Genomic DNA, 72,089 nt, shown 5'->3' on the forward strand with positions numbered 1-72,089 from the left:
GCTTACACATGCATGTATGGACTTTTTTTTGTATAAGTATGTATGAATCTTACTAAAATGTGTTCTTGGTTTAACCATCACTTTGGACTATCAGCTTACTTTCTTTCCAGTTTGTAATGCATCTTTGCTCATGTGTTCCCTTCTTAGCCATGTGCTTTCACAGGTTTCCAAGGGGCACACTCACATCACCATCCGTGTGTTAGAACCATTCATGCACCTTCCTTGACTTGTTGTGTATGTCACACCCTTGCTACAAACAAGGATATCTTACTTTCCTCTGCGCGCAATCGCATTCAAGGCGATACCGTGCGACCCGCTACTAGGACTCCTACACCAAACGATCTGAGGTCTAGTTGGGACTTCTTACCAGGGAGATCCCCTGACATGTTGGTGGGTCCAGCACCATCAACATTTTTGTCGCTAGAAGGAAGTCCAAATGACAAGTTGTGTCCTCTCATCTTGTTTTGAACCTTTGCACATCTATCATGGATTCTATCAGACTCATACCTCCACGATGTCTTTCACATGCCAAACCTCTCAACATCACACGGGAGTTTTTTTTATGCAGGAGCATTCAGCTCAATAATTTCATTATATTCTAGTTAACTTAGGGGGTCTTGTGTTTTCAAAGAAGTTGGATTCCTATGCATCAAATTAATGTAATTATTAATGTTTTGAGTGATTGGAATAGGAATTAATTAGATATTGTGAGGATATTTGTAAATGCTCTCGAATGTAGGAGAACATGAGTGATGATGAGTGATTAGTGGGGATTAAGAGATTTGGAAATCAATTGTAAGTCTTAGATTAGGAATTGGTTTCGTGATTTAGGGATTAAAGAGGATTCTTTGGGATTACTAGAGTCAAAAGTGGACTTAGAGGATATTCAGGATTTAGTTCAGCAGATTAAGGATCTAAACCAGAATTGGTTAACGAAACCTTTTGCATAAATGTAAGCCTAATAGGCATAGAGTAAGCATTTAGTCAATCAGTCAGTCAGTCAGTTATGCCTACAGGCAGGAAAGGAAAGGCCACTAATATAGAAGATCAGGCCGAGAAGGAATTCACTGTGTAAATGTTTGTTTAGTAATACAGATAACTCGATTTCTGAGTTTGTGTGGTGTGTATTGAATTGAATTATAGGTTGTGTGTGAACTAGAATAATTATGCGTAACATAGATTGCAGGTGCGCAGAATCAGAGAACAAGTGCAAAGAAGAGTGTCACGGTTTTACACACAGATAGTATTAAAGAAACCCTTCAATGTTACAGCAAAGGTATAACTGTAAGGTTTCCTAAAACCTAAGGATTTATGAAGGAAGCATAAAGGCGCGAAGAAATGAAGTAACACAACGAAGATCAAGATCCGAACGAGTGAAGACCGTAAGGCATAAACAAATACGCAGGCAGAAAGCCGAATGGGCTATTACACAATAAGAAACAAAAGAACGTAACAGTGCACAGGAACCGTTGGATTAGTCAGATCAACGGACAAGATTGTGTGTAATAGGTGACTAAGATTAAGTCACGCAAAATAAATTCAAGAAGATGAATGGTGGAGATTAAAGTCACGTGTCGACAAAAGGGTGGAAAACGTGCAGAAGGACAGAGCAGTCTTCGTAAGTGGTAAGCAGTTTCTCATGCACCCTAAAGGTGGAAAGAAGTATTCTAAAATTTCACGCAATTACCCTTAGCGGCCGACACGTAGCACGAGAAAACTGCTTTTCTCGCGCACTCTCGATCTCATATCGGTCGTGCAAGTATCTGCACTAGATTTCACAACAGCCGTTGGATCGAGAGGGGATTGAGCAATGGTGAAGATCGACCAAGCTAGTTGGAGAGTGGGTGACACGATAGCCGTTGGATCTAACGAGACAGATCAAAGGTGGAGATCGGCCAAGCTAGTTGGCAATCGGGTGACGCGATAGCCATTGGATTGAACGAGGCAGATCAACGGTGGAGATTGAATGTGTTAAAGAGAGCATCGATATATGTGGAAAGGTTTGTGGAATGGCGGAAAGATAAGGTTTAAGTGTGGGTTATGAAATATTTCTATTATACGGAAATTATAATAGAAATAAGCGGGATTAATGTTTCAAGGTAAAGTTTGATAGCTTCCCCTTAGAAATTCAATTAAAAGACTTAAACTTTGGTTTAAGAGGGTTTCACCATTGATATTCGTGTTCATCTTGGGACATGACATTGACATAGTGTGACATGCAATTTTATTTGCATACTGCGGGTATATGCGGCTTAGGCTGGCATCATTTGCTATCAGAGCATAACAAGGAAATTCTGTGTGTAAGAATTCTCTGAGAAAGCTTAGAACAGAGTTATGTTTTGAAGGTGTGTATGTAGGCAAGAGGAGATCAGATTTTAAATCTGACAAACAGTAGGCACACAGAGATAAAGTGTAGCAGAATTTGCAGATGCAAAGGAAATAGAGAACAATCCATTCAAAGTGCAGGTGAATGGTAGAACAAGATCATGAAGAGGTCTTGAAGGTAGCGGCATAAGAAGGTGAGAAGATTGCAGCAACCTAGAGAAAGGAGTGCTCAATTGGTTCCTAAGAAGAGAGAACCAGAGAGATTCCAAAAGACTGAGCTCAGAGGAGAGAAGATTAGTGAGGTATCATGCAGCAAGGGGGACTTGTTACTACAGAGGTTTTTGTTGTAGCTCACGGAAAGATCATAAAGGTAATTCCACAGAGGATGTGGGAGAATTGCTAAGGGATGAAGAAAGCTGGTAAGAATTTCGAGTGAAAGAAGGGGTGATCAGAACCTAATATTTCATTGTGATTGAAATACAAAAGGACAGTTGTGTTCTTAAAAGGTGCAGATGATTTGAAGCCTAGAAAGAGTAGAGAGAAGTGTTCAAAGAGGTTCAAGAGAATAGTGAACCAAGTGCTTTCCAAAAGACCAAGTACAGAGGAAAGCTTGGTGAGGTAAGTGGCAGCAGGGAGGACTTGCTGTTGTAGAGGCTTTAATGCAGCTCATAGTAAGTGAGTGAGGAACTCATGAAGATAGAGAAGAAGATGACTATTGATAGTCATAACATAGATAACAGAGGTTCTGAGGAAGACCACAACAAAAGAAAAGTGAAGAAGGAGGATGCCAAGGCAAATGGCAAGAGAATGAGTCAAGAGGAGCATGACAAGGAGATTGCAGAGTTAAAAGAACAACTCAATGTACTAAGGATGCTACTAGAGGAAAACCAAAGACGAGGTTGGGTCTTGAGGAAAAAGGTAGTGAAGTGGTCTAAGTTGCAGAGAAGGCTACAACAGAGGCAAGTGAAACAGTAGGTGGAAGAACTCAGAGAAGTTGAGTTGAGAATGGAAGTTTCCATTTGTGAAGTAGAACAGGGTGAAATTCTGGTTAAACATGAAGATTGGATATCTGTGGAAGATCTTATGAATTATTATGAGAATTCAGAACAATAAGGAGATATGATGACTGAAGCATCAAGTGAGACCACAAGGTCTTATGTTTTTAAAACTGATAATTTGTGTATGATTGCAGGTATTGTAGGAGAAAAGCAACTTTGTGAAGATGTCTTCAGAATGGATGAAGATCTTGAAGTAAAAGGTGACAAAGAAAATTTCTCAGAAGAGGAAGAATTTGATTGGTTACAGCAGAAAGAGTCTATGGATGAGTTACTTAATGAGAGAAGATAGTCATTTAAAGCTGTCATAGAGATGGAAGATCAGGATCTTATTCTGATGAAGAATGAAGGAATATTGTCTCAGAGAGGTAATCTAATGAATTTGATTAATGTTATTGATGAAGAAAAAATGCAAGAGAATATTAATGTAGATGATGAGGCAAGGATAGCTCTTGAAGAAGGGTTACAGAGAGACAGCAAGGCAAAGTGTATTGAAGAAGAAGGGGAGGCAGATTTGTCTCAAGACAAAGAAAAGACAATCACAGAATTGAAGAAAGAAGAAGACTATGCAAAAGATTTAGCAAAGGGAGAAAGGACATCTGATGATTGGTCAATAACAAAGGAAGGTATGGAAAATTGTGTGAAATTTCCAAATTCTACTCCAATTGAAATTATTGAGTTATATAGGAAATTAGACTTTCAAAGAAGGAAGTTGGAAAAGCAGAGGATGTATACTCAGGATAAATTGTTGAAAAAGGAAGACAAAGAAATTGTCGTGAAAGACAATCATAAGGAAAAGAGAATGGTAATAAAATTTTAGCAAATTGACATTATAGAAGGAGGAGTTCATTATTGTGAACCAGAGTAGAGAGATATCATTGAAACAGATGATATGAAGGAGAGTTTAAATCAACATACTGATGTGTTGACAAAGGAATTGAAGGAAAACTCAGAGCAGTATATCGAGTTGTTACCAGAAAGGGAAAAGGTAATGAGGCCTTATATTTTTAATTCTGATAATTGTTTTATGATTACAGGATTTGATGAAAATGAGACATACATGTTTCAAGTTGAAGAGTCGGTTTTAGAACTGAAGAAGACTGGAAGTTGCCAGGTTAGACATGTTGATGAGGAAAAAGAAAAGCATGAAGATATCGTGCTTGGAGAAGTTAAATTAATTGTCAGAATCAGTTAAGGAAGTGAAGGAAAATTAATCAGGGTTGTCAAGGAAGAGGAAGGAAGATATGTAGGAATTGATGAACAACATAGTGATGTATTTGGGAGGAATCAAGTGAATCAAGTACAAAGGGAATTGGAGGATAATTTATTTCTTGAAATTAAATATACAGATATTGAACAAAGGTTGTTTTGGAAGTCACAAGAGGGTAAGGATGAAAGGGCAAAAGTAAGAATCCAACAACTTCAAAGAGAAGACAATAAACAACAATTTGAAGATGAGTGGACAGAGTACAACAACAAATGGCAAACTAATTATCAGTCAGAAGATAAATTGGACATAAAGATTGAAAGAATAATAAGATTGATGATGAAGGTGCCTCAAAAGAAAGCAGAAGTAAGAAGACCAAGCAACAGCAAGAGAAAGACAACAACAGACTGTGAAACCATAACTAGTGGGGCAAAGCAACATAAAGTGTGGAAACCTGGAGAACAGAAACAAACAACAGCAACAACCAAAGACAAATTATAGAACAATGTATGGGATATAGGAGGACAAAGGTCGAAAGCACATGATCAGGAGATCATGATTATTTTAACCTTGGGAGTCTGATGCAGGAGCATTCAGCTCAGCAATTTCATTATATTCTAGTTAACTTAGGGGGTCTTGTGTTTTCAAGGAAGTTGGATTCCTATGTATCAAATTAATGTAATTATTAATGTTTTGAGTGATTGGAATAGGAATTAATTAGATATTGTGAGGATATTTGTAAATGCTCTCGAATGTAGGAGAACATGAGTGATGATGAGTGATTAGTGGGGATTGAGAGATTTGGAAATCAATTGTAAGTCTTAGATTAGGAATTGGTTTTGTGATTTAGGGATTAAAGATGATTCTTAGGGATTACTGGAGTCAAAAGTGGACTTAGAGGATATTCAGGATTTAGTTCAATAGATTAAGTATCTAAACTAGAATTAGTTAACGAACCCTTTTGTATAAATGTAAGCCTGAAAGGCATAGAGTGAGCAGGCAGTCAGTCAATCAGTCATTCAGTCAGTTAGGCCTACGGACAGGAAAGGAAAGGCCACTAATATTGAATATCAGGTCGAGAAGGAATTCACTGTGTAAATGTTTGTATAGTAATACAGATAACTCGATTTATGAGTTTGTGTGGTGTGTATTGGGTAATTGAATTATCGGTTGTGTGTGAACTAGAATAATTATGCGTAACATAGGTTGCAGGTGTGCAGAATCAGAGAAGAAGTGCAGAGAAGAGTGTCATGGTTTTACACACAAACAATATTGAAGAAAACCTTCAATGTTACAATAAAGGTATAACTGTAAGGTTTCCTAAAACCTAAGGATTTATGAAGGAAGCATAAAGGCACGAAGAAATGAAGTAACAGAGCGGAGATTGAGATCCGAACAAGTGAAGACCATAAGGCATGAACAAATACGTAGGGAGAAATCCAAATACAGTAAGAAACAAAAGAAAATAACAATGCACAGGGACCGTTGGATCAATCATATCAACAGACGAGATTGTGTGTGATAGGCGGCTAAGATTAAGTCATGCAAAATAAAGTCAAGAAGATGAATGGCGGAGATTAAAGTCACGTGTCGACAGAAGGGTGGAAAATGTGCAGAAGGATGGAGTGGTCTTCGTAAGTGGTAAGTAGTTTCTCACGCACCCTAAAGGTGGAAAGCAGTATTCTAAAATTTCACGTGATTACCCTTAGCGGCCGACATGTAGCACGAAAAAACTACTTTTCTCGTGCACTCTCGATCTGATATCGATCGTGCAAGTATCTGCGTGAGATTGTGTGATAACCATTGGATCGAGTGGGATTGATCAACGATGAAGATCGGCCAAGCTATTTGGCAAGTAGGTGACGTGATAGCCGTTGGATTTGACGAGACAAATCAAAGGTGAAGATCGGCCAAGATAGTTGGCGATCGGGTCACGCGATAGCTATTGGATCGAATGAGGCAGATCAATGGTGGAGATTGAATGTGTTAAAGAGAGAATCGATATATGTGAAAAGGTTTGTGGAATGGCGGAAAGGTAAGGTTTAAGTGTGGCTTATGAAATATTTCTATTATATGGAAATTATAATAGAAATAAGCGAGATTAATGTTTCATGGTGAAGTTTGATAGCTTCCGCTTAGACATTCAATTAAAAGGATTAAACTTTGGTTTAAGAGGGTTTCACCATTGATACTAGTTTCCATCTTGGGACATGACATTGACATAGAGTGACATGCAATTTTATTTGCACACTGTGGGTATATGCGGCTTAGGCGGCATCATTTTTGATCTCTTGTCCGAATTCACGTATGATGGTGAAGGCGAAGTAGTCTGGCCTTAGTACTTAGAAGACTTCTATGTATTCCTTGAGAATGCAGATGAGTTCTATGCTGAAGAGGTCAGCCTGTTGCTTTCATACACACTTCGCAAATCTCCACAACGGTGGTGTTGGAGTCTGCCTCCTGGCAGCGTGCACTCACTTGACCAGTTTTGTGATCTCATTGAATCTACTTTCCATCATTTTGATCCAAAACCTCTTAACAAAAAATTGATACAACAATGGAAGGCCCCACATGAATTGCCTATGGAATTTTGGGACTACTTCCATGTGTTGCAATTTCAAGCTCCAAAATGTCAGATGAAATTCCAGTGTCTCATGGACAAATTTGATTACTATCTTACCAAATTTGTTAATCCTTAAATAAATTTCAAGCCCAAGCCCCGCTCAACATACTTCAGTGATGGAGCCACGCAATCACAGACGAACATGGTCATTATCACAAGTGATTGTCCGTCGTCTCCTCATCTAACAGCTTCACCACTGCAAAATGATGTGGGAGAGTAGACACACACATATGTTCAACTGTCACATCCTTCCAACATCACTTCTCTCAATTTTCGCGCAGATTTGGTTGTGAAGCCCATTGGTTCTCACATGCATGTTTTACCTCAACCTCCATCTTGGTGTTCTGTTGATCCTCCGAGTTGCATTGTCTTGTGTTTGTCCATTCTGGACTCTAAAATTATTCTGAACGAGGATCAAGTTATCGACGGAGTTGGTGTTGCACAACCAACCTGTGCTATCATTCATGAAGAGTTTGACTGGGAGATTGAGCATCAATCCTTGGTGAAGGATGACTCCCTTCTGTCCGAGCCTCCTCCATTTTTTCCTAACATCTTTGGTGATCCTGCCATCCATGATTTTGCATGTGTATCTTCGTCTATGGATGCACCCATTGTTGATCATTCATAGAACACACTAGATGTCAGTCCATCATCCGACAACGGAGAGGATAAATTATTCATTGAAAATCCACTTGATTTTTCATCTTCCTTTTCTGGAAACACAGAGGGTGAATTTTTTCGCTTCTCATCTACCCCTCTATTTGATTCATTAGATCATGAGGATGCCAATGAAATCATTGTTGATCGTAGATGTCATGATCTATTTACCCCCATATTCGATCACGATGATCATTCTGTCGTAATTTATTTTTCCAAGCCACCTGTTTATGATGATCTATCTATCGATGAAGTCGAAACCCCACAGACTGCGGAGGCACTTTAGCATGAGTTGATGGTTATGTTAGGCCCTTGCTATTCTGAGGTTGGTTTCACTTCTGATCAGGAAATTATTGAGACACCCAAGGCTCCTCATCACTCATCTGTATGCATTAAAGATCAATCACACACACAGATTTCACTTCCTCTACTCGAACTACACAATCCCATCGCTCAGGCATTAGAGGAATCTTACATAACAAGCACACGTGCATGATGCAATTTGTCTTTGTTTCTTTCATTTTCTTTCATGTCACAGTCAAGAGTATGCGTATGCTTAATAGCTGCACACAGTGTCACACAGCACCATGATAAGTCCACAGATTGCATGTCATGCACTTGCACTCACGTATGTTCTGTGGACACATTTAAACTCAGAGTGTGTTTGTCTTCATTGTTATATCTTTCATGTTTGTTGGTTCGCACAACTGTGTTGTTCACGAACCATGCCTTCACCAACATGGGTTGACCAATGCACTGGTGGCTACATTGGAAGTATCACTTCACGTGAGCAGACCCATGCACCGTTAGCTTAGGAGTAAGAGTAGTGTTTGCTTTTGGTTTTTTTACGTTTGCTTCTTACCTTGCATGTTTGTTTGCTTGCATGCTTGTTTTCTTATTCTCTTTGCTTACGCATGATCTTCTGCTTTTCACTTTGTTTGTTTTTGTTTGCTTGCTTGGTCTCGTAGGTTAATTTCGCATGAAACTATGTGTGACTCTTGAAACAAGCTGGGTAAAGTATAAGAGGACTTGTGCAGTTATCAATACTTGGTTGTCTGTCATGTTGCCTCTATATGAAGAAATTGTTATCTTTAGTCCATGATACGTCAATGGAAAATACGTATTGTTTGAAGCGAACGTTGGTGAAAACACAACACTTGCTGATGCAAGAACATTCAGCTCATAAGAATCATTGTATTTTAGTAGAAATAGGGGGGTCTTGTGTTTTAAGGAAGTGGGTTTCTAAGTGTTAAAATTAATGTAATTTTAAGGTTTTGAGTGATTTTAATGAGAGAATCTAGAATATGGATTTAATTAAGTATAGTGAGGCATATTTGTAAATGTTCTCGAATGTAGGAGAAGATGAGAGAATCAGGATAGTTGAGAGATTGAGAGACTTGAGAATTAATTGTAAAACTTAGATTAGGAGTTAGTTCATGATTTTGTGGATTAGAGAGGATCCTTAGAGATAAGGAAGAGATTTTAGGATTTTGTTGAGAAGTTTATGGATCTAAACCAGGAATTGGTTATAGAATCCTTTTGTATAAATGTAAGCCAAAAAGGTGGAGAAAGAGTTAATTAAGTTAGATAGTTATTTTGTTGGCAAGTGTTGGTATTATTTTATTGCCATTCTTTTCTTCTAAAAATCCATCATTTATCTATCATTTTCTCCCATAAACCCCTCATTGTCCATTGAAATTGATTAATGAAGCATTATAATTGTTATTTTACATTAAATTTAATTTGTGGATTTTTATGTTAAAAATTGGAAATTTTCAACAAAATTACAGGATGTCATGACTTCCTGTAATTGGTTTATGTTGTGACACGTTGCATGGCAGGAAAATCGAAAAAGAGGATAGGGACGTGTTGTGGGGGAAAGTATCCAACTCGGAATGACCCTAACCCACTCTAAGGGTGACAGTTCCTTAGCAACGGCTGAAAGCAAAGCTATCTAAAGTTTCTTCTTTATGACATGCAAGAGATAAAAAGGATGGATCCACTTACCGATGTCTTGCGCAAATGGTCGATCCAATCTCCTTTGTTTGCCGCTTGCTCCCAACTCCAAGTCTTTTCACGGGCCCAGCTACACGAGATCCTGCAAATAAGACAAGAGAATGAAACTACAAGAAGCATGCATTCATAATCGATTCAAGGATTAGCATAAATCAAAGACGCAAGTAAGACAATACACTATTGAAACACATGCGAATAGAAGAACCTCAAATGCTTTATTAATATATGGAAGTAAGGTTCAGGTGGTGATACAACCATGAGAGGTCCAATCTAGCATCACCTTCCCGACGGAGAGAAATCTCTTCTTCACCTCCCTCAAAGAATCACCCAATACTCTCAACTGTAAACCAACAGCGATTCTTTGCACCAAATTCCGGCCTCAGTTGTATGTTGAAACCGTGATTGTTCTTATTGTATTTCTTGCTTTCATTCACAGTTTCCCGTAGCGAAAGTGAACTAGTCTTGCTGTGACCTCTTGGATCTAGGACTGAAAGAAAGTGTCGTTGTGATTCTAAGAGCTAGTTTATTGCTGTTCATAGCTGCTTGAGCATTTTCTTTCGTTATATGGTTCGAATTTCAGTATTTCTTGTGTAGAAACGAGTAAATCTTAAGGTGTTCTTTTGATTATTGGACAAATACTTGTTTGCTTTCGCTTGAAATTGAATTCGAAATCGTACAACAGCTTTCTTTTTGTCATACACCAACATTAAGAGAGAAGAAAAGAAATACTTGCATTGTGCATGTGCATTTTGATAGTTTGCATGTCGATTTAGGAAAAGTGCATCAGTGTGTGCTCTATGATCTGTTTGAAAAGATGATGTCTTTCTTTTCCTTCAGTAGTTAAGGTTTTCATAAGTTGAAAGAATTGAAAAAGCTTGCTTATCATTCTTAGACTGCATTTAGGAGTTGTATCATACATCACGTGGTGATCCATAAAGGCAAACTGCTAAGCAAGATCAACCTAAAAAGAACTGAATTTATCTAACAACGCTTTGAAACATAACGAAACACAGTATAGGTCTAGGTAGAGACGTGAACCGGCGTCGTTAAACATAGTGACTGTCGATCTCTATGAAGGTGGGTCATTCCTCCTGAGGGACGATAGCACTAATACGGACTTGTGCCCCCGCGTACCGTCGCGTATATTGGGGGACCCCTATAGGAACAAAGCCTTTATCCATAGGAAGCCATGTCGGTCGCCCTACTGATCGCGATGCAGTGAACACAGCATTCACGAAGATCGACCACTCGTACCGTAAACCGTATTCTGTGGTTTCGCGAAAGGTTTGGCACACCCTCTGCCTAGCACTCCAGAGTAGTTTCTTTTGGCCTTTTTCAAACTCTATAACTAAAAAAGTCCATCCGAGCATTTGTCACTTCGGGCTCGTTAATACATCGAAGGAGACTAGAGTCATCTTTAGCTTTTTCTCGACTCTTAAAAAGTGAAAAAGCAAGTTGTGTCTAAAGCGTCGTCATATAAAATTCATCTTAAACGGAACATAATTACCCTTGATTCCTATGATTGATCTTAAGGTTGAGAACATGGAACACACCAACCAAGGGATTCCACATGATGGGACCCCTAGCCCTTTCTCCTCTTAGGGAGAAGTTGGTGCGCCCCACATGGCCACATTGTCGCTTCCAGGACTGACAATTGGCCTACCAGTTTGGCTATTCTCAACCGCTATAGTTCAGAACACCACGGTTCCTGAACAGTCGAGTCAACAGTTAGACCAGTCTAGAGCTACCCTCCAGCCTTCCACTTCTTATGGATCTTCCTCTGATCCTTCCTCTTCGAAGGGACGAGCCGCCGAAGGCGGAACTCCCATAGAAAATAAGAAAGAAAAGAAGCAGAAGGAGCCAAAGGCGCCTGGGGGCAAGCAAAAGGCATCTAACGGAAATCCACACACAGCACGGACCAGGCCCAAATCGCCATGTGTCATATGTAGAGGGAACCACCTCCACCGTGATTGTCCCAGTATTCCTCGGATACTAAGGGACTGGTCCCCTTGTTTGCACAGTTCGGAAGCGTCAACCTCTGACAACCAGGTTGAATGCTTACCGTCGACCAGCGAAAGTGAAGGTTCTAGACAACGAAGGGGAATGAGATTCCCCTGCGAACTGTGTGAAGGCAATCACACCCTCCGCCGTTGTCCCTTTTTAGACGAAGCAAAGAGAGTTTTGGAAGATCAACCGGTTGCACCGTTGCTACTTCCTCCTAGATATCGAAAACTCGTGCCAAGTCCTTCGTTGGTTGAAAATACAGCTGCCCCGCTCATAGGGCCAGCTAAAGTGTCAGTCGCTGAAAGAGAACCTACTGAATCCGGACCGGACAAAAGTCCAAAGGTCGAAACGGCAGTTGACCCGGTTCTCCCTTCAGAAGTTTCATCTTCAAATACCACAGTCGCTGAGGATTCATCTTCAGCTGACACCCCTACCGAAGAGAGTAAGGATGACACCGTCCACATTCTTTTCATCAACACCGATTCTGATGAACATCAGGGCAATGTGCCCACTCCTTTATCGCAGGAAGGAGCATCATCAGGGTCATACCCGGCCGTATATTCGGTCCCACCACCAAGCAACCTGGTTGTGTCCTTTGATTGGAACCAACTCGGCAGACCCCGGTTATAGACATTTTTGTGCCTTACAGCATGGAGCATGAAATGTCAATAATCTGAGGGATCCAAAGTCCCTAAACATGTTGTTCTTACCCTTGGAGGAACAAGGTCAGCAAACCACAGCACTGCATATCAGTTCTCCACTGAAAAACACTCAAAAACAGGTCAATTTTGGATCAAAGCAGCTGCTCCACTAGGCATCTGCGCTGCATAGCAGGTACAACAAAGGCTACCTGCGTTGCATAGCAAGTGGAACAAAGCCTACCTGCGTTGGGCGTACTTTGACATGTGGAGGAATCTTTTCTCAATGTGCCAGTGCCCAGGAAGCTTCTAAAATGACACTTGGCTCACAAGATTCGCCTAATGATGAGTTAAGAGCTTCTAAAACTTCAAATGAAAGGTAGAAACTCCGAGTGGACTCAAGGACTGAAGAACAACTGGAGTTGAAGAGGACAACAAGTCACACATCAAGATGACTTACCTTCACTCCAAAACTCTATATAAGGATCTCATCCCATGGGATCTGGAGGCCGGAATTTGGTGCAAAGAATCGCTGTTGGTTTACAGTTGAGAGTATTGGGTGATTGCTTGAGGGAGGTGAAGAAGAGATTTCTCTCCGTCAGGAAGGTGATGCTGGATTGGACCTCTCATGGTTGTATCACCGCCTGAACCTTACTTCCATATATTAATAAATCATTTGAGGTTCTTCTATTCGCATGTGTTTCAATATCAAGCGATGTCTTTCCATGTTCGACTTCAAGAAATTCTCACATGGATCGACTTGTACTTAGTGTGAAGATCGGAAGTTTGAAGACCCCGGATCTAGTTTCATCCATCCGGGCTACGATATATATTCAGGAGATAAAGACATAGACATGTGCAGCAGATGATCATCCTACTAAAAGGATGATAATTAAAAGCAGAGAATTATCAATCTATTATCAGACAATCATCTGTTTATGTACAGCAAATGTATTTATAAAGCTGAGCATGGGAAATGCCCGCATCAGCTAGATCATGAAAAGAAAGTATGAAAAGATAATGTATTGTATTGTATTTTGTTACAGGTCACCTCCCGACGATTGAATGAACTTCGGATCCTCCTAATAAAGCATTTCACCCGATAAACGACCTCATACTTTAGGGGGCAACTGTTATAGACATTTTTGTGCCTTACAGCATGGAGCATGAAATGTCGATAATTTGAGGGTGACAGTTCCTTAGCAACAGCTGAAAGCAAAGCTATCTAAAGTTTCTTCTTTATGACATGCAAGAGATAAAAAGGATGGATCCACTTACCGATGTCTTGCGCAAATGGTCGATCCAATCTCCTTTGTTTGCCGCTTGCTCCCAACTCCAAGTCTTTTCACGGGCCCAGCTACACGAGATCCTGCAAATAAGACAAGAGAAGGAAACTACAAGAAGCATGCATTCATAATCGATTCAAGGATTAGCATAAATCAAAGACGCAAGTAAGACAATACACTATTGAAACACATGCGAATAGAAGAACCTCAAATGCTTTATTAATATATGGAAGTAAGGTTTAGGCGGTGATATAACCATGAGAGGTCCAATCCAGCATCACCTTCCCGACGGAGAGAAATCTCTTCTTCACTTCCCTCAAGCAATCACCCAATACTCTTCAGCTGTAAACCAACAGCAATTCTTTGCACCAAATTCCGGCCTCCAGATCCCATGGGATGAGATCCTTATACAGAGTTTTGGAGTGAAGGGAAGTCATCTTAATGTGTGACTTGTTGTCCTCTTTAACTCCAGTTGTTCTTCAGTCCTTGATTCCACTCGGAGTTTCCATCTTTCATTTGAAGTTTTAGAAACTCTTAACTCATCATTAGGCGAATCTTGTGAGCCAAGTGTCATTTTAGAAGCTTCCTGGGCACTGGCACATTGAGAAAAGATTCCTCCACATGTCAAAGTACGCCCAACGCAGGTAGCCCTTGTTCTACTTGCTATGCAACGCAGGTAGCCTTTGTTGTACCTGCTATGCAGCGCAGATGCTTAGTGGAGCAGCTGCTTTGATCCAAAATTGACCTGTTTTTGAGTGTTTTTCAGTGGAGAACTGATATGCAGTGCTGCGGTTTGCTGACCTTGTTCCTCCAAGGGTAAGAACAACATGTTTAGGGACTTTGGATCCCTCAGATTATCGACATTTCATGCTCCATGCTGTAAGGCACAAAAATGTCTATAACAGTTGCCCCCTAAAGTATGAGGTCGTTTATCGGGTGAAATGCTTTATTAGGAGGATCCGAAGTTCATTCAATCGTCGGGAGGTGACCTGTAACAAAATACAATACAATACATTATCTTTTCATACTTTCTTTTCATGATCTAGCTGATGCGGGCATTTGCCATGCTCAGCTTTATAAATACATTTGTTGTACATAAACGGACGATCGTCTGATAATAGACTGATAATTCTCTGCTTTTAATTATCATCCTTTTAGTAGGATGATCATCTGCTGCACATGTCTATGTCTTTATCTCCTGAATATATATCGCAGCCCGGATGGATGAAACTAGATCCGGGGTCTTCAAACTTCCGATCTTCACACTAAGAACAAGTCGATCCATGTGAGAATTTCTTGAAGTCGAACATGGAAAGACATCGCTTGATTACCAGTCAATAACGTAAACTGTTAACAAGCGCGAGAGGAATCACCGATAATGATGATGACCCTCAAGGTACTGCAGCACAATTCACGTGGCGTGAATATAGGATCTGACGTCGAACACCACGCAAAGTCCCCCGGTCGAAGGTCATTAATGTATACCCATCGCGGGAAGTGAGAAACTTGCCATTGAGGCATGCAAGCTTCAAAGTACTGAGGGGGTGTTCCTAGATCAACTTCTTGGATAGTGAGCTGATGTCGACAAGAAGCGATCCATCAAAGGAGGGCCTTAATGAATCCCACATCAGTGACATGGAACGGAGCTAGTGATGATGGTGAAAACGATCTGTGAAATATGATTCAGGGTGGCGGTCATGGAAGGATGAAAGATGATGTATGGTAGTGGATGGGACCCGGTTGACACTTTCTGAATGACATCTCTTGAACATATAACGACACTGATGTGATGGATCGGTAGCATTACCCCATGTATGGATGGTATGGCGAGACCATGGTGAAGGGACCGGTGAATGATAATAACCCAACCCGATATTTACGGAGGCAAAAGTGCCATGTTCAAGAGCGACTTGCTACCATTAAGCTTTGAGGTTCTCCCAATTTTTCCCCAGTCATTTCTGACCAGTACCTCTTTATTTTTGTCAAGCTTGACGAGGATAACATATGCTTGTTCTATAACCTGCCCTTCGGGCAAGCCCATCGCTATATTTTAACGAGCCTAGCGATAGGGAAACTCGTTCTCGTCTAAAGACAAGTTTGTCGCTATCTAATATTTTTAACGAGCCCAGCGACAAAGACAACTCGGTCCTTTTCATTTTTAGAGAGTCTGAAAAGGGTACATAAAGTGGACTCCAGGGGTCCTTTTTCGTCATCTAATCCCTTAAGTCCGAAAAAGTATAAAACAATACAGAAGGGATGAATGTTCGATATCTTTATCGAGCCGAACTAGACAAGCGCTCGATCTTTTTGTGCAATAATCCCTCAGGTCCAAAAAGATTAAAATCTAGAGGAGGGATAGCTCTTCCGGTCCTTTTAACGAGCTTGAAGGCCAAAACTCGGCAAACTTTTCATATTTTACGAGTCAGTGAAAAGAGCTCAAAGAAGACTCGTATTTTGAGGAACGAGTGATAAACAGGGATAGCTGCAGATTCTAGGTACAGGTTGGAATTTTCCAATCACGGCAGTATTACAAGGATGGCTAGGTGAGATCACTCTTCGCAGCTGCTCCTCAAAACAGGTAAACAATCAAGTGGATGTGGATGATCGGCCAAATGAAAAGTGGAGGTGACGGTGCATAAACACGACCAAGGCTTTTATGGCTGATGAATTTACGGTCTCAAATGGTTATTTACCGGTTCATTTTTCCTGGATGAGCTTGAACTTTGGTGGGAAGCTTGCTCACTTGCTTATGTTTATTTTTTAACGAGCATGAAGTCCGCGTTAAAACTGCTCGGTTTTACGTTTATTTTTTAACGAGCATGAACTTTGCCAAAACTGCTCGTTTTTACCAGTCATAAAGTAGGAAGGTCTCATGGGAGATCTCTATTTTTAAAGAGCTTCATCTCCCTACGCTTTGCTCCATATCCTCTCTTTGTGCAAGCTGGGTCCTGACTTATCTACGGTTAGCGGGGTTAGTCCTACCTAAAACTAAAAGTCGCCTATGCTTGCCTTCCAAGAGGTTTGCATGCCCCTAGGTATAAAGTATAATTTCAAGGTCGCCCCTCCTTTCCCCCACTTTTGTTTTTCTTTGGGTGTTCACAGCTACTTATCGTCTCGTCAGTCCTAATGTTAACGATACTTGTCTTCTCGTTATTTTTAACGGGTCTTACGTGGTACTTGTCTTCTCGTCAGCCCAATTTCTAACTGACCTTCGCGAGATCGCAAGAGAACAGCTACTTGCGACAAGAGAACAGCTACTTGCGACGAGAGAAGAACACTTCTCAATAGACAAAACATTGGTAGGTTTGAGGGAGGCTTACCTCTTTCTGGTTACCCAAAGAATGGTTTTGTTTGCTGCCGCAAATAAAACTCTTTCTTCGGCGATGTCTATCATTAGGTTACACAAAGATGGTTACAATTTGTTGCAGCAATAGAATTTCTTTCTTTGGAGGCTGCCCCTACTTATCCTCTAAAACATTTGTTTTAATGGGTGAGGCTTGCCTTTTACCCAAAGATGGTTACTACTTGCTGCCGCAAACGGATCCCCTTCTTTGGCAGAGCCTACTTATCTAGACAAAGGTGAGTGACCATTTGTATCAAACACATAACTTTGACAAAAGAATCTTATTCCAGAACAACCCTACTCCCAATTACCCCTTCTGAGATTCCCAGTCTCTCTTTGTCTTCCTGTCCTTCTTCTTCCTTTCGAAGAGGATGGCTCAGAGGAAGATTCACAAAGATGAAGGAGGGGACAGGGTACGGACTAGTCATATTCTCCCGCGGAAATTCTACTTTATTCCCAAGGTTTTCTCTGCCCGAAGCAGACCAGGATGCATGCCCCCTAGGTTCCGGCCTTCCTTTCCCGAATTACTCGCCTTCATCAGGAAGAAGAACCGAAGGGAGAGACTTTTCTTGATCGAAAATACCATTGAGGATAGGTATGTGGCTACTTGCGATGCGTGATCCCGGAAGTGAAAGTTGGTCTACGAGCTTGACCATCCTTCCTTCGTATGGAAAACACATTATTCGAAAGAGTGAGGAGACTATTGCTTCCATGCAATATATGTAGTCTCGTCCAAGGAGTAGGTTATAATCCAAGGGTCCTTGGACGACCATCAAATTCATCTTGACAGCCTTCCCTTTCAATGTAATAGGCACATTAGGCAGAATCCCTAATGGTCGACTGGTTCCTTTGTCAAAACCCGAGAGATTCCTTCTCTCGGGCAAAAGCGTCGGGCAACCCAGTGCTTTCCAAGCAATAGAGGACAGGATACTCACAGATGCCCCTTCATCAATGAAAGTTCCAGCCATCACCATTTTGCATATTTGGACTATAATTCTAAATGGTATACTGGCTGGTAACCGGGGTCTGCCTAGTTGGTTCCAATCAAAGGACACAACCAGGTTGCTTGGTGGTGGGACCGAATATACGGCCGGGTATGACCCTGATGATGCTCCTTCCTGCGATAAAGGAGTGGGAACATTTCCCTGATGTTCATCAGAATCGGTGTTGATGAAAAGAATGTGGACGGTGTCATCCTTACTCTCTTCGGTAGGGGTGTCAGCTGAAGATGAATCCTCAGCGACTGTGGTATTTGAAGATGAAACTTCTGAAGGGAGAACCGGGTCAACTGCCGTTTCGACCTTTGGACTTTCGTCCGGTCCGGATTCCGTAGGTTCACTTTCAGCGATTGACACTTTAGCTGGCCCTATGAGCGGGGCAGCTGTATTTTCAACCAACGAAGGACTTGGCGCGAGTTTTCGATATCCAGGAGGAAGTAGCAACAAGGCAACCGATTGATCTTCCAAAACTCTCTTTGCTTCGTCTAAAAAGGGACAACGGCGGAGGGTGTGATTGCCTTCACACAGTTCGCAGGGGAATCTCATTCCCCTTCGTTTTCTAGAACCTTCACTTTCGCTGGTCAACGGTAAGCATTCAACCTGGTTGTCAGAGGTTGACGCTTCCGAACTGTGCAAACGAGGGGACCAGTCCCTTAGTATCCGGGGAATACTGGGACAATCACGGTGGAGGTGGTTCCCTCTACATATGACACATGGCAATTTGGGCCCGGTCCGTGTTGTGTGTGGATTTTCGTTAGATGCCTTTTGCTTGCCCCCAGGCGCCTTTGGCTCCTTCTGCTTCTTTTCTTTCTTCTTCTTTTCCTTCTTCTTTTCTATGGGAGCTCCGCCTTCGGCGGCTCGTCCCTTCGAAGAGGAAGGATCAGAGGAAGATCCATAAGAAGTGGAAGGCTGGAGGGTAGCTCTAGACTGGTCTAACTGTTGACTCGACTGTTCAGGAACCGTGGTGTTCTGAACTACAGCAGTTGAGAATAGCCAAACTGGCAGGCCAATTGTCAGTCCTGGAAGCGACAATGTGGCCATGTGGGGCGCACCAACTTCTCCCCAAGAGGAGAAAGGGCTAGGGGTCCCATCATGTGGAATCCCTTGGTTGGTGTGTTCCATGTTCTCAACCTTAAGATCAACGTAGGAATCAAGGGTAATTATGTTCCGTTTAAGATGAATTTTATATGACGACGCTTTAGACACAACTTGCTTTTTCACTTTTTAAGAGTCGAGAAAAAGCTAAAGATGACTCTAGTCTCCTTCGATGTATTAACGAGCCCGAAGTGACAAATGCTCGGATGGACTTTTTCAGTTATAGAGTTTGAAAAAGGCCAAAAGAAACTACTCTGGAGTGCTAGGCAGAGGGTGTGCCAAACCTTTCGCGAAACCACAGAATACGTTTTACGGTACGAGTGGTCGATCTTCGTGAATGCTGTGTTCACTGCATCGCGATCAATAGGGCGGCCGACACAGCTTCCTATGGATAAAGGCTTTGTTCCTATAGGGGTCCCCCAATATACGCGACGGTACGTGGGGGCACAAGTCCATATTAGTGCTATCGTCCCTCAGGAGGAATGACCCACCTTCGTAGAGATCGACAGTCACTATGTTTAACGACGCCGGTTCACGTCTCTACCTAGACCTCTACTGTGTTTCGTTATGTTTCAAAGCGTTGTTAGATAAATTCAGTTCTTTTTAGGTTGATCTTGCTTAGCAGTTTGCCTTTATGGATCACCACGTGATGTATGATACAACTCCTAAATGCAGTCTAAGAATGATGAGCAAGCTTTTTCAATTCTTTCAACTTATGAAAACCTTAACAACTGAAGGAAAAGAAAGACATCATCTTTTCAAACAGATCATAGAGCACACACTGATGCACTTTTCCTAAATCGACATGCAAACTGTCAAAATGCACATGCACAATGCAAGTATTTCTTTTCTTCTCTCTTAATGTTGGTGTATGACAAAAAGAAAGTTGTTGTACGATTTCGAATTCAATTTCAAGCGAAAGCAAACAAGTATTTGTCCAATAATCAAAAGAACACCTTAAGATTTACTCGTTTCTACACAAGAAATACTGAAATTCAAACCATATAACGAAAGCAAATGCTCAAGCAGCTATGAACAGCAATAAACTAGCTCTTAGAATCACAACGACACTTTCTTTCAGTCCTAGATCCAAGAGGTCACAACAAGACTAGTTCACTTTCGCTACGGGAAACTGTGAATGAAAGCAAGAAATACAATAAGAACAATCACGGTTTCAACATACAACTGAGGCGGAATGAGGGCAAAGAAAGGTAGTTTCAGCTGGGTATACAGGTTGACAGCAGGCTGCAAAAACAATACTGAAAACTGGGCAACAGACAGTGGGGAACCCCAGTTGCACAAGGCAAAACTAGATCAGCGCAGGTACTGCACTGTCAATTTGACATGCAGCGCAGGTAGCCCCTTCGGGACCTGCGTTGCAGCGCAGGTAGCCTTTGCTACAGCTGCACTGATGAGACAACTCTCGTCTCACTCGGATTCCGGGTCACAGTTTGCTCAAAAATCAACAGTTTTTGGCCAAATCAGAAGCTATCAGTCAAGTATACACTAGAGGATGATTAAGGAAGATGAACACTATCACAAAGAGCAAAAAAGAGTCCTTGTGGATCAGCTCTTCAAATCATGAACATGCCCAGCACTGGGCTAGAGTAGCTGCCCTCTACTTTGCATTCGAAGGATTCGAATGCAGTTCGATTCGGTACTCCCTTTGTTCAAGAGATGAATAGCAAGAATACACAAGCTACCAACAAGACACGATCCCCAGCGGAGTCGCCAGTCTGTTGTGGGGGAAAGTATCCAACTCGGAATGACCCTAACCCACTCTAAGGGTGACAGTTCCTTAGCAACAGCTGAAAGCAAAGCTATCTAAAGTTTCTTCTTTATGACATGCAAGAGATAAAAAGGATAGATCCACTTACCGATGTCTTGCGCAAATGGTCGATCCAATCTCCTTTGTTTGCCGCTTGCTCCCAACTCCAAGTCTTTTCACGGGCCCAGCTACACGAGATCCTGCAAATAAGACAAGAAAAGGAAACTACAAGAAGCATGCATTCATAATCGATTCAAGGATTAGCATAAATCAAAGACGCAAGTAAGACAATACACTATTGAAACACATGCGAATAGAAGAACCTCAAATGCTTTATTAATATATGGAAGTAAGGTTCAGGCGGTGATACAACCATGAGAGGTCCAATCCAGCATCACCTTCCCGACGGAGAGAAATCTCTTCTTCACCTCCCTCAAGCAATCACCCAATACTCTTCAGCTGTAAACCAACAGCAATTCTTTGCACCAAATTCCGGCCTCCAGATCCCATGGGATGAGATCCTTATATAGAGTTTTGGAGTGAAGGGAAGTCATCTTGATGTGTGACTTGTTGTCCTCTTCAACTCCAGTTGTTCTTCAGTCCTTGAGTCCACTCGGAGTTTCCATCTTTCATTTGAAGTTTTAGAAACTCTTAACTCATCATTAGGCGAATCTTGTGAGCTAAGTGTCATTTTAGAAGCTTCCTGGGCACTGGCACATTGAGAAAAGATTCCTCCACATGTCAAAGTACGCCCAACGCAGGTAGCCCTTGTTCTACTTGCTATGCAACGCAGGTAGCCTTTGTTGTACCTGCTATGCAGCGCAGATGCTTAGTGGAGCAGCTGCTTTGATCCAAAATTGACCTGTTTTTGAGTGTTTTTCAGTGGAGAACTGATATGCAGTGCTGTGGTTTGCTGACCTTGTTCCTCCAAGGGTAAGAACAACATGTTTAGGGACTTTGGATCCCTCAGATTATCGATATTTCATGCTCCATGCTGTAAGGCACAAAAATGTCTATAACAGGACGTGATTTAGTATGTACATACATGGTGAAAGATCTATTCAGCATTGAATCTGGAGCTCCTGAATACATGGTCAATGCTGGTCAAACCCAACCTTTTTGGTTGTAAAAGCAGCAAAAATCTGAAGTTACCTAAACTGATTTCGTTTTGTTTTAGAAATCAGTTAGGATTAGAAAAAAACGAACCTAGCCTTTTTTATTGTAAAAACAGAAACATCTGAAGCGATAATGCATGTAAGTTTGGATGTAAATGGTAATAACTAGGAGTTTAGACAAGAGCAGACTTAAGACTTAAGCGTATTCCAGAACTCTGTTTTGCATGTAATTAATTTTCCAGAACTTAATCACAGGCAGCGTTTCATCAATTGTAGTGTTTATGTGTTAACGTTTTCATCACCTAAAGTTTTCTAAGTGTGCCATCAACGCGTGGACGGGCCCTACGTGAAGATTGGTATACTTTCATTTCTGTTTCATAGAATCTAGTCTTCAGATCTGAATAGTGTTCTATTTCATTTCATCGCTTGTGAGTTTATCAATTCAACTAGAAGTTCTTACGATTGTTATTGTATGATTCATGGTGATAGCTTGAAAATTCAATTGCTAAAGTATTGAACAAGATCTTGTAAAATGTTTAATTGAACATTGAATTTCAAAGTATCTCTATGGACTCTGTTTTCATGAATTTGAGTTTTAGTATGCTTAAAAGAGTTTTTGGTTTTCATGAATGCTTAGTGTGTTAGCTGGAAAGATTTTTTGTGAATGATATCCTTGTAAGAGGATTGAAAACTCAGACTAATAACACTTTGTTTTCTTAGAACAGTTGATTAAATCAGGTGATATAAGTGTTTGAATTGTGAAAGGAGACATATCTCAATCTCTTGTAAAAGAGTGGTGTAGCTTGTCACAATAGACACTTATTTAGATAGATGAGATCCTTTTTGGTCTATAAACTTTAGACACATGCCTCTAAGTTTACCTACCTTGGTTGACATTAAATTTAGTCTAATCTAGACCCCTGGATTGGTCACTACATTTTGGCACCGTTGCCGGGGAGGTGCAACTAGAGGATTTCTAAATAAAAAATAAAAAATAAACATAAACAAAAACATAGATTTAATTTTGATTCATCATTTTAGAAGTCATGTTTACTTATGTCTAGATCTAGAGATGATAAAGGTAGATTCATAAAACCCCCCATCCAAAAACTAATTCACCACTAGGAGCAGACCCTTTAGGAAAGGTTGAACACACAACACCAACTGGGAAAGTCACCATACAAAAATTAGAGGATAAACAGAAATCAGGGCAAAGACTCACACTCACTAAGAGGCAAATTCTATTGGCACATGAATCACAGAAGAAACATCTCCCTGAATCCTCTATAAAAAGAGAAAGTAGCACAATAACTAAACAATCTCTCCTTGAACCTACTGACTTTGAAAAATCTCAAGAAGGAGAAAAATCATTAGAACAACTTCTCTTTGAAACAAGAGACATTGAACAAGAAATTAAATCAACAGAGGAACCTATCAAAATGGCTGAGGAAGGAGATGGATCAGCAAGAGGACCACAAAATCAAGGTCGAAGAGAGGAGGAAGAGTCAACCTTTAAATTTCCTATTCAAGAACCAGGAGAAAATTATGATGAGGAAATAAAAATGAAAAACATACCTCGATCTGTATTACCAAACTTTTATGGCATGGCTTTAGAAGATCCAGATTCATTCTTGTTTGAATTTGACATAGTATGTCGAACATATGGTTACACATATGATGCCCATAGGCTTAGAATCTTCACAGCAACATTAAAAGCATTAGCGTTAAGATGGTTCATGGGACTTGGTGAACATGCAATAACTGATTGGGATGGCGTGAGAAGAATATTCCTAAAAAAATATCAACCTTATTATAGATCGAAAGATTCGAAAGATGATATCTTTAAAATGAATCAACAAGAGGATGAAAGTTTAGAGGAGTACTTGGAACGATTTGTTTACAATTTACAAAAATCAAAACATAGAACCATGTCTCTTGATCTGATTCAAACAATATTTTTGAAGGGCGTTCGAGAGGAATACTTAGATGATCTTAATTTGATGGGCAAAGGTGATATTTCCACTTTACCTTTTGAAGAAATTGCTTATTTATGTGAAAAGTATTCGAGCAAAGCCAGATATGGAAAAAGAGCTATATCATCCAAAGCCACAAAATCTGCTTCAGCAAGTGTCATGAGGGCTGAAATAGGAAACCTGTTAGAAGAATTCAAAACAGATCTATTAAGTACCTTAGGAACTCAAATTGACACTCTAAAAGCCAAGAAAAGACAAGAAGAGGAAGATTAAATAATGGCTACTTTTGTCCAAAATGCCGGAAGGAACATGACTTGAAAGACTGCCCATTAGAAAACATTCAAGTTTGTGCCTTTTGTACTGAAAATCATGATATATTGCATTGCTCTAAAGTCAATATTTTGCATAATTGTAATGTGGAAGCTAGCACAGATATGGAGAATGTGTATTTCATGGGCGCTAAGAGACTGTGGCAACCAAGACCTCCACCTCTAGGTATGTTTCCAAACCAAAATTTGCAATTTCCTGCACAAGATCAGATGTATGCTCAGAATTCTTGGAATGTACCCATGCCATGGCAACACCAAAATTACCCACAACAACAATGGAGACCATCTCAGCAATACTCTCAACAATATCAACCATACCAACCATATTCTCAGCCATATCAACAGTATCATTAGCCATATCCACAATATCCTCCAACATATCAGCAATATCCTCAGCAGCAAGTTGTTTATCAACCCCAAAACACTCAACAAGCATTGCCTGCTCCTCCACCAATAAATCCACCTCACTTACAACTCCCATCTAATCAACAACCTCCTAGACCCACTCAGATTCCTGCTCAACCTGTACCAAATCCAAATAACAGAGCAGAGAGACCGGCTACAATGTACATGAGGGACCATCATATCCCACATTACCTTTACAAAATATCAATTTGAGGTCTAGTAAGGTACTTCAAAAAGAACCTCCAATAGCTGAAAAACAAGAAGAAAACGAAGAAAATGAACATGAAACTCCAAATCAAAGGAAACAAAATGATGACATTAAAAATAAACAAATGCAACCGTTGCATCTACCACCTTTTCCAGAACGATTGGTCCAAGCAAAACTTCCCATGTCTATACCACAAATTGATGTTTTATATGAGCTAAAGAATGTCTATATAAAAATTCCAATGTTACAAGCCATAAAATACATTCCCATATATACTAAAGCAATCAAAGAACTATGCCTCAAGGAGCCTACCAGAAAAAGAATTGATCCACAAACTATTCATGTTATTGGACATTTAGCTGGCCTTATGACAAACACCATTTCAATGGAAAAGTATGTTGATCCTGGTATTCCCAGAGTCACTACAATCATAACAACATACATATTCCAAACACCTTAATTGACATTGGGGCCGCAATAAATGTGATGACTCTTGAAACAATGAAAACACTACAGCTCACAAACTTGCAACACACAACAATTGTTCTAGAACTAGATGATAGGTCTAAAGTGATTCCTGAAGGGATTTTGGAGGACATAATTGTTTCACTGGACTCTTGGGAGTACCCAATGGACTTTTTAGTTCTTCAGCCAAAATCTAATTTAGGAGGATACCCTATCATCCTTGGTAGACCATAGTTAGCAACTGTTGATGCATTCATAGGATGTAGATCGGGTAATATGATTGTTTCACGAGGGACTGAAAGAAAACAACTCACTCTTTACCCATCAGCACAATCACCAGTAGTAGCACACATTTTATGGCTTGATGATAAATACAATGATAAGGAAGAAGTTCAATCTGTTTTTAGCATCAATCAAATCTATGATTTTCAAGAACATAATAATGATGATTTGGTAGAATTGTTCCTTTCCCAACCTGATATTTCTGAAGAATTAAGAAATGACCAATACCATGCTGTAGATGAAATCTTGGCATGGAATTTTCAGGAAACATGCACCATTCATTGTTTGCAAACAACATTTCAGAACATTTTTCCCATTCAATCTATCACAAACACACAAAGCAAGACCATAGAGGTTAGTGCAGGAAAAACTTTGAATATTAGCACTCACCTAGACTCATCTCAGGAAGAAAAATTGATTCAATTATTGAGAAAATATCAGAAAGCATTTGCTTGGGACTACACCGATATGCATGGAATTCACCCTTAAACATGCACTCACCATATTTATAGGGATAGTAATATCAAACCAGTGAGGCAACCGCAGAGAAGAATGAATCCCATGCTTCAGGATATTGTTAGAGATGAATTACAAAAACTATTGAAAGTCAATTTTATCTATCCTATCTCTGACAATCAGTGGGTATCCCCATTGGTAGTAGTGCCCAAGAAAAATGGCAAGTGGAGGATTTGTGTTGATTACAGACAATTGAATAAAGCAACCCTCAAAGATTATTTCCCACTACCATTTATTGACCAAGTGCTAGACGCATTAGCTGGGAAATCATCATTCTCTTTTCTTGATGGTTTCAGTGGCTATAACCAAATCAGGATAGCCTTAGAGGACCAGAAAAAAACCACTTTTACTTGTCCCTGGGGCACTTATGCCTATAATTTTTTACCATTTGGACTTTGCAATGCTCCAGCTACATTTCAGAGAGCTGTATTAGCTATTTTTGCTGATTTAGTTCATGATTGTGTTGAAGTTTATATGGATGATTTTTCAGTGTATGGTAATTCATTTGAGCATTCATTAGAAAATCTTGAAAAAGTTTTGAAGAGATGTATTGAAGCTAATCTATCCCTGAGCAATGAAAAGTGATTTTGATGTTAAATGAAGGGATAGTATTAGGTCACTATATTTCTTCTCAAGGCATTAAAGTTGATCCATCAAAAATCCAGATCATTGTCAATTTGCCAATTCTGAAGACTCAAAAAGAGGTAAGAAGTTTTCTTGGGTATGCAAGCTATTACAGAAGGTTTATTGAACATTTTAGTAAAATAGCTTCACCTCTGTTTAAGCTTCTAGCAAAAGTTTCACCTTTCAACTGGAATGAGAATTGTCAGCAAGCTTTTGAAACACTCAAAGAAAAGTTATCAACCACACCAGTCTTAAAAGGACCTAACTGGACCCTACCATTTCACATCTTTACAGATGCATCTGATACTACAGTAGGTGCCTCGTTAGGCCAAAAAGAAGAATCTTTCAATTATGCCATCTATTTCATTAGTAAAAATCTAACACCTACAGAATTAAACTACACAGTCACTGAAAAAGAAATGCTTGCAATCATACATGCTGTGAATAAATTCCGACATTATATAACTAGTTATGAGGTTTTTGTACATACTGACCACTCTGCCATTAAGTATTTAATGAATAAACCAATCACTAATGGCAGAGTTACCAGATGGTTGTTATTATTACAAGAATTTAATATTACAGTGTTAGATAGACCAGGTAACGAGAATCAGGTGGTATATTTTCTTTCTAGACTGCAAAATTCAGGTGAGGTTGTTCCGGTTGAAGATTCTTTTCCAGATGAAAATTTATTTGCAATTTCAATAGTGAATCCTTGGTATGCTGACTTAGACAACTATTTGTCCACAGGCAAAACACCTCCATATTTTACTCCAAAGGAAAAGAAGAGGTTGATCAAACAGAGTGCTAGACACTCATGGGTTAATGGAGATTTATTTTACACTGGTTATGATATGATTATTAGACGATGTGTACGAAATGATGAAATAATTGATATTTTAAAATCTTGCCATGATGAACCGTGTGGTGGGCATTTTGCAGCCAAAAGAACAGCATTCAAGATTCTCAGTCTTGGATACTATTGGCCATCTATTTTTAAGGATTCCAAGAAGTATGTGAAAGTTGTGATGGCTATCAAAGAATGGGCAGACCAACAGATACAGATGAAATGCCACTTCAGCCTCAAGTACATTTAGAGCCATTTGAAAAATGGGCTCTAGATTTTATAGGACCCATCAATCCCACTTCCAAAGGTAAAAAGTACATCCTAGTATGTACTGATTACGTGACAAAATGGGCTGAAGCCAAAGCACTAGTCTGGGCAACTGAACAAACAGTGGTAAACTTCCTTTTTGAAGAAATTTTTGTAAGGTATGGAGTACCAAGGGAGATAGTGACAGATCAAGGTACTCAGTTTACTTCAAATCTGGTCAAAGACATCACAGAAAAATATAAAATCAAGCACAGGAAAAGTACACCTTATCATCCACAGGTCAATGGCTAGGTGGAATCTACCAATAAAACAATGGAAGGAATTATCACTAAGACAGTAGCAATGAACAGAAAGAATTGGGCAGAGAAGCTCAAAGATGCACTCTGGGCTTACAGAATCACGTGGAAAAACACTACAGGATTTACACCATACCAGTTGGTGTATGGAAAAGAGGTAATGCTTCCTATTGAATTTCAAATATATACTTATAAGATGGCGGCAGATTTAGGAATTGATCTTAATGAAGCCCAACAAGAGAGAATTCGGCAATTGAACCAGTTAGATGAAATGAGGTAGCAAGCAGAGGAGACAACAATCCTAATGCAGAAACAAAGGAAGCGGTGGCATGATGCACACATTAAAAGGAAACAGTTCAAAGAAGGAGACTGGGCTCTACTCTTTGACTCTAAATTTAGAGATCATAAGACATTGGCTGGGCCCATATGATAGTTCAAGTATATGAAAATGGATCAATCAAGCTTACTACCATTGATGGAGAAGGCAACACCTTTCTTGTCAATGGCCATCGGTTGAAACTCTATCATAAGCCCATCAGCAAGGAGGATTTTATTCACACTGTATCTCAGCAAAGGGAGGTTGAGATATTGCAGCCTTTAGCTGTGATATCTCTACCTTAGTTCATTCAATTTCATTTTAAAAAATAAAAAAATAAATAAATAACAAAAAACAAAAACAAAACAAAACAAAACAAAAACACAAAAAAAAACAAAAAAACCACAAAAACAAAAACAATAATAATGGTTTAGATGTGAAAAACAGACTCTGGCACACTCTAACCCCGAATTCTTACTAGAAAACCAATCATTTGGCTGGTAAGAATTTTTTATTCTACTTGTGTCTTGTTTTTTATCCATTCAATAATGACTTGAGGACAAGTCAAAGCTTTAGTGGGGGAGAAGAATCAGCAAGAATTAGCATTTTGTTTTCCCTATCTCATCTCCTCATTTTTATATCTTCAAGGAATTTGTTTCAGTAATTTAGTATTTCAATAAAAGAGTTGTTTTTGTTCTAATCAGAGGGACCTGTTCAAGCAATATGCAGTGGGACCTGTTCAGAAGACTATGTCAACATTGAAGAAATAGTGAGGGACCTGTTCAAGCAATGAGATATGCAGTGGGACCTGTTCAGAAGACTATGTCAACATTATCAATATCAGAGGGACCTGTTCAGAAGGCTATCAACATCACCAATATCAGAGGGACCTGTTAAAGACTGCATTCAAGATACATCAGGCTACTTCAACAAAGTTTTCAAAGGTTGCTTATCATCATAATTATAATCAAGGCTACATCAACACCAAGGATAAAAGAAGCTTCACAAACATGGTTCTTCAGAGTTCTTCAAAGTTCTTCAGATTTTAAAGGGACCTGTTATATTCAATTTCATTTCAAAGGGACCTGTTTTGGATAGTGAAGATTAGTCTTACCTATACAAACATATCAGTCCTACCTGTGCACGCCAAATCATCATTCTGTCAACCAACAAGTGTAATGTATTGTTGAAATTTTATTTTTAACATTTAAAATTCTTAAATGATTTTAGTGTTAAAATTGATAATTATTATTGCTTGTTATCAATTTCAAAAAACCCCTATACCCATCACCCTTGTAATATTCCTAACTACTCATCTCATTATCACTCTGCTATCATTTCCTATCACACCTTAGCCTATTGCCATATTCCTACTACGATTTTCAAAGCTTTTCCTACACCGCTCTTCAAACCTTGTCATCAACTCCTCATTTTTAAATCAGCCTTTTGGAAATCAAGTACCAACAATTGGGATACTCAATGTACAAGTCTGTGCAATGGAAAGACAAGTGTTAAACCATCTATCCTCAAATGAGTTCATTCATTTCGACTCCTGGAGTTATAAAACAATCTTTTGACCCAAGTCTTCGCATGAAATATATATATCTGTTACCATCATATGATTTGTATATGGTGTTCTCATGATTATACCTCTGCAAATTAGTACCGCTCCTCTGTCTCCATGAAGTGAATGTGCCTTCCAACTCTACATTGTCATCATACCAATTGGATGAAGAACGGAATAGAATATAAGGGGAGAACATGCTAAATCATTGAGCTTGGGGGAGATGTTGGTACTATTTTATTGCCATTATTTTCTTCTAAAAATCCATCATTTATCTATCATTTTCTCCCATAAACCCCTCATAGTCCATTGAAATTGATTAATGAAGCATTATAATTGTTATTTTACATTAAATTTAATTTGTGGATTTTTATGTTAAAAATTGGAAATTTTCAACAAAATTACGGGATGTCATGACTTCCTGTAATTGGTTTATGTTGTGACACGTGGCATGGCAGGAAAATCGAAACAGAGGATAAGGACGTGATCTAGGATGTACATACATGGTGAAAGATCTATTCAGCATCGAATCTGGAGCTCCTGAATACATGGTCAATGCTGGTCAAACCCAGCCTTTTTGGTTGTAAAAGCAGCAAAAATCTGAAGTTACCTAAACTGATTTCGTTTTGTTTTAGAAATCAGTTAGGATTAGAAAAAAACGAACCTAGCCTTTTTTATTGTAAAAGCAGAAACATCTGAAGCGATAATGCATGTACGTTTGGATGTAAATGGTAATAACTAGGAGTTTAGATAGGAGCAGACTTAAGACTTAAGCGTATTCCAGAACTCTGTTTTTCATGTAATTAATTTTCCAGAACTTAATCCCAGGCAGGGTTTCATCAATTGTAGTGTTTATGTGTTAACGTTTTCATCACCTGAAGTTTTCTAAGTGTGCCATCAACGCGTGGACGGGTCCTACATGAATATTGGTATACTTTCATTTATGTTTCATAGAATCTAGTCTTCAGATCTGAATAGTGTTCTATTTCATTTCATCGCTTGTGAGTTTATCAATTCAACTAGAAGTTCTTACGATTGTTATTGTATGATTCATGGTGATAGCTTGAAAATTCAATTGCTAAATTATTGAACAAGATCTTGTAAAAGGTTTAATTGAACATTGAATTTCAAAGTATCTCTATGGACTCTGTTTTCATGAATTTGAGTTTTAGAATGCTTAAAATAGTATTTGGTTTTCATGAATGCTTAGTGTGTTAGCTGGAAAGAGTTTTGTGAATGATATCCTTGTAAGAGGATTGAAAACTCAGACTAGTAACACTTTGTTTTCTTAGAACAATTGATTACATTAGGTGATATAAGTGTTTTAATTGTGAAAGGAGACATATCTCAATCTCTTGTAAAAGAGTGTTGTAGCTTGTCACAATAGAAACTTATTTAGATAGATGAGATCCTTGTTGGTCTATAAACTTTAGACACGTGCCTCTAAGTTTACCTACCTTGGTTGACATTAAATTTAGTCTAATCTAGACCCTTGGATTGGTCACTACAGCAAGTTAGAGGTTGTGAGTTAGAGGTTTGACTGTAAGCCTACGAGCAGTTAAGAAAACAGAGGCCACTGATACAGAAGATCAGGCCAAGGAGAGAGTTGCTATGTAAATACATGTTTATTAATACAGACAACTAGATTCTGAGTTTATGTGTGTGTATGGAGTAATTTAATTATAATCTGTGTGTGAACTAGAGTAAGTTCTGTGTAACAGAGGTTGCAGGTGGAGTTTGAGCAGAACACAGAGAAGAAGTGATATGAAGGATCGTATTGGATCGCTTGAATCCATTCGAAGGATCACAGTCAAGATTCAGGAGTGACTGTGTTAAGAGCATGCGGAGTTAAATCAAGAGGGAGTTGTGTTGCAGGACAACTAAATATTGAAACCCTGAAGTAAAACCTGAAACCACAGAAACACTAAGAAATGGCATAAAAGTGAAGTAGGTAGAAAAAAACGGGAACCGTCAGATCATTTAGATCAACGGATATTAATGGCAGAAGAAGAATGGCAGAGGAATAGATCTGGATCGTCAAATCGACAGATCCATTAGATCAACGGTGATCAGCAACTGCGGGGTAGGAGTGTATGGATTTATTGATCGTGGATGAAGCCCCACACTCGCCCCTAGCCATTGATCTCATATTCAAACTCTTACGTCACAATAAAATGCAAGGATTAAGTCCATTTTTAATCCGTGTTCTTGTTGAAGTCTCACAAACCGTAGATTTGATGGCCTCTTACATCTAATGGTCATCGTGCACCAATAAGCTCGTGCATTAGTCAAGGAAGAAAGGAGGTTTTATCAACGACGTTGTTTATCGGGTGGAGAAAAAGTGGTAAGTGGTAATTCGAGGTGCTCACCTAATTCCATTTAGCAGTCGACACGTAGCACGTTGGAGGAGAGAGTAAACCGTTTTATCGGGCGGGTAATCCTCGTGCAAGTGGCCTGACTGATATCGTTGTTAACCATTGGATCAAATGCGTTTTTATCAACGGTGGAGGATCACTGATTAGTTTCGTTGATCGGGTGTATCAACAATCGTCGGATTAAATGATGAGATCAACGGTGGAGATTGAAGCCGATAAGGCTTGGGCCTGAGCAGACCCGAGAAGTTTATCAACGTAAGTTAAGTGATTTGAGTTCCGGCGAGTGAATGGGTTTAAGTTGTGACACGACGCGACAGCCGTTGATCTGATGGAGTGAAATCAACAGTGGAGGATTGAACCTGATAAAGGTAGAGCGTCGGAAATGTGCAAAGGTCGTGGATTGGTGGAAAGATAAGGCTTACGTGTGTTTTATGTGTATTTCTATTATATAAGAATTATAATATAAGTAAAGCGGATAAAGGTTTTATGGGTTAAGTTCAAATATAATGAAAGTTAAGAGTGGGGTTTGGTTAATATGCACGGGGTATAGAATTAACCAAAGGTTAAGAAGGGTTGGATTAAGTTCTGCTCAAAGGTTAATTGAGGGTCAAACTATTGAATAGTCAAATAAATAGTTCCACATGAGATTTAATTAAGGGCCTTAAACCTTTATTTGAGAAGGTTTTCACCATGGATCAGGTGATTAAGGCCTGGGACCAGTGACATGCAATTTTATTTGCATAATGTGGGTATTATCGGCTTAGCAAGTCATCATTTGGTATCAGAGCAACGCAAAGAAATTCTGTGTGAAAATTTCTTTGAGAAAATTTAGAACAGAGTTATGTTTTAAGATGTGTATGCAGGCAAGAGGAGATCAGATTCTAATCTGACAAACAATAGGCACACAGAGATAATGTGTAGCAAAACTTGCAGATGCAAGGAAACAGAGGACAATCCATTCAAAGTGCAGGTGAATGGTAGAACAAGATCATGCAGAGGTCTTGAAGGTGAGATGATATGTTTTATTTTAATTTGATTTGAAGATTGGAGAGTTTGTGGTCTTTATATTGATGCACATGTAGCATCATAAGAAGGTGAGAAGATTGTAGCAACCTAGAGCAAGGAGTGCTCAATTGGTTCCAGAGGAAAGAACCAGAGAAATGCTAACAAACTGAGCTTAGAGGAGAGAAGCTTAGTGAGGCATATGTAGCAAGAAGGAGACTTGTTACTGCAGAGGTATTGTTGCAACTCACAAAGGCAATTCCACAGAGGATGTGGGTAGAATTGCTAAGTAATGAAGGAAGCTGATAAGACTTTATAAGTGAAAGAAGAGGTGGTTAGAACCTTGTATTTCATTGTGATTGAAATATAAGAGTACATTTGTGTTCTTAAAAGGTGCAGATGAGTTGAAGCCTAGAAGGAGCAGGGAGAAGTGCTCAAAGATAAAGATAGAGAACCAAGTGCTTGCCAAAAGACCAAGTATAGAGGAAAGCTTGGTGAGGTAAGTGGCAGCAGGGAGGACTTGCAGTTGTAGAGGCTTCAATGCAGCTCATAGTAAGTGAGTAAGGAGCTCATGAAGATAGAGAAGGAGAAGATGACTATTGATAGTCATAGCAGAGGTTTTGAGGAAAACCACAGCAGAAGAAAAGTGAAGAAGGAGGATGCCAAGGCAAATGGCAAGAGAATGAGTCAGGAGGAAATTGTCAAAGAGATTGTTGAGATGAAAGAATAACTCAATGTATTAAGAATGATACTTGAGGAAAACCAAAGACTAGGTTGGGTATTAAAGAAGAAGCCAGTGAAGTGGTCTAAGTTACAGGGAAGGCTACAACAGAAACAATTAAAGTCGTTGATGGAAAAACTCAGAGAAGCTGAGTTGGAAATGGAAGTTTCCATTTGTGAACTAGAGCAAGGTGAAGTTCTAGGTGAAGAAGAAGGAATTATTGATGATTTTTTGAACTATTGGACAAATCCAGACTAACAAGAGAATGTAAAACCTTATATTGTTGAATGTAATAGTTTTGATGTGATTACTGGTTTTGCAAAGGGTGAGCAATATTTTGAAGTTTTCAAAAGTATGGAAGAGTATCTTTCAGAAGATAAAAACTCTGAAGTAAGGAATGATGGAGAATGTCTCTTAAATGAGAAAAATAGTGAATTATTGCAGCAAAAAGAATTTAGTAATACATTGATGTTTGAAGTTGTGACAACACAAGAAAAATTTCTTGTGAAAGGAGATGAAATTTAGTCTAAAAAACTGATATGTGAAGCAACAGTTGAGATTATTGAACCTTGTAATTTTCAAATTGATAATTTGTGTATAAATGCAGGATTCATAAGTAATGATGAAGTACTTATGAAATGTCACAGAGAACTTAAATTGCTGGAGAATTTGCTGGGAAATTCAAAGTATGATAGTGTGATTGCAGAGGAAGGAGCTCACTACAGTGGACAAGAGTAGAAATACATCATTAGAGCAGATGATGTGGAGGGGAGACTAACTAAAAGACTTGAGAGTACATTAGAGAATTCTTTAAAGAGGTTGAATCAGCATACTGATGTGCTGATAGAAGAGGAGAAATTAGAGCAGCATATTGAAGTGCTACCAAAGGAAGAATAGGCACTAAGGCCTTATGTTTTTTATTTTAATAATTGTTTTGTGAGTGCAGGTTTAGTTGCAGATGCTGGAGGAAATTTGGAATAGATGAGCAGCCAAGTAAAGACACTAGAAGATAATTATGTGGAATAATTTAATCCATGGAACAGAGATGTTCCATTGTTGGAGAGAATGCTGGAAAGTCGGGATTCAATGCAGAAAGAGATAATCATGAAAGAGGGTAAGGATGAAAGGGAGGCTGAAAAAATAAGCGTAGGAGAAAAATTAAGAATAAGCAGAAAAAGAGTAAGAGTAAGAATTTGACAACTTCAAAGAGAAGAATAGCAGTTTGAAGAGTTAGTGAACAACAACAACAACCTAAAACAAAGAGAAAGAGGTAACAGTAAGTGGCAGAGTATGGACCAGCCCAAGGATGTGCTGGAGATGGAGATTGAAGAATTATGGTAGTTGATGATGAAATAGTCCAGAATGAGGGAAATGACAGCAGGAAGGATGATCAATCAGAACTTGAACCTGATTGACAAGGAGAGGAAGATGAAATAGAAGACAATAGACATACAGTAGCAGCAAAGGTGCAAAGCTTTTAGACAACTACAAACTAAAGTTTGGGACCCTAGAGGTTTTCTATCAACATATGAAGACACATGATCAGGAGATCATGAATGTTTTCTTCTTTGGGAGTTTGATGCAGGAGCATTCAGCTCAGAAGAATTATTGTATTTTAGTAGACATAGGGGGGTCTTTTGTTTTAAGGAAGTGGGTTTCTAAGTGTTAAAATTAATTTAATTTTAAGGTTTTGAGTGATTTTAATGAGAGAATCTAGAATAGGAATTTAATTAAGTATAGTGGGGAATATTTGTAAATGTTCTCGAATTTAGGAGAACATGAGAGAATCAGGATAGTTGAGAGATTGAGAGACTTGAGAATTAATTGTAAAACTTACATTAGGATTTAGTTCATGATTTTGTGGATTACAAAGGATCCTTAGAGATAAGGAAGAGATTTTAGGATTTTGTTAAGAAGTTTATGGATCTAAACCAGGAATTGGTTATAGAATCCTTTTGTATAAATCTAAGCCAAAAAGGCAGAGAAAGAGTTAGTCAAGTTAGATAGTTAGCTGGTTAGCTAGTTAGAGGTTGTGAATTAGAGGTTTGACTGTAAGCCTATGGGCAGTTAGGAAAAAAGAGGCCACTGATACAGAAGATCAGGCCAAGGACAGAGTTCCTGTGTAAATACATGTTTCTTAATACAAACAACTTGATTCTGAGTTTATGTGTGTATGGAGTAATATAATTATAATATGTGTGTGAACTAGAGTAAGTTCTGTGTAACAGAGGTTGCAGGTGGAGTTTGAGCAGAACACAAAGAAGAAGTGATATGAAGGATTGTATTATATCACTTGAATCCATTCGAAGGATCGGGTGTTGAGATTGAGGAGTGACTGTGTTACGAGCATGCGGAGTTAAATCAAGAGGAGTTGTGTTTTAGGACAACTAAATATTGAAACCCTGAAGTAAAACACGAAACCACAGAAACACTAAGAAATGGAATAAAAGCGAAGTAGGCAGAAAATAACAGGAACCGTCAGTTCATTTACATCAACGGATATTAATGGCAGAAGAAAAATGGTAGAGGAATAGATCTGGATCGTCAGATCGACAAATCCGTTAAATCGATAGTGATCAGCAACTGCGGGGGTAGGAGTGTACAGATTTCTTGATCATGGCTGAAGCCCCACACTCGCCCCTAGCCGTCAATCTCATATTCAAACTCTTACGTCACAGTCAATCGTGGGGGTTAAGCCCGTTTTTAATCCATGTGCTAGTTGAAGTCCTAGAAACCACAGATTTGATGGCCTCTTATATCTAACGGTCATCACTCGCCAATAAGGTCGTGCATTAGTCAAGGAAGAAAGGCAGTTTTATCAGCGAAGCTTATTATCGAGTGGAGAAAAAGTGGTAAGTGGTAATTCGGGGTGCTCACCCGATTCCATTTAGCAGTCGACACATAGCACGTCGGAGGAGAGAGGAAACTACTTTATCGGGTGGGTAATCCTCGTGCAAGTGGCCAGGCTGATATTGTTGTTAACCGTTGGATCAAATGGGTTTTGATCAACGGTGGAGGATCGCCGATTAGTTTCATTGATCAGGTGTATCAACAACTGTCAGATTAAATGATGAGATCAACGGCGGAAATTGAAGCCGATAAGGCTTAGGCCTGTGCAGACCCGAGAAGTTTATCAATGCGAGTTAAGTGATTTGAGTTCCAGTGGGTGAATGGGTTTAAGTTGTGACACGACGTGACAGTCGTTGATCTAATGGAGTGAAATCAACGGTGGAGGATTCAACCTGATAAAGGTAGAGTTTTGGAAATGTGCAAAGGTCGTGGATTGGCGGAAAGGTAAGGCTTACGTGTGTTTTATGTGTATTTCTATTATATAAGAATTATAATAGAAATAAAGCAGATAAAGGTTTTATGGGTTAAGTTTGAATATAACCAAAGTTAAGAATGAGGTTTGGTTAATATGCACGGGGTATAGAATTAACCAAAGGTTAAGAAGGGTTGGATTAAGTTCTGCTCAAAGGTTAATTGAGGGTTAGACTATTGAATAGTCAAATAAACGGTTCCGCATGAGATTTAATTAAGGGGCCTTAAACCTTTATTTGAGACGTTTTTCACCATGGATCGGGTGATTAAGGCCTGGGACTAGTGACATGCAATTTTATTTGCATAATGTGGGTATTGTTGGCTTAGCAAGTCATCACTTGCGCACTAACTAGTGACACCTACTCTAGTCGGTTGTTTTTGGGTTAATCCTTGTCAACTCAATCAAGTAGAGTAAGGTGAGGGGGAAAACCTTAACAAACACATCAAAGGTATATATAAACTAATTTTCTGAAGGAACAACCTGTTATGGACTCAATAAGTAGGGATCCCTCTTCCTCCTCTGAAATGAATAAGTGTTATGCACAGTTATTAAAAAAAAAAAAATGAAAAAGTGAAATTTTTTGAAAGTTTTGAAAATGAAAAAGGCAAAAGAAGAGAAAGGCTTCCTATGTAGAGAGGTGATACGATTAATTCCGTCGGGGTACTGAACAAGCTTGCTGGAAGCGAAGCGAAGCGATGCTTGTGTTCCTGCGTGACTAATTCGGGGTACTGTTTAGGCTTACTAGCAACGGAGCAATACCAGAGATGAAACTAAACTCTGACAACCATACTGCTTGTGCACTAATATACCCCTCATCCCCAATTGAAACAACTGGGTTGACTTGGCTTGGAATGTGTGTCTAATGACCAAGAGCTTGGCATATGCTACATCTTACAATCAAGAAAGCGTGGAAACCAAGATGAACAGAGAAATGAACAATAATTCCGGACATGTTAGACTTGTTTTTCACAAACAAGGTCCATTCAGAGAGATGGAATTCTACCAGTGTGTCACCAAGTGTTGTAGCGGCTACAACTACCCTCCAAAATTTTGCCTTAGCTTCTTTTTGGAGCCTCCCTACCAACCATCCCAACAACATGTCTTTCACTGTCAAGTACATGAACTTCATTGGTTTTTCAACAGCTTGCTAGCCTGTGCATGATTGCTTGCTTTACTCCCCTCATAGGCTGCCATCTCGGACTTGAGCCAGCTGCCAGCTGAGCAGCTCCCTTAGAAAATTGCACAATTCTAGGGGGAGCCAGCCTTCCCTCCAGAAATTGTGCAAATCTAATTGGCAGTCTGTTGGGCTCAGAAATTGCGTAATCCTGTCAAACAACCTTCCCCTAGAAAATTGCACAATTTGACACAGCAATGCGGCTCAGCCTAGAAATTGTGGAATTTTTGGCAACAGTCAGCCGCTCCTCCCAGAAATTGTGGAATTTTGGGTAGCAGTTAGTTGCTCCTCCCAAAATTGTGCAATCCCTCTTGATAGCCAGCCCAACTTCCTCCCAGAAATTGCGCAAAAATCTCCCTCAGTCAAGCAGGTTGTTGCATGTGTCTCCAGGTTGATCGGTTCCACCCGAGACCGAGGAAACTTGACCTGCATGCATGGGCTGATTTTTCCTAAAATAGCAAAAAGAAACATGCAAAAAGCATCCCTAGATTTTAGGGAGCTATTTTTAGAAAGGTTACATGCAAAGATCATTTTAGAAAATTTCCTCCAAGTGTCGCTTTTTCCTAGACTTCTGGCATGCACGTCATGAGCCTAAAACTTATTTATTTGATGCTTCAAATATCATTCTTCACATTGATCTTGGAGCTCTGACATCCCACAATGCATTCAGGAGTCTTTGGCACATCCAGCTTAGCTATTTCCGGGTAAGTCCACTTAACTCGTCTTTTGCAGCATTTCTATCGCTTTTTGTGTTTTGGCTTGTGTGAGTGTTGCCTGCTTGATTTTTGTTAATGCTTGTTGTCATTTGCATGCATGTTAGCCTGTACAAGCACCATTTTAGTTTTCGTTTGCATCTCACTGTTGTTGCATGCATGACATTGTTTTGCATGAACGATCGTTGATTCAGTGACTTGTTTCACACACATGCATGTTGTTCCATTTTATGAATATTGCATTCATTGTTTGCATGCATGATAATTCACTCCTTACACTCAGTGTCACCATGCATTCACATCTTCATTTTCTTTCAGTTGCCCCTTGGCGGGTCTGGGAAACCTTGGCCCGGACTCTACCTTGCATGGACATCATTGCACAATTATGAGAGGGAAGGCTCTTCCTTCCTCCCAGAAAATGTGCAATTATGGCCAGTCACTGCCCTCCAGTCTTGCTTTGCATAATTCTGAGAGGTAGTGACTGTTGGCCCGGAAAAATTCACAATGCAATCCCTGGGCCTGCATCACTTGCTAGCTGAAATTGCGCATTGCACAATCTTAGCACCCAACAAGCTAGTATGGATTGCGCATTGCGAATTCTAGTAGTCAGCCTATTGGAAATACTGAGGGGGGGGGTGAATTAGTATTTCTTTTTCATTGTTATTCTTACCAGTCAAAAACATTGATAATTGGAACACAGAAGTAGATAACAGGAATAAATTCTTTTATTAATGTAATCTTTGCAATAAATCAAGTACAATATATATATATATATATATATATATATATATATATATATATATATGGCTTCAATCTGCTACCAAGCACCAACTTGGACTCTTTGTGAGGCTCCAACCTCCAGAGCACCAACTCTGTCTTGTTAAGGCACCAACCTTGAATTTAGGAGCACCAACTCCCAGGGCACCAATCCTATCAGTTCTGAGGCACCAACCTCAAGGGCTCCAACCCTCGGTTGTAACTGTCTGGATCTGTTTGGTTGTAATTCTCTGCTGCCAACCCTACTGGACCTATGACCTACTTCTATCCTCTTGTTCCTTCCACTTCTGCCAGAACTTTGGCTCCCTTTTTTTCTTATAGTTCGCCAGCAACTCAAACTTTCCCTTGTTCTCTATTTTATATGCCTGATACTCCTGAACTTTGGCTTCAACTCGTTTCCTCTTCGCTCGCTTGATCTTTCGGCTTCCTCTACACTCACTCTTTGGCTTCCTCTGTCTCTTCGGATTCATCAAATTCTCACAGGACACGTTAATGCAGAAGAGAGGTCGTATTATAATAATATTTCATATTAAAGAAATAACTATATCAGAGAGGCCCCCCTTTTATTTTTCAATATTCATACAATGGACCCAACATTCTTTACGGCAATCGCATCACTCCTTTAATCGCAATCGCAGCTTCTACAGTCACAACTCTTTGTCTTCATGATATAACATTACCAATGCCCCTTTACATCCTCTTTTCTCCTGTAACAATATCATAGATTAACATAGTTAGAAATATATAATGGGTGGTCCCACATGCCACATCACAATCTCAATCGCAATCGCAGCTTTCAAGAGGCCTTTTATAAGTCATGTCTATAACATCATCGATGGCTGATTACCAATTGCCCCTACCGGATGTGATATGATTATAAATTGTTCTTAATAACTTTGTCGAGTCCACACCCTTATCTCAATCACCAGTTTGACATTCCTTTGTACATTGCGGTTACCGCAGATGCGACATTTGATTAAGCCATGCTATAATGGTGTAGTCGGGTCCGCAATTATTTCGCAATTGGTATTTTAATGTGGCAAGGCTTTTAAAGAGTCTTGCAATATTGCGACAGACGCGATATTATATTACATCATATTGTAATGGTCTCGTGGGTCCATATATATATATATATATATATATATATATATATATATAGATATAGATATATCGCAATCGCATATTTTATCATGACACGGCTTTACACTCTTGCGGTATTCCTTAGCGATCCTCCACCATTGATCTTCTCTCCAGATCTAACGGTCCCGACTTAACCTGATCAACCCAAAACCGTCCGTTGATCCTTCGCCATCAATCAACCCGCGCTAGATCCAACGGCCTACATGCATTTCAGGTGAGCCACTTGCAAGAGAAATAACCACCCAAAAAAGTGGTTTTCTCTCTCCACCCGAGTGCTACGTGTTGCTCGGTTAATGGAATCGGGTGCTCTCCTCTAAATACCACTTACCGCCTAGCGTCTGCTCGATAACCACTACCACTATTACAAACCCACTAGTTAACTGTTGAACATGGTTACACAGAGTAACGACTCTTCGCTCTTTGCTTCTCGTGGTTTTAAATGACCCTTCCTCTATGCTTCTCGTGCTCCTCTGATTGGTCTTCCCTTTGGATTCTGATAGTTCTTCTTTGGCATATATTACATGCGATGCTCCTCCATTAATGGCTCTTCCACTGGCTTCTCCTCCTGATGCGTGTTCCCCTTTATTCCTCCTAATGAACTTCTTCCCTACTATGATAGCTCTGCTCTGATAGCTCCTATGACTTATGATAGCGGTTTCCCTTGGACATATCTCTCTGTGACTTCCGATGACTCTGTTTATGTACCTTCGCTGATGCAATCTTGTTTCCAATGGCTTTGCTCTTGTTCTTCATAAGTTTGCTCTACTTCTCCTTGGCTTCATATTGACATTAATGACAATCTAGATCAACAATCTCCCCCTTTGTCATTGATGGCAATATTCTTCTTCTCTCCCCCTTTGACATCAGTGGCAAAGGAGTGCACAAGGACTCCCCCTATCGAATTGCTCCCCCTGTCCTGCAACATATTTATGAATCAACTTAAGTGATGCTAAAGAGATAACCCCCATCTTTTGACGAAGATGTTAAAATGCTTTTAGAGGAAGAGGTTTTGTGAAAATATCAGATATCTGCTCCTTAGTATTGATATATTCCAAGGTGATGTTTTGTTCAGATACTTGTTCACGAAGGAAATGATACTTTATTGGTATACGTTTGGTCTTTGAGTGCATCACTGGATTTTTTCTGAGGCTAATCACACTTGTGTTATCACAATAGATGGTAATTGGTTGATTTGTACTTATGTTGACATATTTTAGATCTTCCTTCATCCATAGTATTTGAGTACAACAATCTGCGACAACTATATACTCGGCTTCAACTGTAGATAGTGATATGTGTTAGTGTCAGCCTTTGTAGCCTTCCTCCAGTGATCAAATATGCTCTTACAAAGTGATTTTAAGGTGTCAAGGTCAAATTTTGTCATTTTAAAGAGTCTTCAAGCAAAATTTGGTCACTAGGCTTTAGGTCTAGGGTTTGTTTTCACTCTTTTCAAAGTTGTCCAAATGGCAGTCCATTTCATCATTTAGCTGAGTGTATCATCATTCAGAGGGTTTTCATCATCATGTCAGGTTCCAATGGGTCATTTTACACCTTGTTCATGCTTCAGTTGCGTCTAGGTAAGTTCATTTCCCTCTCCTAGGGTTTTGAAGGCAATTTCTCTTGAATGGCCAAATCATCAGAAAAAATTGCATCCTGATGTTCATACACCTTCCCCTATCCTTAATGTAGGTTTTAACCCTGTACAGAAATTACCTGCATACGAATTCTTAAACAAAGAAAATAAACAATGCGAGAGCATAACCCATAAAACACATATGAACAGAGATTTTTTCCCTGGATCCCAAACCGGGACTACCAGCTTGATTTTTCATTATGTTCTTTTCAATGTTACAATACATATTTATACATGTCGAAGCATCCAATACCATGGACCGAAAAACCATCGCGTCCAATACCATGTGCGAAAAACATGCACAAAACCATAGGTAGGTTCGCCCAAAGAATATAACACAACCCAACAATCTCCCACTTGTTGTTTTCTTTCCACAGGGGGCCACAGGAGAGCTTAATCATTTTTCCAGCCCTGAAACACCCATTGTTTCTCTACACCAAGAGAACTTCTCAGAGCTTACAGATTTTGTAAATGCATCTGCAGTATTCTTCAAAGTGTCCACCTTTACCAGCAACACCTTTTTGTCTTCTATCATATCCCTCACAAAGTGATACTGAACATCAATGTGCTTTGTCTTTGAATGATAAGCAGGGTTCTTTGCCAAGAAAATTGCACTTTGGCTGTCACAGTCTATTCTTATAGCTCCCTGTACTAACCCCATACTTGAACACAATCTCTACAACCAAACTGCTTCCTTGCTTGCATGAGTGGCTGCCATGTATTCTGCCTCTGTAGTTGATAGTGCCACTACAGATTGTTTCTTACTCATCCAACTGACTGCACCTCCAAATAGGTTAAACACATACCCACTTGTAGATCTTCTCTGATCCAGATCTCCAGCCCAGTCTGCATCAACAAAACCATGAATATCCAACACTCTGTCCAATCCTGGTTTTCCTTGGTAGCACAAACCATAATCACTAGTGCCACGCAAATACCTGAAAACCCGCTTCACTGCTGTCTAGTGCTCCTTCCCAGGTTTTGACATAAACCTGCTCAATACTCCCACTGCATGTGCAATGTCTGGTCTAGTACAGACCATTGCATACATCAGGCTACCGACTGCACTTGCATATGGAACACGGGACATGTCCTCTTCCTCTTCTTGTGTCTTGGGACACTGTTCAGCAGATAACCTCACACCTACAGGAATAGGAACCTTCACCGGTTTACTATCCTGCATATTAAACCTCTGCAGTATTGTCTCGACATACTTCCTCTGGTTTAACCAGAGCTTCCTCTTTGCCCGATCTCTTTTAATTTCCATGCCCAAAATATAGTTTGCAGCACCAAGATCTTTCATGTCAAATTTGGAGGACAATTGGGTCTTCAAATCCTGGATAATTTCTTTGTCATTTCCAACCAGCAACATATCATCCACATACAAGACCAGATAAATAACACGGTCACCAATTAATTTAAAATACACACAATGATCTGCTTTGCTTCTGGTGAAGCCAAGTCCCCGTATAAATGTATCAAATTTCTGATACCACATCCTTGGTGACTGTTTTAACCCATACAGAGACTTCTTTAACTTGCATACCAGTTCTTTCTTACCCTTCACCGCAAAGCCTTCAGGTTGCCTCATGTAGATTTCCTCTTCCAAATCCCCGTGAAGAAATGTTGTCTTCACATCCATCTGTTCTACCTCAAAATCAAAAGCAGCAGCAACAGATAAAAGTAATCTAATAGAAGCTACCTTGGCAACAGGGGAAAAAATATCACCAAAATCAATTCCCGGCACCTGGGAATAACCTTTTGCTACCAACCGAGCTTTGTATTTCTCCACCTTTCCTTCTGCATTAGTCTTCTTCTTGAACACCCATTTGCTGCCAATGGGTTTCCTTCCAGCCGGCAACTCTACCAGATCCCAAGCCTCATTTTTGTGCAAAGATGCCATTTCATCAACCATGGCCTCTTTCCAGAGTTTTCCATCCTCTGAATCCACTTCTTCCTTCACAGTTCTGGGATCATCATCAGTAACAGACAAAGAAAAATTTGAACTGAAAGCAGATGGACTATATCTTTCTGGCTGCCTTCTTTCTCGACCTGATCTTCTCACAGCCGGAATTTGTGGCTTTTCATCTTCTGATTCCTCCTCTGCTGCAGAGTCTGATTCTTCCTCCTTTGGCTCAAACTCTATCTTCTCAGGTTCCTTTGGTTGGACTTCAGATTGAATAACATCTTTTACCTCTCTGAACACCACATCTCGGCTGTACACAACCTTCCGTGTGACTGGGTTCCAAAGCTTATAACCCTTTAAACCATCCTTATACCCAATAAAGATGCACTTTTCAGATTTACTATCCAACTTGGTTCGTTTCTCCTTTGGAACATGTACATATGCATCACATCCAAATACCCTCAGATGTGAAAGAGAGGGTTTCTTACCAGTCCATACTTCTTGTGGAGTCTTATCCTCCAACGCTGATGAGGGTGATCTGTTGATCAGGTAACGTGCAGTATCCACCGCCTCTGCCTAGAATTCCTGTCCTAACCCGGCACCACTGAGCATGCTTCTTGCCCTTTCCATCAACGTCTTGTTCATTCTTTCTGCGACTCCATTTTGCTGAGGTGTATATGGAGTAGTCTTTTGTCGTGCTATACCACACTTCTTACAAAATTCTTCAAATTCCTTGCTGCAAAATTCTCCACCATTATCTGTCCTCAGCACCTTTATCTTCTTCTCTGTCTGATTTTCCACCAGAGCCTTAAATTCTTTAAACCTGTCAAAGACTTCAGATTTCTTCTTAAGGAAATATATCCATGTATTCCTTGAGAAGTCATCTATGAATGATACATAGTACACAGACTTACCCAGTGATGGAACCTTCACAGGTCCAAACACATCACTGTGCACAAGCTCTAATATCTGTTTCGTCCTCTTACCACCAGAGGGGAAACTCACTCGATTCTGCTTCCCATACACACAATTTTCACAGAAATCGAAATCCAGAGAGCTATCATTCATACCTTCTACCATACCTTTACCATGAAGTATTCGAAGGCCCTTCTCTCCAATATGTCCAAGCCTTTGATGCCACAACATGGTCTTCTCTCCAGAGACCACTAGATTTTCTACTCCATTTTCAGGAACCATAGAACTATTGCACCCATCAACAACAGTGCTACCTTGCAGCTTGTACAGAGTTCCAGTCCGAACTCCCCGCATCAATATCAGTGCTCCTCAAACCATCTTGCAGGTATCTTTCTCGAACACTGTCTTTACACCTGCATCATCCAACTTGCTTACAGAAATCAGATTTCTGGCCAATGCAGGAATATGTAGAACACCCGGAAGTGTTCTAACCCTTCCACCTTGCAACTTCAACTTTACTTTTCCCTGACCAGTGATTCTAGCCTTCCTATCATCTCCTAAGAATACATCACCACCATCGTATTTCTCATACTCGCAGAACCACTCTCTATGGGGAGTGAAGTGAAAGGATGCACCTGAGTCAATCAACCATGCCTCATGATCTACATGTGTACTTGAAGAAGCCAAGTACACATCCCCACCTTCATCTGAGGTGGTTTTCGCCTCTACAGAAGGAGCATCATCAGATCCCTTTCCTTTATCAGGAGCTTTAGATTTACAATCCCTTCTGAAGTGCCCTTCCTTTCTGCATTTCCAGCACACCACCTTTGTAGGTTTTCCTGGAGATTTAGATCTCCCTATAGATTTAGATCTCCCACTCGATGACTTATTTTTGTTTCTGTTCTGGGACCGTCCTCGTACAGACAAGGCATCACCATTCTGGTTGTCCATATTCTTCCGTCTCATCTCCTCCGTCAGCAAGGCTGAGACTATTTCATCAAACTGCAAAGCAGTTGCATTGCTACCTATTGCAATAACCAGACTATCCCACGAATCTGGTAGAGAACACAATAGACTGATGCACTTATCTTCATCTGAAATTTTAATATCAACAGATAATAATTGACTTACCACAGTATTAAACGCATTCAGATGCTCTGTCACCGAGTCTCCATCTTTCATCCTCAGGTTATACAGCTTTTTCCGCAGGAACAATTTATTCACCAGAGACTTAGATTGGTACAAAGTCCCTAACTTGACCCACAAAGCCTTCACCGTAGCTTCCCCTGATACATTCAACAATACTGAATCTAAGACACACAATCGTATTGTGCTCTTTGCCTTCCGATCCAACTTCTTCCATTCTTCATCGGTCACTCCCGATGGTTTAGTACCCGGATCTACCGCGATCCACTGATCTTTATCGACCAACAGATCCTCCATCTTGAGTTTCCACAACTCAAAACTCTGACCATTGAACTTCTCAATCTCGATCTTTCCACTGCTCGCCATCTTCTTTCACCACCAGAATCGATCTCGCAGATCTCCCACTGAATAGGGTCTACCACAGGCCCAAGCGAAACCCCTCAGCAACAAAGGCGTCCCCTTGAAGCCAAAACAGCTCTGATACCAAATGTAGGTTTTAACCCTGTACAGAAATTACCTGCATACGAATTCTTAAACAAAGAAAATAAACAATGCGAGAGCATAACCCATAAAACACATATGCACAGAGATTTTTTCCCTGGATCCCAAACCGGGACTACCAGCTTGATTTTTCATTATGTTCTTTTCAATGTTACAATACATATTTATACATGCCGAAGCATCCAATACCATGGACCGAAAAACCATCGCGTCCAATACCATGTGCGAAAAACATGCACAAAACCATAGGTAGGTTCGCCCAACCTAATATAGGGTCCAAAAAAAAATTTCCGGGGCGCTGCCCCGGACCCCGTAGAGGGGGGCTACCCGCCCCCCTCTAACCCCCCGTTTCACTACGTAGGTTAGTCGTGGAAAGAATATAACACAACCCAACACTTAATGTATTTTATTAAACACTTCCCATCACTGAGATCCCCCAAATTCTTCATTTTCGCACAAACCCTAGTTTCTTGCCACAACTTGGCAATTTTCTAGGCTAGGCCTGTGTTTTGCCCTTTTGGACCCCTTCCCCTCACTCGATCTCTAAGATTCCACTTTCCCCTACTTCCTAACATCCCTCCCTACTTCAAAAAATTTCCCCAAGAATTTATAAGCCCCTTATCCCCTTCATTTCGCTTCATTTCGACAAAATCCCTTGTTTCACACATCGGGATAGGTTTCACTCAAATAATGTTTCAGAGCAACAAAAGATGAATTTTGGAAAACTTGGAGAGGGTTTTGTTCACAACATGCCAAGGAATAAAAACCTCCTTCACTTTTTACACAGGTATAATTTTTTTTTAGAAATGTCAAAAATATCGTTTCCTCAGGAGAATTGATGCACCTATTGGAAGTAGTGTTGGGAGATTTGATTTCTGACAAGGTAAATAAACTCCAAATTGAACAATTCCACTTGGGTTTGAAAGTAGACTCAAATCCCTTTCCAACGGGCTATCACACGCCTAATTTAAACACCGAGAAGGCCTCAAAAGGCCTCCTGCAAAAGTGCACTGCTCATACAAGGTGTGCACTGCGCATATAGAGGTGCGTTGCGCATTGGGCCTCACTCGCTAGTGTAAATTAACAAGGGTGCTGCGCATACGAAGTGTCTGCTGCGCATTGGGTGGTGCGCTATGCATTGGGCCTCACTAGCCAGTGTATATTTACAAGGGCGTTGCGCATAGAAGGGTGTGTTGCGCATTGCGTTTGCGCGCTGCGCATTGGGTAGTAGCGACAAAAAAAAAACTTGGTACATGCGCCCAGATCATACCCAAATTCACTCCAAGCTTGCAAACATCTTGACACCAAAGCCATGTCGGACACGGATTCAGAGTATGAGCAGCAGTATGACAGTGATTCTACAGCAGAGGGTAATGTGCCACGAAGGTCTCGCAGAGGTGGAAAAGGTGGTAAGCCTCTCAAGGAAGAGCCTATTTCTTTGGTTCAATTGCAGGCTTGCCCGCTTGCAATGGATTGTTTTCGTCATCAGTCATGCTATCACTATTGTGAGCTAATTTCACAAATTTAGCATCATCGTGAATTAGCTCGCTTGTTTGTTCTACATTTACATGATGGCCATGTAAACCTCACCAGAGTTAATTTCATTTTGTCACTAGAGACTATTGCAGAGGCCACTGGGATACCAAATATTGGAGAGCAATGGAATAAGCGTCACCAGCTAGAGAAGTCCTATTATGAGCCATACATCAAACTTGGGTATATGAGGCACTTGAGTATGGTTTTTCCTTTTCAATACCTGAATGATCAGTTTGCACCTTTGATGAAACTCATCATTCGGTATTTCAGTTGTGAGGGCAGATTCTCCCGTCTTTATGCATACCATGTTCGTTTGTTGATGCATTTTACAAGGGTACGTATGATGAACATTCCATACTTCATTTTTCACAACAAAGAGAAGATGGTGCCTCTTGTATAAAGGAAGACCCCAGCACAGCAGCATAACAATATTTATCATTATGCATTGATCAAAATCGTAGTGGTTCATTAGTTGGCACAGCAGGCATCACTTGGGAAGATTTTATTTCTCGTGACCTTTTCACAGCGCCCCAGCCAGCTCCAGAGATAGTTCATGCTGAGGGAGAGCCTTCACAGCAGTTTGACATCCCCGAGACCGAGCATGTCAATGCTCCAGTGTATGTGACATATCAGCGAGGCCACAGGGCCTTATTTGCAGCTACACAACGAGTACTATCTCCACATGGTGTGGAAGGGGTCTCGCCTTCTTCTTCAGCACAGGTATAGGTACAGGTTCAGGACAGGGGCAAGAGGTCAATGCATGAGGAGGGCCCTTCAGGAGGCCATGATATTGATGCTACATTTACTGATGTGGATAAGAGCTCTCCTAGCTCGGAACTGAAGGAGATCATCCAAGAGAAGAAAGCTGAGATTAATAACTTGAATGAAAAATTGTTGAGAGCAGAATGGGTGATCAACTATTTGGAGCAGTGCAATAAACAGTTAGAGGATGAACACACACTTATAGAGCTACGACAAATCCGTGAAGACCGACAGGCTGCCCGAAGACATATACATGAGATGACACCTATTGAGCAGGAGATAGAAGCTGACCGGGAGACTTGGCTCGAGAGGGTCAACATTCACTTAGAGAAGCTGTTGGCAAAGGCTAATAGAGATAAAGATATGCTCCGACACATGAAACATCATTATTGGGCTCGCATGCATGTCAACAAAGCAAAAGTGAAGATTTTGAAAAAGAGGTTGAGCCAAGCACTAAAACGGCGAAAGAAGTCGGATCCACTTCGAGTTTTGGCCGAAGCTTCATTGGCTGAGCATAACACATGATGGAGGGTCTTCACTCTGAATTTGAGCGAATTCGGAGAAAATTTTGTCATTTTGAAAATTTTGGTCCCCAAAAACAGGTTTTTTGGTTATACGCGCATGCGCGCTCGCTTTTGATTGGGACACTTGTTGGAGGAAAACTTTATATTTTTGGATTTTTCATGGTAAGTTACGCATGCTCAGCTATTTCCGAAGCATTTCATCAAGTTCTGGACGGTCAAAAGGCCCAAAAACACCATGAAAACCACCTTGCTGCCACCTTTTGCAACAGCAGGAAGTACCTCTGGGAGAATGTCGTTTTAAGGGAGAAAATGAGCTCCAAATTGGCAAATTCTACTTGGTTTGGAAAGTAGACATCCAGGGCTTTCCAACGAGCTATCGTGAGCTCAATTTGGATGCCAGGAAGTGCCTCAAAATCAGCCTGAAAAGTGCATTGCGCATAGAGATCAGGGCGCTGCACATAGAGGATTTTGGCCAATTTTTCACCTTCTAGCTCAGAATTTCAGCCAGTTATGACCAGTTTCACCTCTTGATGTAATTTTTGGTTTTCTTTGATGTAATTTAATGTACATGATGTAAATTTGGTACTTATTTACCTATTCTAGATGATTCATTCACAAAATAACAAAAATTTAATGAATGAATCAGTTTCCTAGCATATAGGGGTTAGTTGTTTGACTACCTAGATTTCAGTTCCTTGTTTAGAATTTGTTCAAACTGCTCCTAGAAGGAGGAGCTCGACTCCTAGAGGTTAGGGAATGGGTTGGCATGGTCTATATTATGTAAATTTTCAATCAGTAGCAAGGGTTGGACTCTTGGGAAGATCTTGGCACACAATTGTACATATTTTTCATATTTTGGCTAAGGAAAGATCAGAGGTTTTGCAGCACCTGTTGGGATTCTTATGGCTTTCAGTTCTTGATGGTGTTATATCTCAGTTTATTGTAATTTTATTCATGTTTAATGTATTCCATTCCCTTCTTATGCTTCTGAAACTAAATGAATGAGTAAATGAGGTTGAATTCATTGTTTACAGTGCTCTTCCTTTAAATTTGTTTAGTTTTACATGTTTTCACCAGTTTGGAGAGGATCCATGTTCTTCTTTGCCCTCTTCATATCCTTTTCATTCTGATCCATCCATGCACCTGATTAAAGGCATCAAGACTATTTCCTACGTCTCCCTAACTCAAATTCTGCAAAGATCTGACCTTAATCCCCGCACCCAAAATTGTTCTTTCCCATTTCTCCAACAAAAAACCAAAAAAATCTAAATCAAACTTTCCTATCTCTTTACTAGCCTAAAATTAGTATTAATTTTGAGTCATCTCAGCCCCTTTGAAAACCTTTTGCCGAGATAGACCCGGAGAGAGCCCTCTCCTGTCCTCGTAGGGCTAGCTACGAGGCTGAGCGTGGTTTGATATGGCCTCGATTTTTTCCTTCCTCAGCTTGAGGCAGATTTGAGCGCTAACATAGTGGCGACCATACTGGGGAAGAAAATGGTTTGTTTTTTGATGTCATTTGTTTTATAAGCTACAGATGGAGCCTAAAGTTATGTCAGGTAGCCTTCGAAACGCTTTTGCTTTGCATTAGCGGAAGTAGATAAATGCTGCTTCAGTCAATCTCTGGTCTAGCTTGTAATCGTGACATCTAACTTGTTGATTTCCCCAGTACATGTATCAAGTTCAGATGTGATTGTTGATGGTGGACAATGATCAGACACTAGCAAGGCTGAAATCATTCACCTGGTGACTTCATTCACTGAAAAATCCAGAGATCAATGCTTCATGGTGACTCCATTGCAGGAAGATTAGTTGCTTTGAGCTTTTCAAGATGGATAGGTTTGCAAGAAGATACGCTCCCATGAGCCGGGATCACATTCCAGGTTTTCCAAACAAAATACCCAAGGTAGATTGGTAAAAGAATTTTCCTGTGTTTAGAAATATGGAAGGTAATGATGCTGCTCTTCATCTGGTAAAATTTCACATTCATGTGCATCGATTAAAGATAAATTTTCCTAAGGACTGTTTGATGAAAATGTTTATGGCTACTCTGGAGGATAAAGCCCGATCTTGGTATGAAAGTTTGCCACCTGCTTCTATTCAGTGTTTAAAAGACTTTCATGCAATGTTCTTTGAAAAGTATAAAGAATCTTATCCATCCTTGATATTATTTCAGAACTGTTGTAGCCATGTTCATAGTTTTATTGAAAATCTTGAGAATTTTTATGGGGATAATGAATTGATGGACGGAGAAATCATGGAGGCTCTGTACGAGAATCTATTTCAGCAACATGAAGAGAACCTAGAGGATTCCCATCAAGATGCTCAGGAAATTTTGCAGCAGAATCAAGATCAGCAGGTTGAAATTTGCTATATGGCTGAAATTGATGAAAGAGAAGAGCTTGTTTCAGATCTGCCCACAGAAGAAGACAGCATACAGATTGCAAAATGTGATAATGTTAGGACAACTACTTCAGAACTAGATTCAAATTGTAATGACCAACCATATCTTGTGTTGAAGCCCATCAAAGAGAGCTCTGCTGTTGAGATCATAGACAGAGTTTTGGATTCAGATGTTCATAAAAAACAGAATGAGATCTTTGTGCAAGTAAGTGATAAATCTCCTTTCAATAACTCAGTAATAAATGATAGTTTGAATGCCCTATCATATGAAGATAATTACTCTTTAAGCAGAAGAAAACAAAAAGCATTGTCTCCTTTGTCTGAAGATGAGATAGATCTACTTTTGAGAGGTCTTTTTACAGCCCAAGCTACAGCAGATTTGCAGTGCACACATAGTCAGGAAAGTGTTGGTGAAACTTCTTCCTCTTTTGAAAAAGATGACTGTCTTATAATCAGTTTTGTAGACCAGCAAAAAGATAAAAAAAAAAATTCACAAAGATGATAAGGCTGTCATTTTTTATAATCTCGAAGATTATTTTTTGTTTAAGAATGACCTACAGCACATTCACACCACAGAAGATCAAAACATTCAGGATTTCCATTCAGATTCCTCTTCATATGTTTCATGTGCTGAAATGTTTTTCCAAGAAGAGATCTGCTCATCCATTTGTTCAGAGTTTTTTGAAGCCTATGAGCATACTTTTACTGAAGCACATGATGAAGGCAGGTCAGAATTTGAAGCAAAAGACACCTTGTTTTCTCAGCAAGATGTGGCAATGGCAAATCTTCATATTTTTCAAGATCCTCTAGCAAGTTTGTTGCAGCCAGCGGTGACAGTGTTTACTGCGGTGTTCAGTGATGAAGGAGATCATGGTAAACTAGGTTTTTGGATGCCCAGTGATCAGTTTGTATTGTTGACCAGAAGATCTAATAGGAAGAATCAGTCAAGAAGCCATCTTCTTGATTGGTTGCATTGGCATTTTGATATAGTTTGAGGATATATTGTCTTGTAAGGAACACAGGTGGCCATGTACTGCCACTAAGTTTTAGGTTGTAATTTCAGATCTTAGTCAAGTTGAGTCATTTGTCGAGACAGTTTTCAATCAAGTTCCAGTCAAATAAATTAAGTCATCAGTCTTTTGTCGTTTTCTTTTTCACAATAATTGACTCCATTTCCCAATGGATGAAGGCACTGGTCTGCTCTCCCAAAGATCTGTCGTTCTTGGCACCTCCAAGGAGCTACCATCCCCATTGGAGCCAATGTTAGTGTCAGCCTTTGTAGCCTTCCTCCAGTGATCAAATTTGCTCTTAGAAAGTGATTTTAAGGTGTCAAGGTCAAATTTTGTTATTTCAAAGAGTCTTCAAGCAAAATTTGGTCACTAGGCTTTAGGTCTAGGGTTTGTTTTCACTCTTTTCAAAGTTGTCCAAATGGAAGTCCATGTCATCATTCAGCTGAGTGTATCATCATTCAGAGGGTTTTCATCATCATGTCAGGTTCCAATGGGTCATTTTACACCTTGTTCATGCTTCAATTGCGTCTAGGTAAGTTCATTTCCCTCTCCCAGGGTTTTGAAGGCAATTTCTCTTGAATGGCCAAATCATCACAAAAAATTGCATCCTGATGTTCATACACCTTCCCCTATCCTTAATGTACCTTATTAAACACTTCCCATCACTGGGATCCCCCAAATTCTTCATTTTCGCACAAACCCTAGTTTCTTGCCACAACTTGGCAATTTTCTAGGCTAGGCCTGTGTTTTTCCCTTTTGGACCCCTTCCCCTCACTCGATCTCTGAGATTCCACTTTCCCCTGCTTCCTAACATCCCTCCCTAATTCCAAAAATTTCCCCAAGAATTTAGAAGCCCCTTATCCCCTTCATTTCGCTTCATTTCGACAAAATCCCTTGTTTCACACATCGGGATAGGTTTCACTCAAATTATGTTTCAGAGCAATAAAAGATGAATTTTGGAAAACTAAGAGAGGGTGTTGTTCACAACATGCCAAGGAAGAAAAACCTCCTTCAATTTTTACACAGGTATAATGGTTTTTGAGAAATGTCAAAAATACCGTTGCCTCAGAAGAATTGATGCACCTGTTGGCAGTAGTGTTGGGAGATTTGATTTATGACAAGGTAAATGAACTCGAAATTGAACAATTCTACTTGGGTTAGAAATTAGACTCAAATCCCTTTCCAACGGGCTATCACACGCCTAATTTTGACACCAGGAAGGCCTCCAAAAGCCTCCTGCAAAAGTGCGCTGCTCATACAAGGTGTGCGATGCGCATATAGAGGTGCGCTGCGCATTGGGCCTCATTGGCTAGTGTAAATTAACAAGGGCGCTGCGCATAGGAAGTGTGCACTGTGCATTGGGTGGTGCGCTGCGCATTGGGACTCACTGACCAGTGTATATTTACAAGGGCGCTGCGCATATAAGGGTGCGTTGCGCATTAGGTAGCAGCAACAAAAAAAAAACTTGGTACATGCGCCCAGATCATACCCAAATTCACTCCAAGCTTGCAAACATCTTGACACCAAAGCCATGTCGCACACAGATTCAGAGTATGAGCAGCAGTATGACAGTGATTCTACAGCAGAGGGTAATGTGCCACAAAGGTCTCGCAGAGGTGGAATAGGTGGTAAGCCTCTCAGGGAAGAGCCTATTTCTTTGGTTCAATTGCAGGCTTGCTCGCTTGCAATGGATTGTTTTCGTCGTTAGTCTTGCTATCACTATTGTGAGATAATTTCATAAATTCAGCATCATCGTGAATTAGCTCGCTTGTTTGTTCTACATTTACATGATGGCCATGTAAACCTCGTCGGAGTTAATTTCATTTTGTCACCAGAGACTATTGCAGAGGCCACTGGGATACCAAATATTGGAGAGCAATGGAATAAGCGTCAGTAGCTAGAGAAGTCCTATTATGAGCCATACATCAAACTTGGGTATATGAGGCACTTGAGTATGGTTTTTCCTTTCCAATACCTGAATGATTAGTTTGCACCTTTGATGAAACTCATCATTCGTTATTTCAGTTGTGAGGGCAGATTCTCCCGTCTCTATGCATACCATGTTCGCTTGTTGATGCATTTTACAAGGGTACGTATGATGAACATTCCATACTTCATGTTTCGCAACATAGAGAAGATGGTGCCTCTTGTACAAAGGAAGACCCCAGCACAGCAGCATAACAGTATTTATCATTATGCGTTGATCAAAGTCGTAGTGGTTCATCAGTTGGCACAACAGGGCATCACTTGGGAGGATTTTATTTCTCATGACCTTTTCACAGCGCCTCAGCTAGCTCCAGAGATAGTTCATGATGAGGGAGAGCCTTCACAGCAGTTTGACATCCCCGAAACCGAGCATGTCAATGCTCCAGTGTATGTGACATATCAGCGAGGCCACAGGGCTTTATTTACAGCTACACGACGAGTACTATCTCCACATGGTGTGGAAGGGGTCTCACCTTCTTCTTCAGCACAGGTATAGGTACAGGTTCAAGACAGGGGCAAGAGGTCAATGCATGAGGAGGGCCCTTCAGGAGGCCATGATATTGATGCTACATTTACTGATGTGGATAAGAGCTCTCCTAGCTCGGAACTGAAGGAGATCATCCAAGAGCAGAAAGTTGAGATTAATAACTTGAATGACAAATTGTTGAGAGCAGAATGGGTGATCAAATATTTGGAGCAGCACAATAAAAAGTTAGGGGATGAACACACACTTATAGAGCTACGACAAATCCGTGAAGACCGACAGGCTGCCCGAAGACATATACATGAGATGACACCTATTGAGCAGGAGATAGAAGCTGACCGGGAGACTTGGCTCGAGAGGGTCAACATTCACTTAGAGAAGTTGTTGGCAAGGGCTAATAGAGATAAAGATATGCTCCGACACATGAAACATAATTGTTGGGCTCGCATGCATGTCAACAAAGCAAAAGTGAAGATTTTGAAATAGAGGTTGAGCCTAGCACTAAAACGGCGAAAGAAGTCGGATCCACTTCGAGTTTTGGCCAGAGCTTTTTTGGCTGAGCATAACACATGATGGAGGGTCTTCACTCTGAATTTGAGCGAATTCGGAGAAAATTTTGTCATTTTGAAAATTTTGGTCCCCAAAAACAGGTTTTTTGGTTATACGCACAGCGCGCATGCGCGCTCGCTTTTGATTGGGACACTTGCTGGAGGAAAACTTTATATTTTTCGATTTTTCATGGCAGTTTACGCATGCTCAGCTATTGCCGAAGCATTTCGTCAAGTTCTGGACGGTCAAAAGGCCCAAAAACACCATGAAAACCACCTTGTTGCCACCTTTTGCAACAACAGGAAGTACCTCTAGGAGAATGCAGTTTTGAGGGGGCAAATGAGCTCCAAATTGGAAAATTCCACTTGGGTTGGAAATTAGACATCTAGGGCTTTCTAACGAGCTATCTTGAGCTCAATTTGGATGCGAGGAAGTTCCTCAAAATCAGCCTGAAAAGTGCGCTGCGCATAGAGGATTTTGGCTAATTTTTCACCTTCCAACTCAGAATTTCGGCCAGCTATGACCAGTTTCACCTCTTGATGTAATTTTTTGTTTGCCTTGATGTAATTTAATGTACATGATGTAAATTTGGTACTTATTTACCTATTCTAGATGATTCATTCACAAAATAGCAAAAATTTAATGAATGAATCAGTTTCCTAGCATATAGGGGTTAGTTGTTTGACTACCTAGATTTCAGTTCCTCTTTTAGAATTTGTTCAAACTGCTCCTAGAAGGAGGAGCTCGACTCCTAGAGGTTAGGGAATGGGTTTTCATGGTCTATATTATGTAAATTTTCAATCAGTAGCAGCGGTTGGACTCTTGGGAAGATCTTGGCGCACTATTGTACATATTTTTCATATTTTGGCTAAGGAAAGATCAGAGGTTTTGCAGCACCTGTTGGGATTCTTGTGGCTTTCAGTTCTTGATGGTGTTATCCCTCAGTTTATTGTAAGCTTATTCATGTTTAATGTATGCCATTCCCTTCTTATGCTTCTGAAACTAAATGAATGAGTAAATGAGGTTGAATTCATTGTTTACAGTGCTCTTCCTTTAAATTTGTTTAGTTTTACATGTTTTCGCCAGTTTGGAGAGGATCCATGTTCTCCTTTGTCCTCTTCAGCTCCTTGTCATTCTGATCCATCCATACACCTTATCAAAGGCATCAAGACTATTGCCTACCTCGCCCCAACTCGAATTCTGCAAAGATCTGACCTTAATCCCCGCACCCAAAATTGTTCTTTTCCATTTCTCCAACAAAAAACCCAAAAAATATAAATCAAACTTTCCTATCTCTTTACTAGCCTAAAATAAGTATTAATTTTGAGTCATCTCAGCCCCTTTGAAAACCTTTTGCCGAGATAGACCCGGAGAGAGCCCTCTCCTGTCCTCGTAGGGCTACCTACGAAGCTGAGCGTGGTTTGATGTGGCCTCGAGTTTTGCCTTCCTCAGCCTGAGGCAGATTTGAGCGCTAACAATATGGATGTTTGTTTTTTGCTGAGCCAAGATACTAAACAGTCCCTTAGGAAGAATGCATTTCCACTAGTACTTTTCCGATCATCGACACTTCCAACCCAATCAGCATCGGTGTATGTGGTCAAAGTAAGATTTGATCTCTTAGGGTACCAGAGACCGAAATCAGGAGTTCCTTTCAAGGTATCTGAGAATTATTTTTACAGCCAACAAATGGGATTGTTTAGGGGCTGATTGAAATCTTTCCACCATTCCTACTACTTGCATAATGTCGGGTCTCGTAGTAGTTAAGTACAAAAGGGCTCCAATTATTGACCTATAATGAGTTGCATCCACCGGAGGGGAGTCGTCATTTTTGCTCAATTTGCAACTTGTGGTCATGGGTGTGCTCATGGGTGCACAGTCTTCCATTCCATATATCTTAAGCATGTCTTTAAGATATTTGTCTTGAGATATAAACATGCATGTCGTGGTTTGAGATACTTGTAGTCCAAGGAAGTAAGATAACTCTCCTATCATTGACATCTCGAACTCTTTTGACATATTTTGAGAAAACTCATGGCTCATCTCATCATTATTACTAGCAAAAATCAGATCACCAACATAAACAAGTGTGACTAGTAACTTATCCTCATCCATCTTTATGTAGAGATTACTTCCTGCCACCCCCTTCTTGAAGCCTTGTTGTTGTAGATAGTGATCCAATATTGCGTACCAAGCTCTAGGAGCTTGTTTCAACCCATATAATGCCTTTTTCAACTTACAAACAAAGTCTTTTCCTTCTGTTAGATTAAACCCTTCTGGTTTCTCCATGTATACTTCTTCCTTGAGTTATCCATTCACAAATGCTGATTTTACGTCCATTTGATAGATTTTGAATCCTTTTGAGCAAGCAAATTCCAAGAACATCTTGATAGCTTCCACACAAGCCACTGGTGCAAATGTTTCTTCAAAGTCAATTCCTTCAATTTGTGAATAGCCTTTACAAACAAGCCTTACCTTATTTCTAATGATTTGTCCATCTTCATTCATTTCGTTTTTGAACACCCACTTGGTTCCTATTATGTTTTTGTCCTTTGGACGAGGTACCAGCTCCCATGTCTCATTCATTTCTTCTTCCATGGCTTTAACCCAATGAGGATCCTTACTTGCTTAAGTAAATGTTTCTGGTTCTATCATGGATATAAGAGCAACACCATTCTTCTTTGGTGTACTGGTCATCCTTCCTCAGGTTTGCATCCCTTCATCCATATTCCCAATAATCTGCTCTTCTGGGTGATATTTTGGAGAAATTTCATCTTTGAAGGGGTTTGAGATGGTTCTTTTTCCTTGGTTTTTCCTTGGTCTTTTTCTTCTTTTTTGGGTTCTTCTTCTTCAATGAGAGGATCAACTTCATGTTCTTCAATTTCTTTTTCTGGAAGGTCTTCATCACTTTTTACATCAATGCTTTCCACTATTTTCCGTAGTCGGTTATTGTAGCACTTGTAAGCTTTGCTTCTTATAGAATATCCAAGAAAGATCCCTTCATCAACCTATGAATCAAATTTTCCTAGTGAGTCATGATTGATTTTTATGAAGCACTTGCTTCTAAAAATCTTGAAGTATTTTACTGACGGAGGTCTTCCTTTCCATAATTCATAAGGAGTATTTTCATTATTTGGTCTCAATTGAGTTCAATTCAATGTGTAGACAGTTGTCCTGACTGCTTCTTTCCATAATTTTGTCTGCAAGTTAGCTACTATTAACATTGCTCTTGCCATTTCTTGAACTGGTTGGTTTCTTATTTCAACTACCCCATTTTGATTTGGTGTTTTGGTAGCAGAGAGTTCTCTTTTAATTCCATGTATTTTACAGAATTCATCAAATTCTTTTGATGTGAATTCTCCCCCTCTATCTGTTCTGAGACACTTAATCTTAGAGTCCTTTTCATTTTCCACAAGAGCTTTAAGATTCTTAAAACACTGAAATGCTTTGGATTTATATTTTATAAAATACACCCACATCACTCTAGTATAGTCATCAACAAATAAAGAAAAGTACCTTTCTCCTTGGAGTTTCGAGTTCTAGTTGGTCCACATAAATCAGCATGAATGATCTCCAAAGGCTTTGATGTAGAGAAATCCTTTGTCTTTTGACTTGTTCTAGTTTGCTTTCCATGTTGACATGGGCAACATACTCCTTGATTTAGTTTGAATAACTTTGGAATGTCTCGTACTGATTTAATCTTGCTGATATTGATCAAGTTATCGAAGCTTGTATGTCCAAGTCGCTTGCGCCACAACCAACTTTCATCTATTTCACTTAAGTAGCATTTATCTTCTTGAATCTTGTTTAGAATATATATGTTGTCTGGTGTTCTAAACCCTTTCGCCACAAGTTCCCCTGAGGAAGAGTTCCTTATTTCACAGCCTTTGGTGCTAAAGACAACATTATGTCCTTGATCACAGATTTGGCTAACACTCAGGAGGTTGTGTTTGAGCCCCTTTACTAGCAAAGCATTTTGAGCTTTTCTTTTTCCATTAATAAGAGTAACAGTTCCTTTTCCAGCAATTTTAGTAGATCCACTTCCAAAGGATACGTTTCCTTCCTTTTTGTTCAATGAGACAAACTTCACTTTGTCCCCTATCATGTGTCTGGAGCACCCACTATCCACAAACCAATTATTTTCGTTATTTTGAGCACATAGAGCTAGGCCACATTTATCCGTGTTTGGATTCTCACTTCTTGCTTTTCCTCTTTTGAGTGGGCAATTTTGTTCATTGTGTCCATTATTATTACATAATGAGCAAATCAGATCAAATTTGGCCAACGGATCAAAAGAATTGTGGGTCTTGATTTGTCCTTGCCCTTTGGGGCCATATGGTTTGTTTATTTGATCCTTCAGTTTTGGTGTGTCATTCTTACGAGCTATGCAATGTCTAGCTTGATGACCAAAATTTTTACAATGGAAACAATGCCCAAAAAAGATAGTTTTGTACCTATTGTAATAGCCATGATTTGAATCAACATTCTTCGTTGGAGTTACTCTCGCTTCATGCTTTGGATTTGAGATGGGCCTTTGATGAAACACTGTTTTGCATCTGTTGTAACATCCATGATTCGAATCAACATTCTTCCTTGAAGTTACTCTCTCTTCATTCTTTGGATCTAGGATGAGCCTTTGATGAAATAATATTTCTTCTTTTGGGTTGCTGGAAAGTACGTCGGCATAGCTTTTCACATTATTCTTAGTAGTTGATGATTCTTGTCAAGTATTTGAGAGATTTTCCAACCCTTTTTAACTTGCTCCAATTCCTTCCTCAGAGATGCTATTTCGGCTTCACATTCTTCGCAAGCTTCTTCTTTTTCTTTTAGCTTATTTTTCAAGAGATCTTCCCTTCTTTTTGTTTCCTCATTTTCTACCTTGGGAGAAATGATTTTATTCCGTAATTTCTCATTTTCGTCAATGGCACTTATTAACAATTCATCTACATTTCCATCTATCCCTTATTCATCATCATTTGTGAATGCCATGAATAATACTTCTTGGCTTCCAGCATGATCATTTTCTTCATCTCATTCTTCATTACCTCCTTTGCGGTGAGGGAACTAGTTAGCTGATTTCTTTTTTATAACTACAAATTCATCTTCATTAGACTCATCTTGCTTAGAGAGGAAATTCTTCTTATTGAACCCTTTCTTTTTGTATACCATCCTTTTAGAATTTTCTTCATCATCACTATCATGCTTATGAGGACATTTTTTAGCAGAATGACCTATTTTTCCACACTTGAAACAAATAAGAGGGTATTTACCTATTAGCTTAGATCCTTTCTTCAGCCTTTGTACAAATTGCACCAATTTGGATTCAACGTCGAAGTCATCACTACTGACATTCCTTTCTTTCCCCTTTTTTGATTTTGAGGCCTTGAATGCTACATCTTTGGAACTTGGGCAACCTTTTCTCATCTCTTAGGCAATGAGGATTCCATGGAGTTCATCCATCTTGAGAGTATCTAGATCCTTCATTTCTTCTATGGCAATTACTTTGGAGTCAAATCTGTCTGGGAGAGATCTTAAGACCTTTTAAACAATGGTGCTTTCTTCAATGGTTTCTTCCAATCCTTTAAGAGATTTGACCACTTCAGCTACTCAGAGAAAGTATGATGCAATATATTCTTCATCATCCATTTTCAGACTTTCAAATTTCCTTCTATGAGTTTAAAGCTTTGCCTTCTTGACTTTGGAGTCCCCATCGTATAAGCTAATTAACTTATCCCATACTTCTTTGGCAGAGTTACAATTCATGACTTTTGTAAATTCAGAATCAGTGATTCCAATAGTGATGGAGTTTAAGGCTTTTGCATTTGCAACGTAGACTTTCCTCTCGTCTTGATTTGTTGGAAGAGTGGAAGGAGCTATGTACTCATTTAAGACCGAATGCCAAACTTCAGGTCCAAGGGACATTAAGTAGTAGGACATTCTCTTTTTCCAGAAACAAAAATTTTTGCCATCGAATAGATGAGGTCTTCCTGGCACTTCTTGATTTCTCATCATGACTAAGAATCCTTCTTCAAGTTGTTAGGTTGATATGAAGAAGCCCATTGTGATACCAATTGTTGGAAATACACAGGGTGGGGTGAATCAATATTTATTTTTAATTGTTATTCTTACCAGTCAAATGTAGGCTTTAACCCCATACAGAAATTACCTACATACGAATTCTAAAACATAGAAAATAAACAATGCGAGAGCATAACACATAATACACATATACACAAAGATTTTCCCCTGGATCCCAAAACCGGGACTACCAGCTTGATTTTTCATTATATTTTTCTTTCAATGTTATAATACATATCTATACGTGCCGAAGCATCCAATACCATGGACCAAAAATCATCGCGTCCAAAACCATGGACCGAAAACCATAGGTAGGTTCGCCCAACCTAATATAGGGTCCAAAAAAAAAATTCCCGGGGAGCTACCCCAGACCCTGTAGAGGGGGGCTGCCCGCCCCCTCAAACCCCCTGGACAGGGGCGGCTGCCGCCCCCCCTGTTACGCAATCGGCGCAACGAAGGGGGGGCTCTACTCCCCCTCTAAACCCCCAATTCACTACGTAGGTTAGTCGTGGAAAGAATATAGCACAACCCAACATCAAAAACATTTATAATTGGAACGTAGAAGTAGATAACAGGAATAAATGCTTTTATTAATGTAATATTTGCAATAAATCAAGTACTACATTAATGTAATATTTGCAATAAATCAAGTACTACATATATATATATATATATATATATATATATATATATATATATATATATATATATATATATATATATATATATATATATATATATATATATATATATATATATATGGCTTCAATTTGTTGCCAAGCACCAACTTGGACTCTTTGTGAGGCTCCAACCTCCAGAGCACCAACTATTTCTTGTCAAGGCACCAACCTTGAATTTAGGAGCACCAACTCCCAAGACACCAATCCCATCAGTTTTGAGGCACCAACCTCAAGGGCTCCAACCCTCTGCTGTAACTGTCTAGATCTGTTTGGTTGTAATTATCTGCTCCCAACCCTATTGGACCTATGACTTACTTTTTTCCTCCTGTTCCTTCCACTTCTACCAGAACTTCAGCTCCTTTTTTTCTTGCAGTTCGCCAGCAACTCAAACTTTCCCTTGTTCTCTATTTTATATGCCTGATACTCCTGAGCTTTGGCTTCCACTCGTTTCTTCTTCGCTCACTTGATCTTTCTTCTTCCTCTACGCTCACTCTTTGGCTTCCTCTATCTTTTCAGATTCATCAAAGTCTTACAGGACAAGTTAATGCGGAAGAGAGGTCGTATTATAATAATATTGCATATTAAAGAAATAACTATATCAGAGAGGCCCCCCTTTTATTTTTCAATATTCATACAATGGACCTGTTGTGCTCTACAACAACCCCCCATTTCATATCATTTTTATTCACAAAACTATCATATGAAATGGGTCCCTTTTATTTTTGATTGGTATCAACTTTGTATTATTCGAAAAGATTCGAAAACAAAATGAAAACATTACAAAAAACCTTTTTGAAAAACCAATTTTGGTCTTATAATATAAATAATCAATTTTTTATCATTGCGATAAAGCGATCGCAATATTGCATATCGCAATGACAAAGGAGGCATAACTTAAAAACCCATTGGTTTGCTCCGACGCGATAACATGCAATAGTTTATCGGACATCGGCAATCATAAGTTCCCATAATTAAAGTGCCTTTCGATCCGATGCGATAAACTCTCGTTCACCCCGATGCGATGCGATATCGCTATCGGCAATCGGCGATATACCATGCATGCTTTTTAAAGTGCCCATACTCCCAATGCGATGCGATATCGCTATCGGCAATCGGCGATATACCATGCATGCCTTTTAAAGTGCCCATACTCCCAATGCGATGTGATGCGATATCGCTATCGGCGATTGGGGATTTCAAAAGGTGTCAATATGAAGATTTAAGTTTTCCCCAACACCCTATTGCGATAAAGCCAAAAGCACAAACTTCAAAAAGCCGTTAAAGCAGAGGTATTACGATTAATTTGTATTTAAGGCCTTGTCTTTCAAACAGTGATTCACCTGCGCTCAACCGCCAAAACGTCCAAGGCACGCTTAAACAAATCATGCGGCTGATAAGAGATATGATGAGCATTTAAAGGATTGGCAGGTTTTAATGGCCATTTAATGAAATAGTAAGCTTAAAAAATCTTCTCATAGATTGTATCCGCAGCAACTTTTAAGTTAATCCCTCATCATGCATTGATCAATATATCTCACTCGTATTTGGTTTTCTCTACCAATTCTCTGTGTTACGCTTATTTCCACTACTGTGCAGAATTCTTCCGAAGTAATAGATTCAAGCAGAATGGGGAAGAAGTCTAAGAAAACCACAGTCGCTTCCACTGCACCAGCCACAGGACAAGCCGTCGTTGATCCAGCAAATAAAAAGAAAGGATTAATATCTGATACTACATGTTCAGGACTTGCCAAGACCACTTAGCAAAGTACCTATAATTTGATCGAAGTCGAAGAACCAAAGGTGACGGCAGTACAAGCTACAGCGGGTTCCAGTAGAAAATCTTATGGTACTTTGAAAGACTTGGTCGACTCTTTCCTTCATCGGATAGCGGCTCGGGAACAAATTATCCCACATACGGATGTAGTAAAGTAGGCAATTGAGGAAATCCCAATCACAGACAGAACTTTCTGCACCAGAGATGGGAGAATCTTCAGTTCATTCAAGGCTGATGATTTGAGGCAAATGTATCATTTGCCTGAGCCAGAGAAGAAATACAACAAGGCATTTCTAGAGAAATTTTGAAATGAGAACGAAACTGAATCCGAACCCATTCGGGAATGGAGGCAAAATCCGGCAAAACACAAGCATGAAACTTTCGGTAAGTAATCTGTTGGTTCTCTATGTACTCCGTATTGTTATGTTGGGATAATGATGTGTAGATTGTGGGGGTTGCACGATTCCGTTAATTTCACTATAGAAATGGTTCCCTTGATGGAAGCGGCATGTAATAGTGAGATAATGGATTGGGCAACCATACTGTCAGATAAGCTAGCGACCACAGTTCTTAGTTTTAGAACTAAAACTTCCATCTCAGAAAGGATTATTCCCCCATTCTACTACAGTGCTTATATACTAGATACCCTGTGTTTTAATTATGAGTTTCCTGTACTCGGCTGGAGGTGGACTCCACAAGACCCCACGCCTATTCACATATACCATCAGAAATTGTGGAAGACTTCCTATAAGCACCATTTGTACCAACTCTGCAACGGCTTCATGTTACCCATTCATTATTCTATTTTTAATAAACCTGCTCCCAAAATTTCTTACCAAGCATGGATTGATTTAACATCAATAGGAAGATGGTTCGGAGAGGAGAAATTTACTTATGTAAGAATTTTCGGCAGCTAAGCCGAACCTCATGTTCTTCCTTTGTACATACCTAATAAACTGCTAGCAAGGGAGATAGCCTATCAGATTATTGCCGAAGGAGTTACACAAACTCTCAATAAGAATAAGAAGCAGGTATGTCCCTCCTTTCCTCTGAGATGTGGTGTATACACTTTGCATGATTTCAAACATGCAGAAAAAGAAGCTACAAAAATGAAATCATTATCTCTAGCGACTCTCCCAAATAGGCGATTTGATCCCAACAAAGTCGCCTATAATGCACTTGAACAGGCCAAATTAACAAAGTTTGATCATGTAGAGGATAAGTTTGACAACCTGTTCTCTTCAGCTGAATCAATGTATCAAGTTAGATCGTTGGCCATAATGCAATACAAAGATGAAGGGTTAGCTGAATTCAACAGACTTAGAGAACAGAGGTTGCAAACTCTGCCTCTAGATCTGTTAGCAACAACCCCAGCAACAAGACCAAGCGAGCCTGAACAGCAATATTCAAAGGAACCTCCGGTTATAACAAAAGAACAGGAGAAGGTGTGAGGGGAAACCCAGTCTAAAGAGCAGAAACAGAGCAACATAGAGGTGAATGTGGATACTCAAATTGATCCCAAATTGATCCCAAATTGCTCTAGGAATGGCAGCAATTTGATTCTATTATCAGTAGTCTTGAATGTTCAAAGGACACCGAAACTTCGAAAGCAGCAGATACATAGGAAACCACTTCACAACAGGTTCCAAGTGGAACTAGCGGCCTACCCAGTTCAAAGGAAGTAGAAATAATCCCAAAGGACCCCTCCGATCAAATCATTTTGTAGATAGAAGAAATTCCTCCCTTGGATGTCTTCTATAGCCCAAGGCACAAAGTTGTGGTAAAACGACAGAGGAAGAGAAGAAGGATTGATCAACCTTCCCTTTTCCCAGAACATACGGTCACGGGCAATGTGGTTTGGAAGGAGGAATTTGACCCCTCTGATGACCTAACAAAACTATCACAGTATGTTGGAGCCTATTCGGCAGCAACAATAGACAAGGCATCAGAGGTGAGTCTTTTATTAAAAACAAAAGACCAGGAAATCTTTTTATTGCAAACACAGCTAACAGAAGCACAACAGAAAGCGGAGCAGGCAGAACAACAATTGTTAACACAACAGCAAATAAATAATCAATTAACTCAACAATTGCGGGAAGAGAAACAGAGGATTGATCACAGCGCAATCCAGAAGCAGAAAGAGTTGTCTGAAGCCTTGGCACAACTGAGGGTAGCAAATGAACAAATGCTGAAGTCAAAAGATGAGCAGATTGCTCAACTATCAGCACAGCTTGAGAAGACAAAGGGCGTTCCACAAATAACCGAATTCAAATTAGAAGTGTTATAGATAAATAAGGCATTAATAGCACAAATCAAGCTTCTATGTCAACAAATCGCCCAGGCGGAACCACTATGCGAATTGACGGAATCAATAAGTAAACGAACAGAAAAGGCTAGAACAGAATTAGATCAAGCTGAAGAAACATTAATTGAATTTCTTTACTGGCAAGATACCGATCAGGGACAAGCGGCAAATTTACCAAGAATTTTAGAGTCACATAAAGAAATATTGTTTACAGAATGGCAGTCCCAGTTAATGAAAGCAAAGAGGGAAATTTCAAGGTGCAAATAAACCACAAGTAATTTGGTTGAATTGGTTAATAATACTCTCTACTTGTCAAACATGATTTCCCACTGCACTCCAGGTAAATTGACAGCAGTGAAAACATTGGAGTAGTCATGTTATCCATATCTAGAGGAAAAGGGGAGATTAATTGCTGGAATTAACAGTTTAACATGGGACACCTATTGGTTCTTCTTGGTAAAACCACACAGTCAACCGCCCTCAAATGCCTTACAGATGCAATCGGGTATATTATCCCCGATATTCAGGATGCCACCTATGCCGCCCAGCTTAACTCTCGCCTCAACAAACCGCCCGAAGTGGAGCCAATGCTTGCGATAAGTCAGCTCAAGTTTAGAGGCAAACATCCTACTTAATGATTCATGCCGCCGACTTCCAGGTTGCTGAGAAGGAGATATTCAAAATCATTTGATACCAATTAAGTAGGATTTCAGTTTCATAGATAGTTAGTTTAATTCAATATTTATAGACCCTTTCATGTTTTTAGAAAGGGTCGTAAAGTTTTGTACTTGACTTAAAACCTGAAGTTGCACTACTGTGCTTCAGGCATATTCTTTTATAAAACTGGACCAATCATTCTGATTTTAGCAAAGAAGCTTTTATGCAAATGTGCACTACTGTCTTTGTTTGAAAGTATTTCTGCGTTAGAGGAAGAATTTCAAATAGCGATTGATATTGGAGAGTGACTCGCAGCTCATATGATACTATTATCTATGTCTGAATCCATTCTTTTTATATGAATTGTTATTTGATCGCCTTTGCTATTATCGAATATATATATATATGTGTTTTAACAGCATTTCTTTATTCCCTCCACTATTGGATGTTTATGGTAATGCTTTTCTTTTGATCATATATGTATTCATGATATAAATTATGAGTGTAGCAATATTGCGTTAATCACCTTGTTTAACTATTTAAGCAAAGTAATCCTTGAATGAGTAAATGTCCATGTTTATTAGATGGAGTCATCTACATGCCTGTTAATAAACATAGATCATCAAGCGCTACACCTCAAAGAACAATAGTTCCCGGGATTAGTAGTAATTCTTTTTATTCCGCTAATAAATTAAGTTATTCTCCTATCATTATATTAGTCAATCAATCATTCATTCATTCCGTTTATTCATTGTTGGGAAACTGGTCCCATTATCCCCAGTCGGAACCACCATTCCAAACGGAAAAGGAGCTGTATTAAGGTCCAGACCGGGTGGTTATCCCCCAATGTTGATACAACGATTTTTGGGGCATCAACAGGACCCAACATTCTTTACGACAATCGCATCACTCCTTTAATCGCAATCGCAGCTTCCGTAATCGCAACTCTTTGTCTTATAACATTGTTGATGCCCCTTAACATCCTTTGTCCTCCTGTAACGATATCATAGATTAACATAGTTAGAAATATATAATGGGTGGTCCCACATGCCACGTCACAATCTTAATCACAATCGCAGCTTTCAGGAGGTGTTTTATAAGTCATGTCTATAACATTGCAGATGGTCGATTACCAATTGCCCCTACTGGATGCGATATGATTATAAATTGTTGTTATTAACTCCGTCGGGTCCACACCCTTATCACAATCACAGATTTGACATTCCTTTGTACATTGCGATTATCGTAAATGCAAAATTTTATTAAACCATGCTATAATGGTGTAGTCGGGTCCGCAATTATATTGCAATCAGCATTTTAATGTGGCAAGCTTTTTAAAGAGGCTTGTGATATTGCGACGAGCGCGATATTATATTACATCATATTGTAATGGTCCCATGGGTCTATATATATATAGATAGATAGATAGATATATATATATATATATATATATATATATATATATATATATATATATATATCTATATATATATATATATATATATATATATATATATATATATATATATATATATATATATATATATATATATATATATATATATATATATATATATATATATATATATATATATATATATATATATATCGCAATCACATATTTTATCATGACACGGCTTTACACTCTTGCAGTATTCCTTAGCGATCCTCCACCGTTGATCTTCTCTCTAGATCTAATGGTCCCGACTTAACCCGATCAACCCAAAACCATCCGTTGATCCTTCATCATCGATCAACCTGTGCTAGATCCAATGGCCTACATGCATTTCGGGTGAGCCACTTGCAAGAGAAATAACCACCCGAAAAAGTGGTTTTCTCTCTCCACCCGAGTGCTACGTGTCGCTCAGTTAATGGAATCAGGCGCTCTCCTCTAAATACCACTTATTGCCTAGCGTCCGCCCGATAACCACTGCCACTATTACAAACCCGTCGGTTAACTGTTGAACGCGGTTACACAGAGTAACGACTCTCCACTCTTTGCTTCTCGTGGTTTCAAATGACTCTTCCTCTATGCTTCTCTTGCTCCTCTGATCGGTCTTCCCTTTGGATTCCGATAGTTCTTCTTTGGCATATATTACATGCGATGCTCCTCCGTTAATTGCTCTTCCGCTGGCTTCTCCTCCTGATGTGTGTTCCTATTTGTTCCTCCTAATGAACTTCTTCCTTGCTTTGATAGCTCCTATGACTTACGATAGCAGTTTCCCTTGGACATATCTCTCTGTGACTTCCAATGACTCTGTTTATGTACCTTCGCTAATGTGATCCTCTTTCCAGTGGCTTTGCTCCTGTTCTTCACAAGTCTTCTCTGCTTCTCCTTGGCTTCATATTAACAATAATGACAATCTAGATCAACACAACCAACCTCCCGACAATCCGAACTACCTTTTGCGTAGTTCTGGCAGTCGATCTCTCGGCCTCCCTGTGAAAATTGCATAGTCTTTGCCAGTAGTTCCCTCATATGTTGCATGTCATCGCTAAATTTTGCTTTGTTTTAACTGACAGATTTATTTCCATGCATTTCGCCATGTCTCTAGATAACAGGTGTTTGTCCATCTCTCAGAAGTTCAAGATCAATGGCTTTCAAGAGAGCAGGGTCAAAGGACACCGACGGAAGTGCAACTGAAGCAACAGTTGAGCGAGTGTCTACGAGTTTTCCTATCTATGAAGACACCAAGTTGATTGTAGACAAAGAAATCAAGCTGAAATGGAAAGAGATCAATGATGCATTCTCAGGAACATTTGGGGAAGATCTCAAATACCACCAAGTCTATGTGAACATTCACAAGTCTATCTTGTATCAGATTGCATGTAGGTATCCCGCATTCCCATGTCGATACATTGGATCGTCTCACACACTGATATCGAGACAATGACATTGAGCAGTGTCAGCAAGACAGAGATTGCTACCTTCAAGGCACGGGATTATCAATAGATGTACCACATTCCGAAGCCAGTGATCACCATGGAGACACCCTTCAGCATACCCAGCAGGAATGCCAACTCCAGGGATGTCTTAAAGAACTGGGTAAAGGAGCCAGCCAAATTCAGGATGATACCCAACCAAGTTTACAAGATGAAGATACTATGGAAAGCGTGTCAATAGTTGGTCATCTTTGCATGTTGCTTGTATGGCCAAGAGAGCACCGAGACCTTCCCGCAGAGTTGGGTGATCATGTTGGACCAACTCACCAAGGAAGGCAAAGCATGGAACTGATCTGACATGTTAGCTCACGGGCTTAAGGAATAGGTAATAGGAGCTCGGCAGTCGCCCAAAGGTCAACAAGCATAAATCTACATGTCCACCTACATCTTGGATGCAATCTATGCCCATCAGGAATTCCCAGGCATGAAGTGGGCATGGACATCAGCAGAAACCTTTGTCAATACTTATTGTAAACTATTTTGAGAATGCAGCTTCAAAGGAGTTATCACACAGTTGTCAGATCATTTTGTCACCCCAGTGTATAAGATGATATTTGAGCAGGATCCACCTTGCATGTTGAAGGCAACAATGGATGCACTGATCGACATAGCGGATTGGTATGCCTCATCGTCCAACACCTTCATACGGATGTACAATACAGAGAAGCCTCTGCATTATTTTCCAAATTTTTCCATGGACAAGCTCGTCATGCAAGAAGTTTCATACCACATCTCAGTAGGATTGTTAGCTAGGCTGCACTGGAAGAAGAAGGCACCTTGGCCCACTCTTCCGTTACAGATTAGGTTGTACGAGATACAGAATCTCAAGCATGCAGATGTCAAAACAAAGGAGATCA

This window comes from Pinus tabuliformis, chromosome 3_1 (genome assembly GCF_031772625.1).
Source record: "Pinus tabuliformis cultivar Carrire ecotype Pingquan chromosome 3_1, CPIR1, whole genome shotgun sequence".
NCBI lineage: Eukaryota > Viridiplantae > Streptophyta > Pinopsida > Pinales > Pinaceae > Pinus > Pinus tabuliformis.